This window comes from Aulonocara sp. 'chitande type north' Nkhata Bay, linkage group LG15, assembly GCF_057382095.1.
Source record: "Aulonocara sp. 'chitande type north' Nkhata Bay isolate Kocher_YH1m ecotype deep benthic linkage group LG15, A_spYH_male_GT1.1, whole genome shotgun sequence".
Lineage (NCBI taxonomy): Eukaryota > Metazoa > Chordata > Actinopteri > Cichliformes > Cichlidae > Aulonocara > Aulonocara sp. 'chitande type north' Nkhata Bay.
In genome coordinates this window covers 9,627,444-9,699,021 of record NC_141358.1, presented here as the reverse complement: position 1 = coordinate 9,699,021, position 71,578 = coordinate 9,627,444, and the positions used below count along the sequence as shown (strand labels likewise).

Sequence of the window (71,578 nt, the reverse complement as noted above, 5' to 3'; positions counted from 1 at the left end):
TAATTTTTAAGTTGCTAAAAGTTGGCAATCTTAGTTTTCTCAGTTTTTGCGAAGGCCTTGTTAATGTCAGAGGGAATGACTTCAAAACAAATCATGCTTAAGGGTCTTTCCAAATGGTCTTGCTCATTGATGACTCACCCAGTTTAAAAGCTTTCATTTTAAAGAACCATAAATCCTCCCTGTCAATAATAAACTCCATCTTCAACTCAGGCACTCCTTATAGGCAAATAGGTGTCATAATTTTTAGATTTTATGTTTGGCATTACGTCACCCCTCAAAGCTACAGGGATTTACATATGCTTCAGTTTCTGCCAGGGATCAGCGGTACGCCATGCTCATCCGTGAAATGACCTATTCAACTTTTTTGTTTGGCCTGCAGAGGATCTTCTCTGCTGTCTCTGTGAAGCTAATTGGATACAGCAGAGCACCAAGCCATGTTTCACAGCCAGGGGGAATCAGTCCAGGAAATAAAACATAAAGGTATTGTCTCCTTGAAAGCAGTGTGCATTCAGCATTTTAAGCACATCACTGTCTCCGGAAAGGACTGGCAGAGAGAGCCGGAAAAAATGAAAGATGTCGGACAGGTCTGTGAATAGACAGTGAAATTCGGTCTTTTTTCTTCCAAACACAGCCACACAAATGCACTGGATTCCACAGGATGTAGTATTTTCATGCAAATAATTACTTTAGGAGGAAATGCAAAGTAAGGGATAAATATGTCTATTCATATTAAAATAATTCTGTGATGTTTGGCCATATAATTCTTTCAAACACTGTTAGTACTTCATCCTATCATCTTGAGACTCTAACTGCACGGTTATTATTATGGTATAATTAAAAGCTGAGCATGCTGGAAGAGAATTTTTAATTATACAAATGTTGGGAACTTTGTAACTTTAATTGGTTCTCATTTATTTATTCAGCTCTGACCTACATAGAAACTTTCCCAAAGATCATTTATCAACCAAATCAATTATCACGTCTTGGATCAGGAGACATAAAAGACCCGCTAGACTTTCAGAGTTACAGCAAGTGAAATCAATGAAGCAGCCGCTCCTTACTTTGAAATCTATCACACTTGTGCAGCGTCCTGGGCAGCCGTGGTGTATCTCAGGGGGGTCAGCAGCACTGAAGGATCTCCACTGTGCTGCTAAAGACTGCCTGGAGGTGTGACAGCCGCCCTCTGATCTGTCAGCGCCTCTGAAGATCTAACGACAGTCTTTGCGCCCCTCACATTAAGTTGCAGCACTTAAACAAGCCACACAGACACACAGCCTGCCAGCGATTTCCACCATCTTCCTGAAAATAAAGAGCTAGGGAATACCTCCAAAGGAAATGAGGCAGTCCCAAGCATGTTTTGAATAATTTTAAGCTTGTCTTAATTAGACATTCATTATCCAATGGCACCACCATGCTTCACACCTCAAATGTTAGAATACACTGAATGCCATTTTGTACCCCTCAGCAGCAGCTTTGCTGAAATTTGTCAGTCAGTGTTAAGAAATGATCCAGTTACCACGCAGGAATTTTATGCTCGCAAAATTCTATTTTCTGGTCAATTTAGGAGAAGGCTGCATGACTGAGCTGCGAATTAATTTTACTGTCTTTGCACTGGCTTCCTTCCTCATTTCCCAAAGGCTTTGGGTGACTGAACCTGCTACACACAGCACATGGGCAGCAGATGTTACATTTGTACCAGGTTTGTATTGATATCATTATAGCACTTGCGTCATGCCAGCACACGAGGCTCTATTTCAGACAGACAGTTTTGGGAACGCACCTGTGGCCAAGGACCATATGCATTCGACGACCACCACATTCCTGTTGCTCGCAACCAGTGAAGAATAATGGGGCTGTTGTTAATTCACTGAGTGCATCCACATGTGTTGGGGAATGGGGGCGGGATGGGATAAAGGCAATAATTCGCAAGACTACCCAGCAAACATGGTTGACCTGACGTCATCTCCCTGGTCAAAACTGGATGCAATAGAACCGCACAATGTGATGGAGTTTTGTTGACGTTTCTACTTGGAATAAAGATCTAATTAGACCACAGTTCTCCTCTCCACATGCATATAATGGTACAGGTTGTACCAAAAAAAAAAAAATGCACGTCATATCTCTATACGATAGTTAGACTCGTCCAATACTTTTGTGAGCATGTGTGGAGTTACTGCAGCCACTGCAGTTGTTATGCTACCTATCAGCAACCATGTAGAACTCTTTAATTCCCTCTTTCTAACAGTACGCAATCCAATCATTACCGGTGAATGGCAGATGAATTAAATGGCCTGGCCTGGCCTGTATTTGTATAGCGCTTTACTAGACCCTAAGGACCCCAAAGCGCTTTACACATCCAGTCATCCACCCACACATTCACACACTGGTGATGGCAAGCTACATTGTAGCCACAGCCACCTTGGTGCGCACTGACAGAGGCGAGGCTGCCGGACACTGGCGCCACCACCACCAGTAGGCAACGGGTGAAGTGTCTTGCCCAAGGACTCAACGACCGAGACTGTCCAAGCCGGGGCTCAAACCGGCAACCTTCCGATTACAAGGCAACCTCCCAACTCTTGAGCCACGATTGCCCTTATTAAAGCACTTTGAAATCACTTTAGAGCCATTTAGGTTTATCGACACCTAAATTCAGTGTCATTTGTTGCATGGTGAACTTAACATTTTAAACTGTTATAAGAATCGCCTCTGTCACTGATGTCAGCGTCATAAGCCTGGGGATGTCACCTCTTGAGTGTAAAAGTAGTTAGCTTAGTAAAAAAAATGAACAGTGTTAGGTTAGCTGCACATTCAAAACTGTGTAAAGGTGTGAACACTTATCTGTCACTATGTGTGAACAGATTAGTGACCTTCTCACTCTATGACACCTTGGGTGAGTTGCAGCACGTTCCTCCCTGAGCTGAAGAAGATGGATGGATTCAGGGTATGTGTTGCTTTCAAGAAATCGTGCCTCAAATAGTGGCGCCAGAGAAAATATACGGTTATCCAACGGGATTTCTCCCCTGAGACATTTCACAGCAATCCACCATTGGTACACACTTATAAAAGTTTAAGATCAGTGCCTAAAAATTAAGAGAAGATGTAATGCTGGGAGCATAAAATATGACAACTTAATGAGCAGAGCAGCAAGCCATATGAAATATTTAAAGATGTTTCCATGGCAGGGGTTTTTAATTGTGAGAGAATTCTGTTCTGTCTAGTTAATAATAGAGTTACTAGGTAGGCATGTGAATAGCAGCGACGGCTGGAGATAATGTCTTTCTGCTTAGAGCATTTTCATACGGATCATACAGCCACCATCCAGAGCTGTGACAGTCATGCATTAAACTGAGGAGTTCACAAAGGCGAATGTGTCTCTGCTGACTTGAGAGAGGATGTGCAGATTTTGGCATAGTGAATATGAGCTGCAGCTCGCTGGTCCATACATAGCCGGCAGTCACAGTCAGTCTCCTCATCTTCCCCCAGTAACCGTCCCAAGGGAAGCAGGAACTGACGTGCCGTTAAAGAGACTTTGAAGAGAGGCAACTGTCAGCATAATTGCTTCTGCTTTGTAGCAGTGCAGAAAGGAAGTGCAGATCTGGGTGGGATGAGGACAGAGTGTACAGCTGTGGAAATACATCTCTATGCAGAATGTAAAAGAAGGGATAGGTCGGGCTGTCACTAAGGCAAAAAACTATTAAGGAATGTGCAGTTTTTTCCCCCCAGAAACATAACAAGAAAAACAAAATTGCGACTGTGACTGCTGATGTTTTACACTGAACTATCAGAGTAGATGCAATTAGCAGGAATATATTTAAAATATTTTAAGGAGTCACATTATAAATACTAATATTTGAGTACAGTAGCTGTATAAGTAGTGAAGTATAAGTTCATCTTTGACTTTAGTGATAATAACACACACGAGGGGGGGAACCAAGCGTGAAGAAACCTTCAGTGATCTCATGTGCTCGGCCATTGCTAAAATGACTCCGCAGAGGAGAAGACCTCATTTCCTGTGTGGCTGCAGTAAAAAGGGACTTTTGGGGACTTTTTCCTTTCTGCCTTAAAGTTGTTATTAAGATTAAAATTAGATCCCAAAACAGCAAGATTTATGTTCGTTTTCTATGAGATTGAATGTTTCTTTAAAGCAGACTCGGTTTCAGCATATAAAAGGTCTGAAAAAAATGTCAAAGCTGTGACATCGATACATGTTACAAATACATTTGCCTAAAAGCCTTTTTGTTCGATAAGCGCACACTCAAACACTTAGTTGCACAGTTCACAGCAATTTTCCACAGAAGCATTCACACTGAAATCTTCCTTGAATGATTCTTGTTATTGTCTATGAATAAGCGCGTGCCCCACCCTGGTAGCACAACTGGTGCAGGATCAAAAGACTCATGTAAACAACCCATGAAAAGGGTTATGTTACGGATGACACCATCACTTAATTACAGTGTCTTTCACACAAAGCAGATCTTGCTTGTAACTTCCTTCGATATACAGCCATGGCTCCAGATGATTCCTGCTTTTACTGGGATCCAGTTTATTTAATAGTGAACCCAATAACACTGTTGAAAAAAAGCAGTTTTACCCATGTAGTAAGCTGCTGTTTGTATTTTTGTAAATGTATTACTCTGCCTCAATATAATTCAATTCAATTCAATTTTATTTATATAGCGCCAAATCACAACAATAGTCGCCTCCAGGCGCTTTATATTGTAAGGTAAACCCTACAATAAAACACAGAGAAATAAAACCAACAATCAAATGACCCCCTATGAGCAAGCACTTTGGCGACAGTGGGAAGGAAAAACTCACTTTTAACAGGAAGAAACCTCCAGCAGAACCAGGCTCAGGGAGGAGCGGCCATCTGCTGCGACAGTTCTCACATCCAGCTAGTGTCCCTCGCTACTCATAAGCCATTTAACTTAAAAATTGTGAACCTATAAAGTATTTGCCTCCTTCCTGATTTTGATTTTTTTTTTTGTTATAATATGATAAAAAAAAATATATATATACTGCATTCTGTATTTAAAGTTTATTTTTTGTCTAATATTTGTTTGAAGATTTGAAACATGTAAGTGCTACAAATATGCCCAAAAAAATATATGGAAAAAATCTGGATGGGAGCAGTAGGTCCCATGTAATGCATGACCTTTGACATTATTTCTGCTGTTTTTCATTCATAGCACTTTTTTTCATTAATGCTTGAATGTTTTCAGTCCTTGAGATTTTAGGGTTTCTTTTTCCAAAAGTGTACCTTGTTTTCTTTCCAGACTAAATTACTGCCATAACATTCACATGCTGACTTCATTTTCCTGAGAAACCCTACAGGTCATGGATGTTTTTAGAGCCATCGCTTTGAAGTTCTCACCTGATTTAGACGAGGAAGTTCATGTTTGCTCGGGATTAAGTGAAGGGAGAGGCATGTGGGTTGGCAGAAATAGCTTCAAACACTTTCACCCATTTTTAGGTGGGTGGATGAGACTTTAGGGTCACCGCAAAGAAAAACAATGACATCAGACCCCACCCCTCCCCCACCATCACCACCACCACCCACACACTTCGCACTGGTCAGCCACGGCTTCTGTGATGAATGGGACATGGCCACCTAAAATGATGTCACCCCCTAAGCCGCTCTTTCGTTGTGTCCCTCTGGGACCCCTCTGGGACTCTCCAGGAGCATCTGCACCTGTGGTTCATAAACACCCACACACATATCAAGGGGAAGTTTCACAGAAAAGGCCACAACTCAGATGTTAATGTTGGGTGGCATCATGAATGGAAAGGGCCCAGACCAGTGCATCACAGCATTCCTTTTACATTAAGTCAGAGTTTTCAGGGGAACTCCACTTCAGGAATGTCAGTGACCTTAGTGGCTAAAAAAAACTTTGTCAATGAGTTTGAGACCTTTTAACATGATGACAGCCTTACAATTGTTTTTGCTCAAACTGATACTGTTTTGAACTGCTATTAATAACCTAATATTTCATAACTTAGAAAATAAGGACCAAAATCTGTACTTATACATACAAACACACAAAGGGCATGTTAGGAAACTCACTTCTTTGCTTTCTTGCCAGGAGTTTCATGGAAAGACTGGTTCCCTCTGATAACCCCATGGGACATTTGGGGCTGTTTTTACTTTGCCGGCAGAAACACTACAATAAGTCTGAGGACATTGTGATTAGACCCGAGTTTCTGCTGTGTCATAGGTTGCATGATAACAACAGAGCTGGAAAGGAGATGTATGACTTCAGGCTATGGGGTTGAAAGCACCCATTTATGTGCTCTTTTTATACAAAGGCACACTAAGCTTAGACACAGGCTTCCTCTGGCAGACTACAGCTCACAGCACTACTGATGAAAACCTCCAAAATCCCGAAGAACAAATCCTTTGTAGCTGCCTGCATATTCGCTTTGGTTGTTTTGGTCTTTTACTTTCTTGTATTCCTATTTAAGCCTCATCATTTTCTCTCTGCATTGCTTCCTTGTGTGTAGATAATTGCTTGTTTTTAAAATCATTTTGCTTTGCTGTTTTCAATAAAGGTTGAACTTCAGATGCCCATGTTTTAGTCCATTTTAGAGCTATCTACAGTTTACATGACTAAAGTCTTTTTCAAATCTCTGTTATGACTGTTTTTCACCACCTCGTGTTACAATACCTACATTCATTTTAGATTCAGATTTATACATTCTTTTTTCCCCCACCTTTATATGTTTGCTATTTCACTGAGTTTCTTCTTTAGTGTAACTTTTAAAATGACTGCAACACAGTCATTTATCAACTTTGAGGATAAATAAAGTATTTCCTATTTTTTTATTCTGGTTCCTTTTTTCGTTCTGTTTGTTTTCCTCTTATTCTTATCAGTGTACACTTACATCACTCAAAGTTCCTTTTTTAGCACTTTCTTAAAAAATTTTATTAGGTAGGAAAACATTTAAAGCATTTATAATTTCTCCTTTAGCACATGCTAAAGTTGCTAATTGAGTAGCTATAAGTTTTAGACAGCACAACATGACAGCTTGGCTTTTTATTTCACAGGGGTAAGAGATGGACATCACCCACTGGTTTGCAACTTTTAAAGTTTTTATTATACCTTTATGAAACCAGAAAGTGGTATTTAGGGACAAGTAGGTAAAGTGCTAAGTCAAACTAGCTAGTTAGCATATTGCAACTCAGTATAATGACAGATACTTGCTAATTAATGCTAAGTTAATACAAATAAAATGCTAAAATTTAGTAGAACTTACCAAAACCGAGGCACAGACTTCATGGACAGGCTGTAGGAACATGAGCTATAACACCACAAGGTATGGAAGCTTGTTTCTGCCACCGGAGATTTAAAAAAACAAACAAGAAAAAAAAAAAAAAAACACCATCAGAACAAAGGCAAAATTTAGAATTATTATCTCAAAATGTTAACTGTTTTGCAGAAACATCTGACTAAGTCATAATTTAAAGTTTTAGGACAGTAACCCATAATCTTGAGTAAAAAATAAATAAATCTGTGGTGGAAATAAGTTATGGATCCATAGAAAAGGGATCCAGTTCATGTAAATTAGCTAAGATGACATTCGGAAAAGCTGTTTTTGGTACTTGGGAGCTGGGTGTATTTTTTAGCCCTGAACACTGCCGCGTCACTTTAAAGGTGATCTGTGTGGGTTTTTTTTTTTTTTTTATCATAATAGCCATATATGTCTTAATTCTTTGCTTTTTAACCATATATTAGTTTTTAGATGAGTAACAAACACTTTACAAAACCATAGCTGCTAGGGATATGCAAGAGACTGGTTATGTATTCAAAACGTCCCTGAAGCCTTTGCTCCATGTTCCTCAGTTTTGCCTGAATCCTGTCATATTGTTAGAGTTACAAATTTAAAAAAAAATACCTGGAAGTACAACCAAAACTGACTGGGAAGAAGTTATTGGAAAATCAAAAGGCATGTGTACTTCCTCCAGTACCATCCATATTTCTGACATCTTTGATGTCTGTTTTCACATGTCTTCAAGTTAACTCTATATTTATTTATTAGAAGTATATGTATTTCCAACTGATGATATGATTACGTCATGTGTCCAGTCAGCAATGTTCTGAGATAATAAAAAAGTAATAGCTTGCTTAGTTTCTAAAGGGTCATCAAGGGGAATCAAAAAGCCAAAAAAAAAAAAAAAAGAACAACAAAAGAGGAAGAGAATTTAAAAGCTACACTGTTTGAAGCTGTGCACATCAGTAACTGATTAACTAAAGCCAGTAGCCTTATTAGACAGTGGCACAAATTTTCTGTCTTCACTTACTTGAACTGATTACCTAGAAAGTTCCCCCAGAAGCGTTGTACCTGTGCTGTGACTTATTAGCATAAAGTACAGGAAACCTGAGAGTGCTTATGTGACTCCTCAGGTGCTCCAGAATATCTATGCATCTTAATCAGCGCTCCTGCTATCCATCCAGCGTGGGGAAACTCTGCTGAAAACAGCTCAGGGGTGATAGAAACAAGCCCACTCCTTACAGACATTGATGCGTGTCTAATGAGTCCATCAGCCTGACAGTGCTACATCCCGGGGGACCCTCCGTTCATGATTACCACTGTGTCACATACCAATGTTCCTAGATTGAAAATGCCATCTGTCATTACATCTGACTATGTTTACCAAACAGGGGCGCGAGGTAATTCATGTGCAAGTGCACCTGTTTGTTGTTTTGGCAAATTAAAACAACCTCTCGTCACATGTCGCACCACTCTCATTTCCTCTATATTCTCCAAAAGTCAAATCCTGTAATTTTATAGACCCAAAGGAGTGCATAAATGTCACAAGCCACCAGACTATGAATGATTAACCAGTTTTACCTCAGGAGCACATGCTGTACATTAGTTTGAAAAAAAAAAAGTATCTGCATGCTGTTAGTCATCAGCACAATTTTCACACATAGCATGAGGCAATCATGCTGAAAATGATGTATATGTCAGAATTGAAACAGGATCCCTGGGGAGACACGGTGATGTGGAACCACTCATATAATATAAAAGGCTGTTGCACACCACACATCAAAAACCTCTTCATTTCACTTAATGCTGAAAGGTTTTAGCACTTTAGATTCCGTCAACACTCGAAAAAAGCAATTTCCTTTCGCTCTGAATACGGTAAATATTTTCACAGTGTCTCCTTTGCTATGAATCCTCCCCCCCAAGTCTGAAGAGGGAAAGCTTTTCTGGAAAGCTGAGACAACGGCAGCCACATAAAGAACGCTTTGCACATCGCCGTTCAGTAATTTACTTTTATCTCCCACCACGTACAGGTGCACTTCTCCTGGTGAGGTGAAAAAAAGCAAAACGAGGTCAAAAGAGGTGAGAAAGAGTATGTGCAAGAGTGGGTGGCTGTGTTTGATTTGGCGAACTGGATTTAACGTAGCACACTTAAGCTCTTTGAAAACATAATCGTCAACTTTTTGCTGCATAGGAAGTGAAGCCTGCAAACCTGCTATTACACATTAATTACCATGTCATTATCATGTCATATGATGATGTCAGTGTTGATGATGTAACAAATTTTATAATAAATGTTACATAAAAAGTCACAGCTGAAATGGTCAAGCAGCTATAAGGTAAGTCTTCCTTATTGTGTTGTTATTTACACACAAAAACTTGCTCACATGGCATTTAAATGTGAACATCTAAAAAGGAAGTGGGACTAAAAGCTTCAGAATTGAGAAACACATCATGAATTTCCACAGCTATACAGTGTGAGAAACAAAGTGGCGTGTGTTAGACTTCAGCAGTGTTTAGCTGCCATGCTGCCTTGTTATCGCTCATGTTCATATTCCACTCTCAACCGTGGACAGTTTTTGTCTTTCTGCAGTTTGTAACATGTGCTCCTGTTTCTGGTCGACTTCCTCTAGGTGTTAAGGGAAGCCTTCTGTGCCCCGTGATTCAAGTGTGTGACATACAAAAAGCAATCATATGATAAGACAGACGCTTATGGTTTCAGAAAGCTCTTTTTGCCCAGATACAGCCTGAGTGTGTGTATGTGTGTGTGTGTGTGTGTGGCAGTGTAGGTGGGGGGTGGGAACTTGTTTACAGCTCACACATGCTGCTTAGAGTCCTCTCGACAGGGGAAGAAAGACGGCGTAGCAGAACTTGGCAGAGTGAAAGTGCAGTGCACTAGCGGTGAGTTTTCAGGGATAAAAATACTGCTGGTGAGCAGCCTCGAGCTCAGCGGTAAGACTAGAGGAGCAGCAGCCTCTGGGCTTTGAAGCATCACTTATCTATGGCAATCGGCCCAGTGTGCTCAGGCAGGTTCACCAAATCTCCATAAAAATGCAAATTGCCTGTAAGTCTTCAGATTAAACTTTCTGGAAGTAAAGTTGAGGGTTTTTTTTGTTTTGCTTTGCTTTTTTATAGCACTGAATACAGCGATCACGCGTTACACCGGATGATAGATATTGATGTTTTGTTTTTCACGGGCATCTTGTTTTAGAATAAAACTCTCCCGCAGTGCACTTTATTTTTCTTCTTCTTTTTTTCTTTCTTTTTTTTGCAACCAGCACAGGGCTTTGGAGAGGATAAAACCACTTAAGCCATAGCTGCTCACTATAATACACCACATATTACATTTCTGGAGAAAAATGAGGGTTGTGTGAAGCCAGGGAAACCTTAAATGAGCAGATCCTAAGGGTGAGGAGCTCAGTGAAGGACCCATTGCCAACCAGCCCTGCAGCCTGGCAGCTCTGTGCTTGATTGGTCTCGGTGGGAAACCGGGATAGAGCGAGGGCAGAAATCTTCATCTTCATGCACGTGCATGCACACAGTCGGCATAGACATGCGAGTCTGTACCCATGCTGGCAGATGCACACATTAAAAGTGATGTGTAGGTTTTAACAACATAAACCACCACTCATATACAATCTGGCATCTTAAAAAAAAATCCCAAAGAGTGGGGAAAGAAAAAAAAGACAGGCATGTCCATATCAAAATCCAGACACACACACTCCCACATATTAAAACACATGACACCCACGTTCAAACACATGACACCCACACACATTAAGAGTCTCACACATCACAGCTACAAGCACAGCATGGGGGGTGGGTTCACATTGTCTCTTTTGCTCTGTGCCTATTCAAAAGCTAATTCTCCTGCACTGGGATTCAAAGAGCCTGGCCAGCCACCTGCACCGAGGATGGGGAGGGGAGGGGAGGGGAGGGGAGGGAGGAGGCCAGGAGTGGAAGGAAAGCAGTAGGAGGAGGAGGCGGCAGTGGAAGAATGACATCACCTTTCCTGAAATGTCACCATTATCTCAAGCCTCAGCTTTAGCTGTCTACAGAGGTGACATCATCCTATTGGTGCCCCTCCCCCCTCTGTTCTCTCCATAGCTGTGTGGGGAGGGAGTGTGTTCATTTGCGTGCATGTCCAAGAAGCATTGTCGAGAGAGAGAAAGAGAGAGAGGAAAACATGAGAGGATGTTTGTCTGCGCTCCTTCTTTCACGCTTCATACCGACAAAAAAAGTAAAAACGCTCATCGCTGACAATTTAATGACTCTTTTCCTCGTCTGCTGTTGATGATATCACACTTACTTATGCTTGAAAAAAAAGAGTTCAGTTTCAGGAGATATGTTGCTTTTATTGTACATACAATGCGAGTGTACAAGAACAAGGGGAGTGACTGAATTTAGCATCAAATGCACAAGGACAGTGACTTAGCCATCATTGTGGTTTGCTTTGATTTCATTGCTAAGAGAAGAAACAACCTTACCCGTGCATATTCCAGGAAGTTAATGAGTATTTTCTTCAAACTACCTCTGGTAGTTCTGCAGGGAAGGATGATTTTAAGAAATTTAATTTTGCATGTTGAGTTCAAGCAGTCAGAAGGTTATCAAGTTGAAAGAATTTAAGTGCAAAGGTGGTCTGAAAAATCTGTTTTTATATTTTTGAAATTGCATCACCTTGACTTTAAGAAAACTAGACATTGCACTCACCAGACACTTTATTGGGTACACCTTGCTGAAAGTGGGTTGGAACCCTTTTTCCTTCAGACCTGCCACAGTTCTTCATGGCACAGATTCAACAAGGTACTGGAAACATTCCCCAGAGATTTTGGTCTACATTGGCACAATAGCATCATACAGTTACTGCAGATTTGTCAGCTGCACGTCCATGATGTGAATCTCCTCTTCCACCACATCTCATAGGCACTCAGTGAAATCTGGCGACTGTGGAGGCCATTTGAGTACAGTGGCAAACACTGATGATCTGAGCTTTATGACATGGTGTGTTATCCTACTGGAAGCAGCCATCAGAAGATGATTACACATAAAGAGATAGGTATGAACACCAATGATACTCAGGTAGGCTGTGGCATCAGTTGGTACCAAGCTCACTCAGAGACCATTCTCTGTAAACCCTAGAGATGGTTGCGTGGGAAAATCCCAGCAGATGATCAGTTTCTAAAATAGTCAGACCAGTCCATGTGGCACCAACAACCAAAAACATGCAGAACTACCTTTTCTCTCCATTGTCATGTTCAGTTTGAACTAAAGAGTTCTCTTGACAAGAAAGTCTGTCTACATGCCTAAATACACCGACTTGGCCGAGAGAGTATATTCACTTTTAAGTTGAGAAAAGATTAGCTGAGTGTTCACTGACAAGACTCCTAAAGACTATTGAGATTCATTTGAATCTGTCTCCCTCCCCTCACCCCAATTTGAGGCTGGTTCACCTGGAGGTTTTTCTTCTGTTAAAAGGGAGTTTTTCTTTCCCACCTCCTTCCCATATAAAGGGCCTTGAGGCCCTTAAATACAATTGAATCGAAATTGAATTAAATGTATATATTTAACTTCATAACTATATTACTCTCACCCATTAGGATGCGGGACCTGCCTTGGTCATATCTCTTGGTTTACCAGTGCAAGGATTGACCTCTGTCATGGTATTACACCATTCGATGCCCTCGGCAGCTGCCGCTACTAAAACACACCAAAGCATGCCAGTCATGCCATCACTCCCCTTTATACATGTCCCAACACTCCCTGAATATGCCCCCTCTGGATGACATCCCACAAATGCCTTTAGACCTCGTCAAAGCTGCAGCGAGGTGACAGGTAAATATGTCAAGTCGGTTCTCGTGTGCAGTTGAATCCGACTTTTTCATTGCTCTTTACAGCTCTGTTATTTGGCACCGAAGAAAGGTGGAGGAGGGTGGTGATTTTACATGCAACCAAAGGTTTTTTTACACCCAGAATAATTTAATATTTAATCCCTTCTAACACGTGTGTGTGACCAGGAATTATAGCAGTGAGTCATCTCACTAACATATTATGAGTCACAAAATCAGTGCCCCATTCATTCTGGCTGGACTCGGAGCAGTTCGGGTTTTATAGCTCAATGAAAGCAGTGATTAATATACACATGTTGGAAACTTTGTGCTAATGCACGGATTTACATTAGTAATGGAACCAATGACTCCTTAAACGCTCTGCAGTAGGGCAGCTAAGCCAGTTGGTCAGGGGTTAAAAACTGAATAAAAAAGAGAGCGGCTAATTGCATTCATCAGATGGACTGAAACATGACTTCCAAATGAATGCTAGTGTTGCTCCCTATCTGCTGGATGTGTTAACGGCATTAATGTGTCAATGTTTTTTTTTTTCAGAGTAAAGTGCAACACTTTTGCATTTAAGCACGACGTCTTGGTCACACTGCCAGACTTACCAAAAACACTTATGTTTGTGGCTTGTTCGCTTGAAATACTTTTTTTTTTTTTTTTTTTTTTGTAGAACAAGCCACATAAAATCCAACTAATCCTTATTTATGAGTCTGTGTGAAAATAAAAATAGTCTTTTTTGTGTGTTATCAGCCCATTCTAAGCCATATTTCTTCCTAGCCTAGCCTATCTTTAACACCCTGCTGTTTTTGGATGTTTTTATTATGGGGAACCTATAGCTATTTAACCTATTTAATCACCACTATGACCCTTACTCTCCTCCCCTGTAGGCTCTTAATTGTATATCATTTTTAAACAACAGGTCTCCATTCAGCACACTACTTTAAGGACATGCATGGGAGTGTTCTTGTGCAGTTTAACTTGTTTGCTAAAGCTGTTATGGAGGGGCCCCCCACTGCTTCTCACCTTTATTGTAATGCGGGGCCAGCTTTATAATCCAATCCTGGCCCAGGCCACTTCACACCTCAGTGAGAACTGTGACCCCATGCTGAGTTTGGATGGGATTCAATGACCAGTTCTGTACAGGGCACACATACTCCCACACACACATAAACACCCAGGACCTACACACCTGCTACCCAAATCAAACAACACCCCCTTTTTCTTTTTCTCCTCTGCTGTTCTCTTTGTCTTGCAGATGTTCACTCCATGAGTCAAAAGGTGAGCAAATAGAGAAATAGGGAGAAGCCAAAGCTGACCATTACTCAGAGCGGTGACATCAGGGGTCACAAGTGGTGGAATATGGGCTTGATGACCATCAAGGGAAAGATAAATATCTCAGACGTTATTAAACAGACAGAAGGTAGATTTAGTGTTTCTGCAAAGGGCCAGAAAGGGGGAGACCTGTAACATCAAAGCATTCTTTCTTAACCATATATATGCACAGCAAGCATTCAGGGTGGGGTCTGTGGTCATTAGAATGGGATGCTTGAACAGGAGTGGGAGTCATTAGAGCATTTATAACAGTTCATCTTTCATAAAAGAGCAGGCTCTAAAAATAGGGGCAAGTCAAACAAGTTCAGCCTGTGGAGAAATATTTGCTCTCCGGGCAGTCAGATGTTCTGGGCAAAAGTGTGAACGCTTTTAAATATAACTGCCTGTACTTCAGGAATCCTGTAATGTGTGTTATGAAACCCCGTGTGGATGGAAAAGTAACTGTAAGTAAAAAATAACACAACCGAGACTGCTGTGCTTCCCTTGTGTAGACCTCCAGTGTTGTCCAAAAACTCTATAAGACATTTCAGCGAGCATTGCTGATGTCCCCTCTTATGGCAATGCTTTTGCTCCCTATACAGCATTTTGAAAGCTGGCTGTGAGTAAAACTGGCTCAAAAAGTTGCTTCTCAAACACATTTTTAAATATCAACATTGTCACCAGCGTGAACGCTGAATGAACTTTCTTTAGGTTTCATTATATTTGACACAACGCTCATCCTCACTGCTGCATATTTATCAAACATATACATTTTATCACTTGCCAGTGACATCTTTTATTCACCAAGCCCTCCCCCTTTTTTCTTCTTTGCTGTAGCATCCAGTCCTGTTTTTCTGTGCCTGAGGGTTTGGAATAGCTATGTGGAACAGTGACAGCTGTAAGGGAGTTCAAGTCTGGGGCAGAACGGGACCAAACCACACCCACTATCCAGCAGACTGGAACAGAGTCAAGGGCAAGAATCTCCAACAGGTGCCCATTAAGCTCAGATTTGTATGTATTCAGACAGTAGCAGCCACCGGTGGGCAGACAGGCAGTGGTAAGAGTCAGCAGTTACAATGGTTTGCGATCATTAACTCTGACTTTTTAAGATTCCCCGACTCCTGCCATGAAATCATTACCATCAAAGCTCCCGCTTCCTTTATTTGGGCCCTTGCTGGGTTGCCACCTCTCTGCATGGAACTGTGCCAGTATTTGGAAACAGAGAGCACACAGCTGGCTTTCTGACATGCAGAATAGCTTTTGCACAACTCCCTTGGGAGTCAGAGGTGTGAGGGGGAGAGTATCGTATATGTTTTGACAGTGCACAGCAAAGGAGCTAATAATATGATTCCCTGTCCTAGTCAGTGTTTCTCTGTAAGCATGTAATGTGATATTAGAATTACAAACCTTGTGCTATTTTTTTTATTATGTATTAAAAAGCTGTATTTTGTTATACTGTAATGACAACTGAATAGGAAGTTAACCTTCATTATATATGTATGACATGTATGCGTACATATTTTTTATGCAGTGTCAACAAGCAGGAAGTTACTTTCAAAAACACATCACTCATGTATCTAAGTTAACTGGCCATTTCATTAGACATAACTGATCAACTGTTCATTAACTCAAATATCCACTCAGCCAATTATATTTAAAGCAAATCAATGTATTTAGGCATGTAGAAACGATTGAGGCAACTTGCTGAAGTTCAAATGGAGCATCACAATGAGGAAGAAAGGAGATTTAAGTGATTTTGAAGGTGGAGTGGTTGTTGGTGCCAGGTGGGCTGGTCTGAGTATTTCAGAAACTGCTGATCTGCTGGGATTTTCCACACAACCATCTCTAGAGTTTACAGAGGATGGTCTGAACAAGGGAAAATATCCAGTGAGAGGAAGTTCCCTGAGAGAAAATGCCTTGCTGATGTCAAAAGGCCAGAGGAGAATGGCCAGACTGCTTCTACAGAAGTTTAGTGCAATTGCCTTTAGCTACAACAATGGTGTGATCACTAGCCAAGCCATGCAGAAGACACACAAAGCATTGAACTTTGAAGGAGATACGCTACAGCAGCAAAAGATCACATCAGGTGGGACTCCTGTCAGCTAAGAACAGCAAACTGAGGCTACATCATATCTGGACAAAGACGGAAAAACATTGCCTGGTCTGAAGAGTTTTTATTTCTGTGTTAACACTCAGATAGAAGGGTCAGAAAGTAGCATAAAAAAGATGAAAGCACAGATTTAAAAACTGCCTTTTTTTCTACGGTACAGTGTGCTGCTTGTGTAATAGTGTGGGGCATATTTAACCACACCCTACCTGAATATAATTGCCAACCATGTCCACCCCTTTATGACCACAGTGTACCCAAGTGCAAAAGTAAAATGGCCGGTGAGTATATTTGTTTAAATATAAATTGTATTTGCACTAATTTGTACAAGGATGGAACAATGTAACCATTTATAGATCGAGCAACCTTATAACGCCCGTCCCTAGATTGAATTACCTTTCCAAAGAAAATTATAGGTAAGTGGTAAACACTGTTGGCTCATTTGCCTCATTGCGGCTGGTTGGCTGGGACCTCTATGTGGAGCTTGCACGTGCTCTGGTTTCCTCCAGCAGTCCAACTGGGAGGAAATTAGTTAAATGGTGATTCTAAATTAGCCCTGTGTACCCTGGATAGGGGCCGGGATAGGCTCCAAACCCACCGCTATCCTGCTAAGAAAAGTGATGCTTTGGACTGTATGTATGCATTAACTAAATAAAGGGTTTAAAGGAGATAAACATCCTTCAAACCTGCATTATCCTAAAGACTGGCCTTCTGCTTATAATCAACGAAATCTAAAACCTCAACAGGAAAGTTCAGTGTAGATGAGTCCACTTTTTTATAACATGAGCTATATAAGGAAAAAATAATAGCTGATCTAAGGTCGCATGAGACAACTGCATTCAGGACTTGAGTTATATCTGCTTATACAAATAGTTGGAGGTTGCAGGTTGGCGCTTAACGTCAGCCCGATATTTTTGAGCGTACAGCGCCCTCTGGTGTTCAGAAGATTTAGCTACAACATAACACCAGTGAAGGTGACTTAACGTAGAGGAAAAAGTTCGTTAGACGGGAGAGAATAAATATAAGAATATTTCAGGACAGGGTTTGTGCAGATTTGATTTTAAAGAACTCGGTTTCTCTTTTTTGTATTATATTCCAAAAACCATTCCTGGGTCGTAAACAGTTCAAAACTGTTGGGGTTGGTGTTTATTTATCCCGGATCATGAAAGACTCCTGAAATAAGGAAGTGGACTCACCTTAGATCAGCACGCCAGAGGTGAGGGAGTGGCTACCTGCCCCTTCTGCTCGACTAACAGTGCGAGAGGCGAACTGACGTGCCCAGGGCTCTCCGGGAGGAATTGTACTCTCCATAAAGCTTTTATTCTCAGGGAAGTTCAATCAGAATCAGGTAAGACTCAAAGATTAACTCGTGTTTATGTTTCTGTGAGCACAGGGGTTTCCAGATACTGCTGAACAAACCATTATGATTAATCCGAGTGTTTGCCATAGGCCCAAATGTACTGTACAAGTTAATAAAAGACTGATTGACCAACATTTATACGATCTCACAAGCATGCAAATCCAGAATTTGTTTTATTCATTTTCATTCTTTAAACTATCCACAAACGTGAGTTTTACAATATTTTCTTTGACTGATAGGAAAGAGAAAAAAATGTGAGGCTTGTGCAAGTGTGTTTTCAGGATAAGCAGCTGAGTGTCACGGCAGATTGTGGAGTCCTAGCTGCTGTTTTTTCACATAGAAAGAAAACTTTGTTCATTATCAAAGCATGTCTGTGCAGGTGAGGAGGCAGCCCGCCGCATTCCAGTGCCTGGGGTCATGACGTTGCAATATGCAGACCCTCAGCACAAATGTGTTTAGCGAGTAAGCCTGCCTGAGTGCCTGCCTGCGCTGTGTTTCCACCAGGAACAGAGGTTACACAATAACTGCTGTAGTTTTATCATCTCTACAGGAGAGCAATTAACTTTTTTTTTTACTGTCAGATATCAAGAGTAAGATTTGTTTCTAATATATATACACACACATAGTAAAAAAGGTAGGTAAGATAGGTAACATAATGACCGGTGAGAGTTTTCCGATACCAATTCCCAGAAACACCATGTGATGAGACTTGTCCAAGGAATGGATGTTACTGTCAAGTGTGCATGTCATGACAGATTTTGGGAAACACAGTGTCTTCCATATACACAGCTGTCTGGCTGCTGCTGCTGCTTTAGAAAGAAACCCGAGAGGCTGTCAGAGGACGTGCAAAATAGAAAGCCTAACTAATATCAATACTAGATTTTTTTATTTTATAACTTTTCACTTAGGCCCAAATAAATGTCAGTAAAAGTGAAGGATTCAGTCATTTGACTGAAAAACAAAATAACCCTATCAGAGAGTTGCAGAAATTTCAGGAGCGGGCAAATCAACAGCCTGGTACATTCTTAAAAAACAATGAATGCACTGGCCACCTCAGCAACACCAAAAGGCCTGCAAGTCCACAGAAGATGACTAATGTGTGTGATGACAGGATTATTTCCATGGTTAAGACAAACAACTTCACAACATCTAAAGAAGACAAGAACACACTCAGGGAGATAGGTGTATCATTGTCAGTATCTACCATGGAGGCGTCTGCATGAATGTAAATATAGAGAGTTTGCAACAAGGTGCAAACCGACAAGTTATTCAAGGCAGTGAAATGGGATATTCTGCAACGGGCAAGTCAGTCAACCGAGCATGCTTTTCATTTATTAAAAGAAAAGATGACAAGCATCTCTCAGCAGTAATTTAAAACATATGGTCATATCTTTAAATACATGTTTGCTTTAATGCAGGAGTCATTTAGATGGATGCTGAATAGGAAAGTTTACAGCTAAAAGGAGAGGTTGAATGTAGTGAACAAACTTTAAATTACTGCAAATTATACACTTGAAAACTTGAACTTTGTTCAAGAAAGGCAGTGACTAAACTCAAGATCGTGAAATAAAAGCATCAAATATTTCATATGAGGATTGGTATCTGGGTGCTGCTCCCTGAGCCTGGTTCTGCTGAACGGTTCTTCCTGTTAAAAGGGAGTTTTTCCTCCCCACTGTCACTAACTGCTCGCTCAGACAGGCTTTTTTGATTGCTGTTTTCCCCCCCCTGTTTTTTTCAGGGTCTTTACTTTGCAGTATAACGTGCCTTGAGTTAACTGTCCCTGTGATTGGTGCAAAATAAATAACACTGAACCGAACAGCAACTACTGATATAATACTTACTAATGAACAATTAATTAAGGACTAAAAACCTACCATTATTTTTTCACAATTATATAAAACAGATCACTTCACAAGCTTGAACAAAGATGTTTAATCCTTAAAACAATGAAGAGAGACTGTTTTTATTTCAAGCAACTAACTGATTAATGAACTTGGAGTTGCAGCTTAAGTGTAACTGGTCTCACTCTGATGGGAGCTTTCCAAATAGAGTAAAGTTTTATATGCAAGCTTAAACTTAGCAAAAAGCCAGGTCATGGAAAAAAGTAAGTTTTCACATAATAAATAAAGGATAAAAAATAATCAAAAGAACCTTACAGTGTGTTAGACATTCCCCAGCTGCGTGTTGGTGGCCATTATTTCTCTGAGACCTACTGCATTGCAGAATCAGTTTAGCGTTTCTGTACACCCTCCCCTGTCCTCTAAGTGCAGCCTTGTTTAAAGTTTCTGCCTTGCCACTCATTTTCTTGTGGAATTTCCTTCTCATTTATCAGCGTCCATACGCCCTCCTCAGTTGATGCTGTTTTCATTAGATCCCAGCAGAATAATAGCGGAGACATACAGCAGTAACTCCTCTAGATAATTGTCTGCGGTAATGAATATTTCCACTTATTGTCCCGCTGAGGCCTCTGTTGTGGATGAGTGTTGAAAGAGTTAGTTCACTCCAGCTCGCTCTCAGTTTGTGTTAAAAAAAAAAAACTCCCTGGAGAGAACAGTCGTTACCATAACAACTCAAATGCCAGCATGACAGTGTGTGAGTGGCAACAACGCGTGTGCCTGGCAAGTGTCACTTTTGTTCACTTATGAACCAAAAAACTAAAAAAAAACAGTGTTTTTACAGACAATCAGAAGAAAAGACTTCATGGTTGTCTGTGATTTTGTGATTTTACTTGGGGATTTTTAAAAAGTGTGTGTTTGTGTGTGTGTGTGTTGACTTTTTTTGAGAGCTCATTCTGCCTGACATTACTGTCCTTCTCTAGAATTGGATGGCTCTTTTCCTATAATCAAGAGAGCTCACTGCCATTAAAACACAGGACCTTACTTTGAGGTATCTGAACGTTATTTCTAAATGTATTAATTCATCATTGATATATTAATCTAATCTATCTGATTGTAAAATGAGCAAAGAAAGGCAACAAATCTAACCTGCCATTTTGTGGGAAATTATTTTTGTTAATGATTGAATTGAGACTTGTTTTCTTCATTACTTTCATCACAATAATTCAAAAACCTAAAAAAAGCATAGTTTTTTTACCATCAGTCTGAAAGTCAGAAGGAAGTAATCTGCAGTTACGTAAGAGGAACTGAAATCATTAAAAAGCGATAAATTGGTCTATCTGAGTGACACAAGTGCTCAGTTGACTATATTTGTGTGTTGTCAGGTTTTTGTTTCTTTTTATTAATTGTGACTCACCGCCAACAAACAAAAGGTTTTTGTTAACGCTCGCCTCTTTCCAGAAATAGTTTGCTTGGCTTTTAAAGCCAGTCTTTATACTTGGTAAGAAGCCCAGTTTAAACAGGGACCTGTCCATGTCTGTGCCTCGTTGTTCCTGATTTGTGTGTTGAAGTGTTAAAAACTAAATCTAGTCTCACACGCTTGCCCAAGAGCGTGTTTAAGACCTTACGACAACCAGTGGTCTTGTTTCGATGATTTTTTTTTCTGTCTTGTTGTTGCTGTTGTTGTGGTTGTTGTTGACCCTATGACGTCAAACCCTTCATGGTATACTGTGTAATAAGCCTTATGCAAATATTTTGTCACAAAGGATTTTGCAATGGTGTTTGGCCATTTGTAGCAGTATGTAAGGTTTAGGTTTACTGAGAGCAATCAGTGGAATCCACATGTTCAGTCCATGGATGCTTTTTCTTGGAAGTAATTTTAAACTTCACTCTGTCTCCTGGAACCCCTCTTTCAGGCTGCCCACACCCAGGTGATGGTGTAACATGCTGCCTTTGCTTCACACTCCTCTTCTCTTTTTCTTTTCTACACATACACACGCACACACACACATACACTCTTACACACAAACACACCCACTCAGCCCTGCTGGGGAATTCATGGCCTCAGGCTAACAAACACAGTCGAAAAGCAGCAGAAAGCCCTGAAAGAATTAACGCTGCTCGGCTCCCTCACGGACTAACAGCGTGGAGTTTCATTTGTACGGAAACACCTCATGACAGACAGAAGACACTTTTCCGATCGACAGTATTGTGAGGTACGCATGTTGCAGCTAGTTTCTTTTGCTCTGTTTGCTGAGCCTTCAGTTTCTGATTGGTCAGGCAGAATAAGACGGTAAGAGCTTCTGTGCATTTATTTATTTAGTTTTTGTTCACACGGTAATTCCTGCCTTTATCTGTGTCACGTAACCTGTTTGGTCACAGGGTGTACAGCACCCTTGCTTTTCAGAACAGTGAGCAAATTATCGTCTAATTCCAAAAGTGTTTTTATAGCTGTTATTTTATCACAGCCATAAGAACTGTTAAAATCTCAGATCACCAAATGGTCAGTGCAGAATCTCCTGTTGCTCGAATGCATTTAAAAATATTCCTATCTGCTCTTGGAGGATAGATAAATATTCCTACATGAAAAAGAAAGGATTTTATTTTATTTTTATCATTGAATGTGGTTTTAACAAACCATAATTTTAATTCAGGACAGCACAGCGGTGCAGTGTTTGGGACTGATGCCTCACACCAAGAAGGTCTCAGATTTGAATCCGCCGACCGGCTGGTACTTTTCTGTGTGCAGTTTACCTGTTCCTCTTGCTCTCTCAAGGTACACTGTGGATTTCTTCCAGTCCCAAAATGCTTGTTAGGTCAATTGGCGATCCTAGATTAGGGGGGAATATGAGCATGACTGGTTGTCTGTCTTGGTGTGTTAGTCATGTGACAGCTGAAAAAAGCTGCAGTGGCTTCAAAACCATTAAAATTGGTTTAAGAAAAAAACACTAAAAAATGAATTAAGATTTAGTTAAATGTTATGTATATAGTCTATGCCAATCTCGTGAGCAAATCATAGTATGAGACTTAAAGCCCTTACTAGATTTAAACAAACATATATAAAACATTAACAATTATTATGAAGGAGGGGTCTTTATTGATTTTTAGTATTTTGGATTTAGAATGACAGGTCTGCATGCTCAACGTAATGCTGAACCAGGAGGCAGTTAGCATATCTTATCAGTTTTGGTGGTAGGCAGATTTTGAGTCATTGTACCAAACAGAGCATCACTGGTGCTGGGTTTTTGGGTCTGAATCTGACACCTTTGAGTCTGTGCCACCATCTATTCAGCTGAGATGTGTGCTATGCTAAATGTGCTGCAGAAAATGCACATTATAGAGTCTGGCCTGCTGTGTCAGACAACTGCAATATTTCCAAATTACTACAAGTATTTGTGATGTAAAAGGTTTTTACATCTGAAATCAAAAGACAACTTGTACGGCAAAACTGATAGTTTTGTGACAGGCCAATATATAGCTCTAAAGGTAAGCTAACTGCCTGCTAGCTATAGCATACTGGACATAAATGAGAAGAAACAGAATTCCTAGAATTTCAAATGACTAAGTTATCCTTTAATAAAACTCAAAGAAGCCAGTTTCTTATACTTAAAAACGACTCAACAGTCGCTCCATTACTGAAGTACTATGTCAGACCTCCTTTTGCCTTCAGAATTGCCTTAATTCTTCATGGTATAGATTCAGCAAAATTCTGGAAATGTTCTTCAGAGATTTTGGTCCATGTTGACAGAATAGCATCACACAGCAGCTACATATATTATTTTTTTGTCTAAAGAGTATACCAATGTATGCATACCAAGCTTATGCATAACCTTGGTATTCATACCAACAGTTGTGTTAAAAACATTGCTACATTCCCCCGGTGAGCTAGTAGTCTCTGCAGTTGGACCGCAAATGGCATTTAACACCAAATTAATAGAAAGTTTAACTACAAAGTTTATAATGACCATAAACACGAGATTAAAAATGTATGTTTGAACAAAGCAACATGAATTATGTTATTCTTTTGCCTGACAGATTTTCTGTGTAGGTTCTCAGTGATCCAGGTCATGGTTAGCCTAAGGACCTTGGAAAGAAAGCAACTGGACCTCTAACTTTCGTGACAGTGTTTCACCTGTCTTACTTTGATATACTCTTTGAACTCTTATCCAAAAGACGGCTCATTCAGCTCTGAAACCAAATGGTCAGGAGCTCCAGGTATTTAAACCCTTAAGAGGGTCCAAGCTCCATAAGAGGGTTGTTGACCCACTATGAATCATGTGCGTCATCACATGAGGCAATGTATGAAAAAACATGTGGGTTATTACCACCAGAGGTTTCACATGAAATCGCTCTGAGACCTCGCCTTACTCTATCACGCGACTTATTGAGGTCACCTGACACAAGATGTGAGTTGGGGTTTTAAGCTTCTGGGAAGTCATTTTAAAACTGCATTGTAGGTGGCTGAGAGGTGTCGTAAGCAACCTCCTCTTTTCAGTCATGGTCGTTCATGGTGGGTTGTGGTGTGTTCCCCACAAGGGGAGCTAGGATGTTGGCAAGGAGCTTGGAAATGTTGTAGGTGGTTGAGTTTATACTGCTAACTAACTTTATACTTCTAAAAATGTCCTCTTAAGGGACTCTCCACTATTTTGGTTTTAGAACTTCCACAGCATGTCTTTTATCCTGTCTTCCTTCTCTCACCCCAACCGGTCGCGCCAGATGGCCACTCCTCCCTGAGCCTGGTTCTTCTGGAGGTTTCTTCCTGTTAAAAGGGAGTTTTTCCTTCCCACTGTCGCCAAAGTGCTTGCTCATAGGGGGTCATATGATTGTTGGATTTTTCTCTGTATGTGTCTACTTTAGAATATAAAGCGCATTGAGGCGACTGTTGTTGTGATTTGGTGCTGTATAAATGGAATTGAATTGAATTCAATTGAATTGAACTGAGGCAGCCTCTTGGATGAAAGGTCAAATGTCTCCACAAAGTCGAAGAAATCCAGTCACTTGGATGAACTGGTAGTTAACAGGTGGCAAAAGGAATGCTGTTAATAGAGAAACAGCGTTTAGTAGCAAAATATTATGGAGATGAAAATGCAAAGAATTCAATATTTCATTGTACATTTTTGTTGCATGTTTGTGAATGGCTGCTCTCAAAACGGTTTGAGAGCAGCGATTAGTTTTACTCCAAAACCTTGCAGGTCCTCACTTGAAATCTGGTTGAGAAAGAATGTAATCTGGATATCTCAGAAAAAATGATATGAATCATAGCAGCCACATGGCAAAAGATCACAGCTTCAAAGTGAAGCATCGCACGACTGTAGTAGTATAATGAAGCAACTCACAGAACAGTGTGTCCTTTTCTTTTGAAGAAATTATTATCACTCAGTTCTTCCAGTTAAACCTTTTGTTTACCCAGATGTCCCATCTAAAATAAAAAAGCACCATGCATATAAAGTATCGTTTTTCTTTTCTCTGTTTAAAGGATGATTTTGATGTGATGATGCCAACCCAGCTTTGACAATGTATGAGGTGATGTCCGGTGACACCCTGTCCTGGAAGGTGCCCAGTCCACGACAAAATGAAACAGAGGCTGGCCCTGAAGAACAATTCTCTGGGGATGGTGGACCTGTCAAAATCCTTAAAGTGTGCTTCAGCACCAACAACAACCTGGGCAAGAATTTCAAGCTGGTGAAATGTGACAACTCCTGGCAAATTAGGGTGAGAATGTAGCCCAGAAAATATGGGGAAGAGAATTTCATTGTCAAAAAAGACGAAAAGGGAAGTGCCAAATCGTGTTTCCGCCACTTAATGTTATAATTTTATCGCTATTACATATTTAAACGAGTTTAAACCAGAAATTTCAATAAACTGAAGGATGACCAAAAATCTTTTCAAAAAGTATTTTTTAAACTTCTTTTTTTCTCCTTCAGGCTATCATTCGTTCAATTCTGGTCAGCGGGCGTTTAGGGCCAAACGTTCAACACGCAGGATGCTATGGCCTCATGCTAAAGCACCTGAAGTCAGAAGAACTTCACTGGCTCCATCCAGACCTGACTGTCGGAGAGGTGGAGAAGCGCTATGAGAGCAATCATCTGGAAGCCGAGTGGAGGTACTGATGGACTATTAGGATATTAATCTTGTAATTAACATATGTACTTTTTGTAAGCTTTATTGTATTGAGTTTTATTTGTAAGCTGATATCTATATTTTCCTTTCGAGCACAGATATGACCTTCGTATCAGATACATTCCTGTGAATTTTGTGGAAAAATTCAAAGATGACAGATCGACCTTTGTGTATTTTTACCAACAGGTAACTGTATTTGTTATCCTGTCATAAAAGCTTCCTGCCTCTATTGTACTTGTTGTTGTTTAACTGATATCCTGTGCATCATTTTAGCAAATCTCGTGTAGAGTGTGTTACTTTAGTTGCTTAAGCCTAGCCAAATTTGCTGCTGCCTTTGCAAGTCGCTTTGCAACCTAACTCTACTAAAGAAGCCTGTTGTCATTGATGACAGATTGGGTTGGTGCTGCAAAGTCAAGTAAAAATCACTCTAGGTGGAAATGGTTTTCTTTTGATTTAAAGAGTCCTGACTGACTTTGTTTGAAGTTCTATTTAGAATTTTATTGTTGGTATTCGCATAAAACTCAAATTTTTGACATGTTATTATAGGTGCGTAGTGATTACATGCAGTATCATGCCAGTAAAGTCAGTGACGGGATGGCATTGCAGCTTGGTTGTTTGGAGATCAGGTGAGTCACTGCATTCCTTACCTCGCTGTGAGTGTGAGGTGACTGAACTGGGTGTATTTACTGTACACTTTCCAATTGTCTCCCTCTTGCAGGCTCTTTCATAACTTAACCCGTGTTGCTGTGCTTTGTATTTAATAGAATGATCAAAAGCTATAGAATACTTAAACTGCTATTTTTATTAATCATTTTGTATCTTTATTCTCACTCTGTTTTCACAGGCGGTTCTACAAAGACATGAATGCAAAAGGTCTTGAAAAGAAATCTAACTTTGAGCTGCTAGAGTAAGTTTTTACTTTCTGTACACTACAAAGAGTTATCGCTCTAATATTACATTAAGGGCTTTTAAATCCAGTTTAACTGGTGTTGTTTAATTACGTTACCCTAAAAGTGACCCTTCATGGGTTGTGAACCCTCAGCTTCAAAACATGATTAAAAATGCCTTGAATTAAACTAAAAGACCATTTTTTAAATATTAAATCAGAATCAGAATACCTCATTAATCCCTAGGGAAATTATGTAATACTAAGCAAAAGACAAAGAAAAAACATCACAGCATGAAGGAAAATCAGGACCAATTCAAACAGGCTGCATACCGGTTGATGCAAGCTCAATATAAAATTTAAATGACATGATGATGATTTAAAAAGCCGATACATTATTATATATTACATTTATTTATTTCTTTGAGACACCCTAAATATGTGTAGCTATTTATTGTTCCTTACCAAAAAGCTTTAACCGAAATTTTTATTTATATTTATTGGCCATTATAAATGCCAGTACCAACAGTTTGACAAACAGCTAACATCAGCAATAGATTGCCTTTCAAGCTCTAGAGTATGTTTTTAATTCTGAATATTCTTCTAAGGTTTTTTGTTTGTTTTACCAATTTAGAAAAGAAGTTGGCCTGGACCTTTTCTTTCCACAGCAACTGATTAACAGCATGAAGGTAAATTTCTCTAAACGTGACTTAGTGTGTCCTACCTAAACAGGCACCCACAATTTATGAGACTTCCTTTGCAAATTAATATTGAGTCACTATTGTGCAAAAGTGCAAGTTTTACCATTTTCAAATCTCTGTGGCTGTGATCCAGCCTAGGCCCCTGCGGAAGATGATTCAGCAAACATTTCAGCAATTTGCAACACTCAAGGAGGATGACTGCATGATCAAGTTTTTTGAGACGCTTAAAGATTTCGTCAGCTACGATGAAGAGGCCTTCCCTTGTGAACTCGTGGTGAGCAGGAACATGATGTTCATCTGGAGCAATGAATCATGTCTTATTCATAAATAACAAAATAGACCTCGTTAAGCTTGTCCAGAACTCCAAGATCTGTAGATTTACTGTTTGAGGTATTAATGTTTCAAATGTTTTTATTTGTGAATAGCAAGGCTGGAGTCTGTCTGTGGAGCTGGTCGTCGGTGGGAGAGGAATTCGCCAACGCACACAGAAGGATTCAGCTGTAAGCGTGATTAAGATTTTGTTAATCTTGCACACAGGTTTAACTTCATAATTTAATCATTGCATTCATTCCTTTTGTGTGGCAGGCTGTGTTTTTAGCTGACTTCAAACAAATTAAGAAAGTACAATGCATATCGCAGAACGATGGCAAGGCTCTCCTAAATCTTGACATAGAGGGCGCGAAGCAAGTAAGTGTAATATTCCTCCCTATAGTTTGAAATATTAGGGAATGTCACTCAATAGCTTCCTTTGTTAGGTACACCTCGTTGGTATTTGATTGGACTGTCTTTTCTCTTCAGCACTCCCTCGAGTCTTTGTGGCACAGATTTGGGAAGGTGCTGGAAACATTGCTCAGAGATTTTGATCCATATTAACATCACAAAGTTAATGCAGATTTGTCGGGTGCACATTCATGATGTGAATCTCGCATTTCACTGCTCTAGTGGATTAAGATCTGAGGCCATTTAGTACAGTGAACTCATTGCTATGTTTAAGAAAGCAGTGAGCTTTGTGACATGTTGTGTTTCATCAGAAGATGGGTACACTGTGGTCAGAAAGGCATGGGCATGGTTAGCAAATGTGTTGGGTGTTGAAACTATGTTCAGCTGGTGCTAGATCAACATGTACCAAGAAAAGTTTCCCCCACACAATTACAGCATCACCAGCAGCATGAACAAGGCAGGATACATTTATGCTTTTATGTGTTTTAGACCGAATTCTGACCCCCACTAAGCAAATGTTGCAGCAACATTAAAGATTCATTAAACAAGTATTTTTTCCTATCTTATGTTGTCCAGTTTTGGTGAGCTTGTGTGAATTGTAGCCTCAGCACATAGTGTGGTCTCCTGCTGTTGTAGCCCATCTGCTTTAAGGTTCGATGTCTTGTGCATTCAACACCTACTTGTGCCGTTCTATCAACTCGAACTCTGGTGATTTCCTTCTGACTTCTAGCGTCAACCAGGCATTTTCGTCCAGAGAACTGCTGCTCATTGGATATTTTCTCTGTTTGGACCACTCTCTGTAAAGTTCAGTGTGTAAAATACTCAGACCAGCACGCTGAGCACCAACAGCCATGTTGGTTGGCTGATGAGTTATTGGTATTTTCTAAACTGGCCATTCAGTCTATGTATTTTTGTGACATGCCATTGTGTCCTCATTGATAGCGTCTGACCATCAATGTGGCCACGGTCGCTACGGCTGAGAACATGATTGATCTTATTGACGGGTACTGCCGCTTGGAAAACAACACAGATGAAAGTGTTATCCACCGACCAAATAGAGGTGTGTAAGATTTATCTATTAAATAAAGGGCAACATATTGTTTTTAAAGATTGACCATTGTCTTAAAAGCTGTTTGAAATATATTCTTAAAAGTCAATCTGGATTCTCATTACTACTTCCTATCCTAGATGCCAATGCAAGAACCTCCCTACCTGAAATTCCTACTGGGTAAGTGGCTGTTTTACTGACTTATGCAGTCAGTGCTCTAATTTGAACATTTCTGACTTTGGCTTTCCCCCATTTTGTCTTTTCCTTGGAGCAGCAGAGAGACGAGCTCGCTCAGACACAGTATGGGTGAGCTCAGAATTTTAACAACCTATGCTGTACACTTTTTAATAGTTAAAAACCAAATTCCTTTTAATAGTGACGTTATTATGAAGACAATAAAAATGAGATCTTTTGCATTTTTAGGTTCAGATATCTACTGTGAGATTGATGAAAGGCCAAAATCAGGTTCGGAAAAGTCTATATTCAATTCTGTTACAGGATCATACCTGTGAAAACTCACTTTTTAATGTTCACTGTTACTGTTGCTCTGCAGTTGTGAAATACGGCATCGACCGAAATGACATTGTTCTCGGCCGAATCCTCGGCGAGGGTTTTTTTGGGGAAGTCTACGACGGAGTATACAAAAAAGCTGTAAGTTTAAAGGGTTTAAGCGCGGTGTGTTACAGAGCATCTATAAAATACATGATTGCATTAGAAATAAATGGCAGCACGCAAAGTGAATGTGCAGTAACATGTGTTTAATTGGACAGAATGGTGAAAGAGTTAATGTGGCAGTGAAAACCTGCAAAGACTGTTCACCTGACGTGATGGAAAAATTCATGAGTGAAGCAGGTACGCAGAGAAAAAGATTTCTAAAACAGCTGCTACGTTCACCACAACTGTGCCAGCAGTAACTGACAGAGTTGTCCTGATAAGTTGTGATGTTTGTGTTTGTCAGTAATCATGAAGAACCTCGACCATCCCCACATCGTCAGACTGATTGGAATCATAGAGGAGAATCCCGTGTGGATTGTCATGGAGCTTTATCAGTATGGGGAGGTTAGTCCTCATTTCCTGATTGGTTATAGAAAATATGCATTTAATATATGTTCTTTTTTCTTTTTAAACTAGTGTAGCTTCTGGATGCCACAGCAGATGTCGCACATGTGAATTCCTGACTGATTAAACGCATTATTGACTTTCTTGCAGCTGGGACACTACCTGGTTCAAAACAAAGAAAAGCTGACAAATACAACCTTAGTGCTGTTCAGCCTGCAGATCTGCAAAGCTCTCGTCTACCTCGGAGGGGTTAACATGGTACACAGGTACATTTTTTTCTCTTCTTAATTAAAAAATGAATGCTTTTATTCAACAGAAAGGTTACAGTGTTATAAGCTCTGCCTCCTTTGAGCATAAATGATCATGGTCTGACATAAAAGTAGCACCAGCTTAGGCGGGTATTTCAGATATCCTTGTCCCCAGCATCACTTTCCAGTTCCTCCTGGGGAATCCCGAGGAGTTTCCAGTCCAGGAGGGATTATATATCTCGACTCTCGACAGTCGAGATATATAATCCCTCCTGTGGCTTCTGGGTCTACTCGAGGGTCTGCTTCTAAAATGTAATCCACACTTTCAGCTTAAGAATTACAGCCATTTTTACACATAGTCCTCCATTTCCAGAGGTTCAAGTAGTGACAAGCAGTTTGATGGCCAGGTGAGGCATGCTTCTTTGTTAATTCATGGCAAACAAAGCGGACATAATATCTCAAGTTGATTCAAAGAGTTGGATTTGTATTGTTGGGTTTTCTCCCTCAAGGCATCCTACTCAGTCGCCTTTTGATTGAAAGTGGGTGCCACGCAGGCAACACAGTTGGTCTGCAACTATTTGCAATCGGTCCACCAGCTAAAAAATTGAATGCAGCCTTTTTTCCTAGTTGCAAGGAGAGGAGCCTACCGTCGTATTTTAACTCTAGTGTGACTGAGTGATGAAGTCGTCACATTTTGGAAAAACTTTTTATTTAATCTTAAAACATTGAAATGAGGAAAGTTGTACTGAAACAGCAGAACACCATGTTCCATTGAGTTGTGTCTGCAGACTGTTTAAGTGCACAATTTCAGGTTTTAACATGCATTATTTACATTTCCCCTGAATCTTGCCTACATTATCCACCTGTACCAACATAAATATCAACCTTTCCTCCAATCCTGTCCGCTCACAGAGACATAGCAGTTCGGAATATATTAGTCGCCAGTCCGGACTGTGTGAAGCTTGGAGACTTTGGTCTATCGAGGTACATAGAGGATGAAGAATACTACAAAGGTAAAAGAGACACTCATGAACTAACACAAATGTTTCATGCAATAAACATAAAATATCAGCTAGATTTATAAAATACTTTAACTGTAAACGCTTCTGTTATGTTTTTCCTACATTTTGATCTTGTTCACATTATTGTTTTAAGTCATGTACGTAATAATTTTGACCACAATTTTAGATTAAAGGATCTACACAGTTAAACCACAGTCTGTTATGTCTCCTTGTCAATAGAAAAATAAAAGAATATTTAAAACAAATACACAAATTAATCAACTTATTTGGAAAAATCTTTAAAAACCATGGCTTTGACTATCTTGACTATAATGCAGTGTGCTAATTTCTTTGCAGCATCTGTGACCCGATTACCAATCAAGTGGATGGCCCCAGAATCCATTAATTTCAGGCGTTTTACCTCAGCTAGTGATGTGTGGATGTTTGGTGAGCTTGTTACGCATTTACCTTCAACAGCACGGTGACATTTTGAGGGTTTGGTGCACAAGAGACTAAGAAACACTCACACATAGAAAAAGGTCAGGTTACTGGTTAATAATCAACCGAAACAAGGGCTACACAGTTTTATGACGAGGCAGGGATTATTTAAGATGATATGGCTCTACATTACAGATAACGTGCACACAAACACACATAACAGTGGACTGTTATTCTTCCTTTCTTTGTTTTGCTTTTTTAGCTCAAACACTGATGGTTTACATGGGGGAATTTTAAGCCTCAGAAGGCTCAATATCCCAACCTAACAGCCTTTCATGTGTATTTACTCCTAGTGCTTTTACAAAAGTACTGAAACACTGGCATCCTCTGACCTTTGAGGCCTAAGAGAGTGAGGAATTACCTTTATGATGCCTGACTATTTGATATCCTCCCCTAAGGTAAATCAGTTTTTCTAAAACATAAACAAACACAAGGCCCAGGCCTTGTGACCCTGAATAAGCCTGACAAAGACTCCAATCTGGCCCACTGGACGACTTTGGAAAATGTGAAGCTGATAAATTTTAGCCTTTTCCTTCCTACTGATAAAGACCATGGCCATTCACACTAAACCAATGCAAATAAGTAATAGAGTTCCTGCTTTTTCATTATATGCTATAAAATTTATGATTTTTACAGCTCGTCCCCGGAAAAAAAAAGATATATCCTGTTAATTGATTTTAAAAAAGTTACGTTTTCCAATTCCAGGTCAGTCTGTGCAGTTTTCTGTAATTTTCACATTTATCTCTTACAATTTAAGCCCAAAGCAGCCATATAATGACTAAAAACTGATAGGTGCTGTTGAAATTGCACTTCTTTTTCATGATTAAATATATTAGAGATTAAATGTGTAGTTAAATATCTTTACAATGACAGAAAAGGGAGTTTCTCTCATCCGGCCCACTTAAGATCAAACTGGGCTGTATGTGGCCAACAATGTAAAATGAATTTGTTCTGCACTGTGTGTTTTCATGCACTGAATTCAACCATACTTATGATTTCCATTATGAATTTTTAAGCATGAACTAAACACTATTATTGACCCAGATCTGTAATATTTTCTCACAAAATACATCTTATTTAGTTCATGTATTTCTTTTTGCAACAGTGACTGATACAACTGTGGACATAAAGTGGACTGAAGGCTGATATAGCTAAAATAAAGCTATAGGATATGCATTAAAAACTTGAGATATATTACCATACCATAATTTATTTATATATCACTTTATTATAGCACTATATTAGGTAGATTCTGACCCAACAGCTGCTTCCTGTCGGAGAGCCATGGATTGTTTTTAAGTACAAGAATGAAATATTCTATTTTACACGGCTTATTGTAAAATAAAGCAAAATAAAGCTTTTTGAGCTTCATCTGGTGGAAAAATAACTTTTTTGAAAACTGCAATTAATGAAAATAATCAAAAACATGAATAATGAATAGTTATAATTATTACTAACTCCATTACCAAGCACCACAATGACTGCTTCAGGTGGCATTTGTTTGTCTTTGTTTGCTATTGTCAATGCGTTTAATTTCATCCCTATTGCCTGATATTTTCTATTTGTAGTCTATTACACAATCTGAAAATGAATAATGAACTGGAGGGTGAACATTCCCAAGCTTATTTTTGTTTCTGTGTTGTTTTCTAGCTGTGTGTATGTGGGAGATAATGAGTGGTGGACAGCAGCCGTTTTTCTGGCTTGAGAACAGAGCTGTGATCAACCAGCTGGAGCAAGGCATCAGACTGCCCAAACCAGATAACTGCCCTCCTGCCCTCTACTCACTCATGACCCGCTGCTGGTCCTACGACCCCAGTGAAAGACCCAGTTTCACTGAGTTGGTTATGAAGATCAGGTAATTCTTTATGCATTATTAAAAGAAGTGATTATGAAGAATACAAATGGATTGAGATCCTTTAATTAAGGCTTGGTCAGTGGGCCCAATCTTTCTCAGTTGAAGTTTGTGATTATCTGCATAAGCAGATATTGGCCTCATAGTGCTATGTTAAAAAAAAGGTTTATTTTACTCATTTCTAGTTTCATATTTCTATTCTTGACTCCACTAGAGAAGTTTTTTTTTTTTTAAATTTTATATTCTTGTAGCCCATCACTTTAGCCATTAACTGAAGCAATCATTGGCTTCTGATTGGCTACAAGTTTGTAGTAGTCTGAATCTTGAGCAATTGGCTCATAGGGATTACATGATGATGACATCATGATTAATATGAGAATATATCCTGTCTATATACATGTGATGGAAAATAAGGAAAACCATCAACCCTTTACTGTGTAGTTAGGTTCATAATCTGTTAGACAAAGACACCATCATACTTCTGAATTTTCAACAACAGTAAAACTGTTAAAATCCAAAGTTGTTGGATTTTAAATCAGACATAATTATTTCCATGGGTAAAAAAACAACTTTACATCATCTAACCAAGTCAAGAACACTGTTAGGGACGTGGGTGTATCACTGTCCCAGTCAAGAGACGTAGACCTCAGTGGAAATAGACAAGGTGCAAACCACTGGTTACACACATCTGTTTCCATGACTAGAACCACATCATAATCCAAAGCCTCACAACAGCTGTCAAACATGGTGGAGACAATGTTCTGGCATGGGCATCTGTGGTGGCCAGTGGAGCTCAGTCACTAGTGTTTATTAATGATATGACTGTCGATAGAAGAAGCAGGATGAACTGTGAAGTGTACAGACCTCAGATTCAGCCAAATGCTGCAAAACTAATCAGTAGGCAAATGGATTATGACCCAAAGCAAATTCAAATTCAAATTCAAATTTATTTGTCACGTACACAGTCATACACAGTACGATATGTAGTGAAATGCTTGGACAACTGCTCGTGACCTAAAGAAAACAAAAAAGGAAAAGGCTATGAATAAGAAAGGAAATAAATATGAAAAATTAAAAAGGGTAAATTTAACTAGGAAAGCATATGTTGGGTCTGTGTTTCCACAGGCCCCACTAGTTTAGAGACTTATTCCTCATGAAGAACACAAGACAAAACAGAACATCTTCAACCAGTCTTTAACTCGCTAACGAGGAAAGGCTTTGGTCAGAACCAGGCTATGGAGCTTAATGCTCCTCACCTATCTCTAGCCCAAGTCCTTCAAAGAGTAGCTTCCCTCGCAGCTATTTATTCCCATGATAGTTACAGTTTACACAATACAACACAACACAAGCACCTCCCACCGTAAAACCCCCCAATGGTTCTAAGATAAGGCACTGTGTGTGTGTGTGTGTGTGTGTGTGTGTGTGTGTGTGTGTGTGTGTGTGTGTGTGACCTCCTGCTCACCAGAAGGATCATAAAAGCAGGAAGCTTACAACACAAGAAACAGATCTTCCAGATAGAATGTATCTACAATAAAACCTCAGAGTGGCTGGAGAGGTGGTCAGGATCAGAGGAATCTCTTTGATCCTACTGCTTGAACTAAGACTTTACAAATTTAAGAAACACAGTGACAACATTCAACAATTTGACTTAACAGCATACTACAAAAACAACCCAAGTATTTCTCAAAACAAAAAGATTGGATATATTTTGTCTGTGGCCAAGTCAGTCAAAAGAGCATATTTTCAGTTACTGGAGATAAAAGTGAATACATAGCATCTCAAAGTAGGTTAAATAGCATTTTTTGATGTCCATGGGTTCTAAACTTCAGGCACTGACTGCAAAGGATTTTTACACAGCCCTTAAAAACATTATCTTTAACTTAGATAAAACAGTCCGATTATTTTTGAGTCTCTGAAAATAGAGGACACCGGATGAAATTGGCCGTAATTCTCAAAAGGGTCATGTAAAATCTGTGTAAAACTCTTTGAGTTAAAAGCTGAAAGTCTAGACTTAAATGCCAACTTGATGGTTTGATGTAAAACAATAACTGGGGTGGTGCATAAAAGGAAAATGACAAAAAATGTATCTTTGTCTCGCAAATTATGGACTTAGTTCTAATAATTCACTGGGTTTTCAGAGCTGGCTTGACACAAATAAAGTTGCTACATTATTTAGTGACTAACTGAAACTACACGTTAAGTTTTTGTGAACGCATTACAAAGGCATGATGTAAAATGTGTCTCAAATTTAACAGTGATGTCCACAAGATGGAGAAGGAGCAGGAAGCGGAGAGAGAGAGAGACAGAGTGCGTTCCACCAAATTTTTCGAGTCCAAGTTCAACATTGACCCCCCGCCTAAGGTATAAATTATTTTTAAGTTTACCTACTGCTCAGTCTTAAAATTTGGTTGTAACAAATGACATTTTTATAATCTTTTACATTTCCTGAAGCCTTCAAGAATGAAACCAGCCCGGTTTGGGAACACACTCAGTATTGGTCTGCACATTCAGGTACTTTTAAGCAACCTCTAGACACATCCTTTGAGGTAGCTTTAATTTTTTTCCATATATAAGTGTGTGTCTGTTTGTATCTGTGCAGCTCAATGAGGCTCTGTGTGCCAGCTCACCTGACCTAGCCAGCCCATGTGACTATCAGTCTCCTGTCGACTCCAGCAACACTCTCGCACTACCTGCCAAGTCGCCCCGGCGCCGCAGCATGGGGGTAAGAGACACTAAGCACTTCCTTTAAAGGTTTAGCTGCACAACCTACTAAAGCACTGTATTATACTGTGTCGAACGAGGATACTCATGCGATTGTTTTAGTAACATTGTAATTACACTTCTCCATCGTTGTACTTGTAGGAGAACGAGTTTTTCAGAGTGGAACGCAACACCGAGGAAGACGCCCAGCTCCTGTGGCAGAGGGAGAAACACCAGATACATGAAACGCTCCGCAAGCAGAAAGAGCAGATGATGGAGGATAAAAAGTGGCTGAAAAAGGAGGAGAGACTGCTGGTGGGGAACAGAGCATCCTTTACTTTTGTCAAACCCCTCTCTGTGTCTCTGTCCTCCTCTGGGTCCGAATGCAGTGTAGCTGTGAAGGCTACATGGAATGAGGCACCATTAAATAATACCAACCTACTTGTCCATCCAAAAAGCCCCACTAGTCTTAAATTGAATGTGCCCTTGATAACAGTTCCAAAGAGAGGGTCTATATCTCTGTTGTATGAAATGAACCTGCCTGTTTCTTTTCAGGACCCCATGGGACTAGAAGATACTGCCAATCCAGAGGTAGGTGTGCTCCTGTACAGAGTGTAATTTTAATTACAGGCAGTTTAGTGAATCAATTTAGTTACAATGGAGACATAATTTTTTTCAGATACCTAAAATACAAACAAAGTAAATTAAATGTAAAGTAAAGTAAATGTTTGGGGTTTTTTTTTTACATTGTTGTCAGTCCAGTTGTGACTGTTTGTGATCACTGAAAAATGAGCTTCGTCATAGGTCACACTTCCTGCAGGGATCAGTATAAACCACTATTAGTCAACTTAGTTTAAATCTTTTATTAGATATTTTATTAAATAGACTTCAGGTGCATAAGTTTCTATCTATCATGCCATTGTCTGATGTACGGTGGCCCTGTGAGGCCAAACGGACTGTAAGAAAACACCAGCAATAAGAAAAGTGCTGCAAAACCACACAAAACACCCACGGAAATAGGAAAAACGGAAACGAAAAAACAGATTTCCAAAAGCACAAGGGAAGGTTTTCTGGGGAGACAATAACCCGACAGACCAGTTGCAGAAACCAAAATATGCTAGTGTGTTTTAATCTCATGATTAATGTATGGATTTTTAGGCTAATAATTAGGCTAACACACTTACCGCTCACCTTTTCTTTGCGATAGATCCTCCACTTCTTTTAAGAGTCTCCCAGCACAAATCTTAGCATAGTTTGGTTCCTGCAACTGGTCTGTCGGGTTATTGTCTCCCCAGAAAACCTTCCCTTGTGCGTTTGGAAATCAGTTTTTGCCTATTTATGTTTTCGTGTTTTCTATTTCTGTTTTCTTTTTCCTATTTCTGCTTTTTCTATTTCCGTTGTGTTTTGTGTGCTTTTGCAGCGTTTTTCTTATTGCTGGTGTTTTGCAGTCCATTTTGTTAGGTATGCTGGATTACACAGATGGATTACGTGGCAGAAACACACACGGACGCAAAAAAGTTTGTGATGCAAGCTTTATATACACGAGTGGGGGGAATATTTACAAGGGAAGGGGCTATATACAGTGATGGATAAAAATGTGCCAGGAGATAAACACAGAGGAGATGAGACGGAGCCGAAGTATGCAGGTAGGCAGCAGACGGACCGGAGCTACCTGACAACAGGGAACAAAACAGAGCTTATGGCGTACCGTTGATAGCCGAACGTTAAACACAAGTGGACGGGGAGAGTTGGAGAGCTTACTTGACCACCCAAACCACAGCCGCTGCGGTGATCGCCGCCTGATGGTACGTAGCACTCCGTCGCGGATCCACAATAGCCAACACAAAATCCTAGGTAGGCAGGCAGGCGATGGAACAGGCTAAGACAAAGAGAAGCAGGCGAAACATGGATCCTTTAAAACATACAGCTCCACAGCGTAAAATCAACAGATGCAGCCTGTGCTGACTCGTTACCACTTGTGACAGCGACAATACTCCGACACCAGACGTCCGTGACTCTGTTCCCTAAAAGCGCTCACTGATGACGTCCGATGCGTCGCAGGTGTGCTGGAATGCCATCAAGCCCCGCCTCGCCTACCTACAACCAAAAGGAAAACAAAACCCAAACAACAACAATACACCTACCCACCACCTCCTAACACATTTGGCCTCACAGGGCCACTGTACTAAACTACTATACTACAACTAAAGCTTTACTACATATTTGTATCACCAAAACTACTATAAAGGTCCAGAGCCGCATAAAATAAACACATGATATACGTTATTACATTTTTAATTATTATATATTTAATATTAATAAAATATTTATATATAAAGTGTTATTATAACCCTAGAAAATAATGTATGTTTGTGTCATTTGACTGTTATTTTCTTTGATGAGGCATCCACATGATATATCCTGCAAAGCCTTTCCCCTTTTTCTTAATTTGAAATATACATTTATGACAGGAAGTGTGTTATTTAAGAGTATTGTCACTTTAATTAAGCATTTAAAGTTTAACAGTATTAAAAGGCTAATTTATCAAGTCTAGATGATGTGCAGTGTTTAACAAATTAATTAGATGACCTGTCATAAAGAAAACATGCAAATATTTTAGAAATCTGTCAAAAAATTGTTAAAGCTGAAAGTGACATTCTATGTGCAAGTTTGAGGCAGCATACTGGACTTCCCTGAGGAGTCAAATTAATCAGGCATAACATTCAACCACTAAAATGAATTTTCCTGTTCATGAATAACTGACATCTTAATCAAAGAATAATAATGTCCCTTTAGAAACGAGCACCTCCCTGCTTTTTATGAAACAGTACATTTAAAAATTAATGGATAACGAGAATCATTTAATTTTAGCATTAAAAATATCAATTTGATTAAACACCTTGTTCACACTGGTGTAATAATCAATACAGAAACACAAAAAATGATTTTGGTAATTACCAATACCGTTAATTTAGGGCAGCAGGGGCATAAACCTAATACTGGGTTTTTAAGCGCTTTTCTCTGCTTAAACTAACCAGCTGATTGGTCTCATATAACTATCAGCAGCATCAATTATTATGATTACTTTTGTGCGTTGTTGTCAATACATAATGCGAGCTGTTGATTAGAAAGTGTAGAATTGTAAAAATTCCTCATCTCGTCCTCATGAGATCCTTCTTTTGTTCTTTTAGCCGGCTAACATCGAGATTGGTAAGCACTCAAAGCAATTCACAGATTCACATCTAAAATGATCTAAAGATGTTCCTTCGCTCCTTATGTATTTGATCTGCTATTTCTCCTCATCTGTCATATTTTTCATCTTTCTGCCATACAGCAGTGCCTGAGAAGCCGCCACGACTCACAGCAAAGGTAAGCAGATTTAGTTTTCTTAAAATTATTTTTAGGCCATAGAAAAACATCATTTAATTTAATAGCTTTGATTTTTGGATGAAAAATTATTCATAATTTGTCCTTTTTTTTGAACGGGCATCGATGCCACTGTTTTATCTAAGTAAGTGTCTTGTGATGTTATTTAGTATTTCAGTTCTTAAAACCTATTTACTCCTTTTTCAGCCTGCGCCCACAGCTGAGCTTGACCGCACAGATGACAAAGTATATCACTGCGTAATGGACTTGGTCAAAGTAGTCGTCCAGCTCAAGAATGACATCGCTGGGCTGCAGCCAGAGCAATGCATTACCCATATCAAGGTACACTGAGACAAATGAACTGCTTTGCACTTCAGTGTTACAGTTTGTTGCTGCTTTAATGCCACATTTTGAAATGCAAAGACAAAGCTCCTGAGTCATTTCTGTATTGATTTCTGCCCACAGTCTGTTGGGATGGCATTAAGAGATTTAATTAGCAGTGTGGATGAGATACTGCCCACGTTACACGGGTCTGTGAGGACTGAGGTACAGTATGACAGCATTATTTTATTATTTCATTTCCTTTCTGTGCATTTTTATCCCTTTAAACACAAACAAAGCAAAAACTATACAACTATCCCTTTAAATCCCGAACCATGAAAAAATTGCCAGAAAATTCAATTTTCTTTTTAAAAATAGTGTTCGGTGAACCTCCTGACATAACAAAGAACATTAAATATGATTTTAAATATATGCATTTTGATTTATATATTTGCTACAAAACCTTTCTTTCAGTTTATTTCTTGAAACTTTTTACTTTAAAAAAATCGCGCTGATGTAGAAGTCACAAAAACTCATCAAATATGATACACTTGCCTTTAAAGTTTACATTTTTGGAGGGGGACACCCAGAATCCATATTTTTGCATCACAAAAGTACTGACGCAACGCCAGATTTCCTCAGCCGAAGAGCTGGCAAAACATAAAACTCAGTCATCAAAGCGCCAATCTAAACGACTGATCCATTGGTCTTCTGTAATATCGCAGATCGAAGGCACCCAGAAGCTGCTGAACCATGACATGGGGGAGCTGATCAGCAAAATGCGGTTGGCTCAGCAGAATGCCATAACCTCTCTAAAGGAGGAGTGTAAGAAACAGATGCTGGCTGCCGCACACACTCTGGCTATGGACAGCAAGAACATGTTGGATGCTGTGGATCAAGCAAGAGTCAGGGCCAATTTAGCAAAGCCGGCTCCCCCCTAAAAGACATTAGATTTTTTTTTTTTCAGTTTCACATCAAACTAAATAGGGACTTCTTCTTTTTTTCTTAATATGTGAAAGTCAAAAATAACATTTGTGCATTGTAAAGCATGCATTTTTAGTTGGATCACATCGATCAATCAGTGAAATGAATCCTGCAGCATCACTGGTACTTTGGATAGCCACTGTCACGTTAATGAGAGTTTAGTTTAAATGTGATGCTACATATGGATGCATGTGTATTTTTAGGTAATGCAATAATACAGAAATGTGTCATTTTCCTTTTGCGGTCCCCTTGCATCATGTTTAGGATGTCAGTTATGCTAAATTTTAAATGATAACTGTACCTGTGTGTGATTGGTGAAGTGTTGACTCAGATATTTGCTTTGAAAGTTGTATTTGTAAATATAAAATGTGTTGCATGGGAAATGTTTCATGCAAAAAAGAAAACACATGTGAACAGTTTACTTTTGTCAGTAGTGAAATGTAAATATAGCATCAATGGCGTTTTGTTGTCGTCTTTGGTTGGCTGTATCGCACAAAGTCATGGGAATTAAAATCCACCGACCAGTGAAGGAAGCTCCCAAAAATCATATCCACGACAGATCGACCTGGTTTCACTTAAATCCAACCAAGATTGTAGGATAAGTAGCGAATTTTGTGAACGCTGAAAACTGCCTTTAAAATGACAAACACGACGTGGAGCTTAAGCACAGTTTGGCTGAAGAGTCATTAGGTGATCAAATTGCTGCAAATTCTGAGCCATACTCTAGAAGGATGAGTGATTCTAGTGAACTGTAGAGGGAGGAGTGGATGTGTGCCTTGGCTGGATGAGATAAAAATGACCATATTAAAAGGTTAGTTGGCCATTTAAGTGGCATGACTCACACTAAACCAATGAACTAAAGAGCACAGTATTATCCTCACAAAGACCCAGCAATTCATTGTTGTCCTCTGTTAGGGACATGAGTCTGAGACCTCTGCATCAACCACAATTTATGCATCTGAGTCATACTGTAGTGTCAAGAGGACATACTGGGATTTCTATTATATGTGCCATATGTCGGGGTTGGGTTAACAGAGCGCATGGACTTTCTTTTCAAAATGATGGGCATTGCAGCTCCAGATTTATTTAAGGGAGATTAAATGATACGATATATACACACACATATAATTCTTTGATTTAGTTGGATTTCATAATTTTAACACTTTCAAAACAGAACTTTCATTCCCAGTCCTTTGTAGTGGACAGTAGGACTTACCAACTTCCATTTATAAGTGAGATGAAGAGAATTTTACCCAGAATTGTAGACAGGGTCTCAGGCGCATAGCTGTCTGGGGATGAAGTGTAGGAGGGCCAGGTATTAAAGCAGAAAGGTGAAAGTTCAAAGCACCTACCAGCATTCGAGAAGCGTCACTGTCCAGTTTTACATCGCCACAGACTGAGGTTGCCAACCAAAGAAGAATCAACAGATATATTTCAAGACAAAGATTAAACTATTTGGCCACAAAAGCAAGAGGTATTTTTGGAGGCATCAAGGTGAGGCTTTTCAAACCTAACGACACTGCATCAACTGTCAAGCATGGTGGTGGTAGTATCATGCTCTGTAGCTGTTTTGTTGCCAGTGGTACTGGTGTGTTGCACAAAATGGATAGCCAAATGAAGGGGGATTACCTCAAAATTCATTAATCCGCTAGACCAGTGGTTCTTAACCTGGGTTCGATTGAACCCTAGGGGTTCGGTGAGTCAGTCTCAGGGGTTCGGCAGAGCCTCCGCCGTGACATGCATGGCTCATTTTGTGCACCAGTAAAAAACATATCTATGTCTTGAATTTCAAAAAAAATATCATATTTTATTTTTCACTAAAGAGGGGTTCAGTGAATGCGCATATGAAACTGGTGGGGTTCGGTACCTCCAACAAGGTTAAGAACCACTGCGCTAGACGGTTAAACTTGGACACAGTTGAGTGTTTCAGCAAGACTGGTTGTGGAATAGGTAATGCAGGCTAACACTGAGCTTCTGGAATAGCTTTCCCAAAGCCCCAACCTCATCAACTGAAAATTTGTGGATTATGCTTAGAAGCCGCGTCTATGCAAGGAAACCAACCAATTCAAATGGCTTCTGTCGGTTCTGCAAGGAAGAGTGTTCAAGTATTCAGTCACAATTACGCCAGAAACTTGTTGATGGCTATCAAAAGTGTCTGAGGTGCAACTCTCTAAGGGACATTTCACCAATTATTAGTGGAAGTGCATATATATTTAAACCTGTATGTATATTTTTGACTGTGGATTAGAGAAAACATGAAATAAATTCAAAGATCTGCACCCAATTCTTGTTTTTTAAAGTCATGAAAGATGTATGCTGTATAACCCCCCCACCCATCCCGGAAGAAGAACAATTAAAAAAAAAAAATCATTAGAAGCCAGCATTACCTTGAAATTCATGCCCATGATGACTGTATGTAAACTTCTAAATACCACTGTATAATTATCTACATAATGAGGTCATCTTAAAGCACAAGGAGATAGGAACATTTACATATATTTCAAGTCTTTACTGATGATCATTAAGTGTAGTTTCAGAGTCAGTTCTTTTATAAAAGAATACAAAAAATACTGTATAAGAAATTGTTTTTTTTTTTTCAAAGGTCAGTAAACAGCGTGCAGACAAATTTTCAAATTTGTTTCATGGGTTTTTATTGTATAGTACGCTCAATCAAAAATACTACAATTGTTGCAGCATCGCCAGAAGGAAAAAACCTGTGCTGATGCATTTTTTGTCTAAACCAAATCACCCCAACGTGTATCCAACATAGTCTATAATAATGGGTGTTCATCCCACCATACACAAAGAGAACAGTGTCATCAACAACTTTTAATCTGATAAAAAGCAACCCAGATGGCATTGTTTACATATTTAATTCTCCCTATTTTTTTTAAACGTTCACTGGTTTACCAGTATCATGGCACCTTGAACGGATTGTGATAAATTTACATGCATTTGTTGGCTCCAGTGGATGATAATAAATCTTGCAACGCAGACTAAGTTCTTCATTTTTCAGTTCATGACTGGAAACCTTAAAAAGTAGCAAATGAATTCAAAACTTCATGAAGCAGTTTTGAGCATCACTACTGACCAATGGTGGCAAATTAAATGGAAAATGATTATATTTAGTCATTTGTCCAAGATCCCCTTTGGAGCAGCCAGTCCAGTTACCCCTGCTAAAATCAGACTAGGGATGCACTGAGGAGTATATCACATTTGAATGCCCATTTCTTGAAGGATTATTCACCACCATCCAGAATATGTGGTGAAAGAAAACTTTGCTTAGAATCAAAGAGAACAGATTCATGACAAATATTGTTAAAATACAACTCAAATGTAGAATAGGCTCTAGTACTTAGTTTACAGGTGACAGCCTTCAGTGGCGTTAAGGTCAGGAAGGTGAATTTGTACATGTGGTTTAGCAGTCCACACTCTTGTATTGCTAATGTTTGCTGATGCATTTTCTGGACATATCAATGGTCAGACAAAAAGACAGACAGATAACCATGAAGTAAAGAGCATGAAAATAAGACGAATTTAAAACAAGCTTGTTTTCTTAATGTTTTAATCTCCATCCTTGAGCCTTTTACAACAAGCTAACATTGGGATGATAAACTGAGTTTGATTCAGAGTTTGACTTCTGCTAAGACAGTAAGATGACAAACAGCTTTCACTGATCCCCCTGCTATCAGTGAATGCAATGTTATTAAGTTGTTGAGTTTTAAGCTGCAATCCCTGAAACTATAGGAAAGAAAAATATGATCACTGTGACACCCTACTAAGACAGCCGTTGGCACTATATATTTAACTAGCATGTTATGCTAACATGCTAAAAAGTGATTAACATTTGCACATTAAAATACCAACATTAGCACAGTTTTCAACAGCCATGTTAACTTTAGTGAATGTTAACATGCAAATGTTTGCATTCAGGTCAAAAACAACCTGAGAAATGTTACAGATGATGCTGAAGGAGTAAACCTGAGGCTGACAAAGTGCATCTGAGATGAAACTTGAGCCAAGACTTTATAGCTAACAGTAGGTTACTGAGTCTGATCTTCCCTTAAAAATGTAGATTGTAGTTGATTTTTATCCAACTGGGAATAAGAATCTGAAAATAGCAGAGTTGTCTCCACTATTCATAAGTTATATTTGGTGACGTGTAAAGAGCACAACGGCCTTTTGAGGACACCTGGGTTGCACCGAGTTACACAAAGTTGAGTCAGATTACCCGACTTGAAGAAGAGTTCAGCTACACTTTAAAGTATCTTTCAAGAGGAGGTGACTGTGAATTCAACCCTTTCCCAGAAGCCTTAAATCATGCCGGCTAGCCACGGTGGCAAGAACAGACCAATTGTCCCAAGCAGGCAGACAATAATGAACATCCACAGGAAGATACGGTCAATCACCATAGCAACATACTTCCAGTCCTCTTTCACCTGTGCAGAAAGAAGTAACAGAGAAGGTGGGGAGAACAAGAACAGAAATAATATCATGAATTTAAATAATAATTCACATCATGGGTGGTATTGTTTGCTATGAAAAATATGGTTCATAAGAAAAACTACTCATCACACAAGCTATGTCATATATTCATGCACATTTCTGCACACTTTTGCTGACCTGTTCCTTCTATTTTCTTCAGTCAATGCGATTTGCTACAACCTGTCTGTAACCAATCAAACTTTTAAACAGTTCTTTCTTAGCTGCTCCCAACAGTAATTTCAGTGTGATGTTAGGCATATAATGGGATTTAGCTCCATGCATTACTGCTCCATGTATCTGCCCTTGAAGTTTAATATCTGTCTCCAGAAAAGCTCTCTTCAGTCACTCAGCTGCCAAAGCCAGTTTTTATACCTCTTCAGTAACTTCCTATATATGACAATAAAAAGAAAAGTTGTATTTTTTTTTTAATTTAAAAGTTACTTTTCTAGGGCAGAATGGTGCCTCACAGCAAGAAGATCCTGAGTTTGAAATAATAATTTCCCCTACGGATCAATAAAGTATTCTGATTCTGATTGAGGCTGAGGGCCTTCTGTGTGGAGTTTGCATGCTCTGCTGTGTTTGTGTGGGTTCTCTCCGGGTACTCCAGTTGCCTCCCACAGTCCAAAGATATGCAGTAAGTGGGATTATGTTCACTCTGTTATTCAAATTTGCCCAGAAGTGCGATCTTATCCCTGTGTCAGATGGTGACATATCCAAGGTGTGCCCCGCCTCTTGCACTATACTAGCTGGGATAGGTTTGAAGGATAAGAAAGAGTATGCTAAATTTCTTATGCTTGCTATTTTGTCCATGAATACTCTGCAGGCTTTCTGCCCTCCTGTCTGGTTTTTCAAATGCAGTAAGAGGCGCAATATTGATAAAAATCTGAATAATATTTTTTAACAACCAAAGGGAAGATGTTCAAGTTGTTTTGGCAGGACAAAGTCTTACTGAGAGACTACGGACTGAGACACTAAAAGACTGAGTTATCAAACTTCAGTATATACTGCTTATTTTGGTTCTTATTGTCAGGTGTCATGGTAAACTGAGAGCTTAAGAATTTATTTATTTTTTTACATGTTCTGGGTATCAGTATACAGTTAGGTCGGACGACACAAATGCAGCTTTGCTTTTGCAAACCATCTCAGTGGATTTTAAATCAAAGAATCAAGATGAGATCAAGGTGCACACTTTAACTTATGGGGTTTTACAAAAGTATTGCCCTAACCTTTTAGGAATTATCTACATTTTTATTCACAGTACCCCAGTTGCAGTGGCTCAAAAATAAATGGACAAACTCATAATTAAAAATATAAAGATTATTTTCATTCTTGGATGATTCTCATCTGGAGACTCTCTGTTAGGCCTCTACTGAATCTTGTGAAAAACCTGAAGTTAAAACTGAGATTTTATTTTCAAAATAAGTTGTGTTTCTCTTTTAATACAAAGAAGCGGCTTGTTGCTGCAACATTCTTGCCTGTGCTGGATTATGGTGATATTCTATATATGAATGCTTCTGCTCAATGTCTTCGAATGGTTGGTTCTGTGTATCATGCTTCTCTGAGGTTCATCACTAACCGTAAATTTCTGACTCACCACTGTGAGTTAAACTCTCAGGTAGGACGGCCTGCTTTGGTAAGTCGGAGGAACTCTCATTTATACAGTTTTATATATAAGGCGATACTTGGGTTGCTGCCTTCTTATATATGTTCCCTGCTTCTAATGAAACATGCTGGTCGGTATTCTCTTCGTCCGCATGGCTACTTGTTGCTTTCTGTTCCATTTGCCCGAACTGAACTTGGTAAAAGAGCTTTTGTCCATTTAGCACCCTCGGCTTGGAACAAACTGCAGAAGGAATGGAAAATGACTGAATTCATTTCATTAAGTGCTTTTAAATCTAAACTACGAATCCTTGAGGCCAAGTCCATAACATGCAACTGTTTCAATTAGACTGATTGTCATTTTAACTGACTTTTTTATTTTTATTTGAATTTTATTGAATTTTATTTTCTTTTATTTGTATTCTTTCACTTATTGTTGCATGTGTGTTGTTGCTGCCTGTGTTTGAGTAATTTCTGTAACTGTGAGACATCTGCTGCTGCCTATCTTGGCCAGGTCTCCCTTGAAAGAGAGGTTTTTAATCTCAATGGGATCTTCCTGGTTAAATAAAGGTTAATAAATAAAATAAATACTGCAGCCACCTTCAGTAGCTGCTTGTTTGTGAGTCATTCAGTTTTATCTTCAGCTACAGGCTCTACTGCAGTGACTCCAAAAGTGTAGGATGGGTCCCCCTGTGGGCTGTGAAGGTATTGCAGGCCTTAGTATTAAAAGAAATTGCGTTTGAAATAGAACTATGTACAGTTACGTATTTATATAAATGCATTTATTTATGTAAAAAGTGAACTTCTGTACAGAGCAAATAGAAACATCTGTATCAAACCAATTTAACAAACATGCAAAGGACTATCGCTGATATTAAGAGCTGGGTCTCCAGCTATGGCCCGGAAACTAAGCAGCATTGTTCAGTGAAAGAATCCTGAAGGATGGCCATAAAGTCCATAAGGTCACGGGTGCACTCTAAATCCTGGTTTGCCATTTTTCAACATTCACAGGATTGTGAATTGTTGCATGTACCATCGACAGGCCATGCCCTAACACTGCTCACTAACCACCCTGCTTACTAAACTCAGTTCCATGCAACTTCTTTCTCTTTCCTAAAATGAAATTCAAGATGGAGCCTATTTTTTACACACGAACAATATTCAGCACTCACTGAACAGCAGGCGGTCAGGACAAAATTTCCAGGGTGCATTTCAAACAAGTGTATGGCAGCCAAATTTAACTCACGTATGATTTTTAATTTATATAGAATAGTAGGAATTGTGATTGCGCCTTGCACAGGTATTATCTAATCAACATGCCCAGAGTATGATTTTGTATCAAAACTGAGATAAATGTAAATTGGAATACCATCAGTAATACAAATGACCAAAATGCCATTCTGCTTTTATATTAGATGCATTATTTCCTTGATACTCACACTGAAGTCAGCATCCTCAGCCCTCAGGTGGTCTGCAATGTAGTGCACCCCTTCTAATGCACGCATGACACTTGGTGAAAGCAGGAAAGCTGACTGTGACACTTTATTGTCAACTTTAGCCGGCCGAGGAGTGGAATTACCTCTGGTTCCAGTTAAGTGCCTGTTCCCCCCTGCCACCACCTCTTGTCGGCTCTGGCTGTTCTGTGGGGTTTTTTGTTGTGGTGGAGGAGTTGACCCTGGAGGTCTGGGAGAAGGAGGACGGAAGGAGAAATAGGATGTCAGTGTTCCCAGCTCCAAGTCCTCATAACAGCTTCTCTCGGGGTCTTCCAATGTGGTCCCATCTCTTAACCAGTTAGCTGAGGTGCTAATACAGTTGCCCGATTTATACCCGGCTATTCGGAGCTGGCGCCGCTCTGCCACCGCTTCCTGTTGAAGGAGCAGCAGCCTGCGACGGCGGCCATCCGGTGCGGGCCGTCTCATGAACAACCAACGTGGAATCAAGTCCAGGAACACAGAGTGAACCCAGTGGGGCATCTTGTGAGTGCTGGGAGAGCGGTGGTGGACGTTGAGGACAAAGACAGTGATAACGATGGACAGGGTGACAAAAATCATGGTGAAGAGGAGATACTCGCCGATGAGAGGGATAACGAGGGATGTGGACGGTATGATCTCTGTGATGAGTAGCAGGAAGACAGTGAGGGATAACAACACGGAGATACACAGGGTGATCTTCTCACCGCAGTCTGACGGTAGATAGAAAACCAAAACCGTGAGGCATGAGATAAGCAGACAGGGGATGATGAGGTTGATTGTGTAAAATAAGGGAAGACGTCGGATGATGAAGAAGTAGGTGATGTCTGGGTAAATCTCATGGCAGCAGTCATATTTCTTTGTATTATACGTTCCCACAGCATTGATGATGGCCCATTCGCCGCTCTCCCAGTAGTTGCTGAGATCCACAGTATTTTCAATCTGCTCCAAGTCAATTTTGGCTTTGTCGTAAGTCCAGGAGCCAAATTTCATTTTACAGTTTTGTTGATCGAAGGGGAAGAAGGTGACATCAATGCTGCAAGAGCTCTTGTAAATAGCAGGAGGCACCCAGCGAATTTTGCCCGTGTAGAATAGGTGAGCTTTTGTCATGTGGGTCACAGCAAATTCGCCATCAGCACTGCAGAAGGAGAAGTTTGTCATATAAGTCATGGAAACACACAAAAGACCTCATCTTAGAGTGAAGGCTACATCAGATAAGAAATCATAACCTTCACTGTGATCAGTTCTATTCCCCTTCTTCTTTCCTGAGATTTTATTTCCTTTTTTTTTTTTTCATTTTGGAAACTATGTAGTGAAAAACTGTCTGCAATCTCCCCTCCATTCACCACTTTAATGGCAACACTAGCTTCAGCAGAAGACGTAATCATACGTCCTTATCATTTAATCAGTCTCACCTCTTTTAATTTCACATACGGACTGTGATTACACGAGCGCGCTGGAGCAGAAACCTATCATCAGCGTGCTCGGTTTAATCTCCAGGAGGTGAATTTAGGTGACGGGAGAGGTTTCTCAAAAGTGGTTTTTGCAATCAGTTTCCCACTGGAGCGATAGACATGTAAAGGCTGCCTTCAGTTCGATGAAACGAAATGCACTCCACCAATTTTTACTAACAGACGTGCAAAATTTAAAATGGAGTATCTTTTTCATTTTGCTAAATGAAACAGATAATAAAGAGCTGTGTTTACATCAGCGTGTAAACTATACCGCACATATCTCAGAAGGTACAAATAAAACCAGCCACCCAATCAGGACTGGAAGAAACATGAGAAAGCGGAGCAAACCATTGTTTTCACAGACCACTAGATGGTGCCATCTTCTTACACATACTGTTAAGGCAACAGGCGTGAGTTTGGACTCCTTTGTCATGCTACAATAAGAGCATAGCTGTTAGACAGCCCTAAATCTGCCATTACAATCCTCTGAAGCATTTTGGCAAACCTTGAAGTGTTCAGCAGCGTCTCAGTACGGTAGAGAGAAATAACTGTGATTGGTTATGTAGTTCAGAACTGAATAGACTCAGAATCAATTGTTTGACAGTATATTAATCCGAATAAAAGATTAATGAGTTTAGTGAGTTTGCTAAAAAAAATGCAACAAATATCAGAGTAAAGCTGTTTAACTGAATGTCAGATATTCGTTTCTTGAACAATTATAGTTATTTTACTCTCATACGCTCATTTGCACAACTGAGCTTTACTGTAGGCCTGAGTGTTTAATAAAGAGTTAATTAGATAATCAAGAAAAGAAATGCAGTAACCATTACATTTTATCTCAGACTCACTTGTTATAGAGGACGATATCTGGTACCCATATGAGCTCTGACGGCACTCTTATGGATGTCACGTTGTCATAGTCAGACGGTCTCCAGCGAAGCTTGTAGTCATTCCACTCCTGCGAGACACAAACAACACGAATCAGTCTGGAGGGCCGTGGCCCCATTTGTATTCATCATATGAGTCGTTCACTTCAACAATGCAAATGCTTTTTTGCATTCCTAACATTTCATGTCAGCATATCCCCTCCTGAATATAAAAAAAATAAAATAAAATCTAAATAATAAATCAACACTGACACTAGATTTCCTAACCTGTTTAAGCCACACGTTGGTTGTCATCATTTGGTTCTTTTCATCCTGAAAGACAGACAGATAGAGAGCGAGAATGATGGAAATATTGTTAAAGTTGTCAACCGGGGGTTCAGACCAGAGAAATATGTCTGTGTTTCTTGGTGTTTTGTCAAAGGAAAACTCAAATATAACTTTCTGCTACTTTAATGACTTTATGGAAATCATATACACAGCTTCCTTCATAGCTGTGGGATGTAGTGTACCCATGAACAGGCCTATACTGACCTTGAAACCAAAGTTTGAGTATATTCTGTACAGGCATCACTGTATTTAGTCAATGCACAGAAATATCATAACCCTATCATCACCGATCATGAGGGTTTTGGTGATGAAGACATCTGAACATTGTTGTTGTTGTTCCTTGAGTATTTAAAAGTAGGATGGGAGGGAGAGCCTTCAGTTTTCAGGCCCCTCTTCTGTGGAACCAGCTTCCAGTTTGGATTTGAGAGACAGACACTATCTCTACTTTTAAGATTAGGCTTCAAACTTTCCTTTTTGCTAAAGCATATTTGGGGCTGAATCAGTTGAGCCTGAATCCTCCCTTAGTTATGCTGCAATAGGCGTAGGCTGCTGGGGGATTCCCATGATGCATTGAGTGTTACTTCTTCAGTCACCTTTCTCAATCACTGTGTTAATAGACCCCTCTGCATACTTGTTATTAATCTCTAACTCTCTCTTCCACAGCATGTCTTTGGCCGCCCCTCCCTGAGCCTGGTTCTGCTGGAGGTTTCTTCCTGTTAAAAGGGAGTTTTTCCTTCCCACTGTCGCCAAAGTGCTTGCTCATAGGGGTCACATGATTGTTGGGTTTTTCTCTGTATGTATTATTGTAGGGTCTACCTTACAATATAAAGCGCCTTGAGGCAACTGTTGTTGCGATTTGGTGCTGTATAAATCTAATTGAATGGAATGGAATCGAACAATCATTTATTTTTTCTGAATGACACTAGAGCAGGGGTAGGCAACTCCAGGCCTCGAGTGCCGGTGTCCTGCTGGTTTTAGATGTGTCCTTGATCCAACACAGCTGATTTAAAGGGCCACCTCCTCAACATGTCTTGAAGTTCTCCAGAGGCCTGGTAATGAACTAATCATTTGATTCAGATGTGTTTAATCAGGGTGAGATCCAAAACCTGCAGGACACTGGCACTTGAGCCCTGGATCATCATCATATGTCACATCACCAGCTCTTTGTGGCAAACGCAAGGCAAACACTCACCACATCAATAAGCTGGGCTATGGAGAGTCCAAACTTAACAATGACGACGTCGGAGATGTTTGGCACAGGTCTCGACCACTTGTTGTACCCAGCGAACAGGGTCTTGAAAAGGTCATCTTCAGCATGTGAGTGGGTCTTCTCGTCACAGAGGGCTGTGGATACATTACTGGTGTAGTTAGCCATTTATAGAAGACAAATGCAATAAGTGAAGTGGGTAATTTAGGAATTTGTAATATTTCTATTCTCTTGTTCGTTAATAAATTTATTCATCTCTCTTGGATCTGCATCATAGAGTTTGTTAACATTTAAATAAGCTAACATGGGGCTGTTAAAACTACAGGTGTATGTGATAAAGACCTCGCCTGTATCTTGACACTAAATGCATTTGCACTTTTTTAATGCATTAATATTATTGGTGAATATTTAATGGTATGGCATTCTAAGACTGAAACGGGATGAAAGAAGCGGAAGCTGAATGGTATATGTTGGGATCACATCCATGTTCTGTCATCTGTGTCTCTCCTAATCTTCACTTAACAAATACTAGTAAATCTGGCTGGCATCTGGGTTGCTTTTGGGAGCAAGAGAGAACTGCGAACATGTCGTGCTTCATCACAGAAGCCTACTCTAAACATCTAAGACTTTTCTTTGTAAAGTCTTATCGACTTTTCACATCTTAGCAAATCTTTTGATCTCTTGATCTCGGCTCCCCTTGAGGGCTGCCTGCTAGAATCTCTCAAGCTGAGAAGGTGGAGACAAAGGAAGCGTCTCTCCTCCCCTCGACAGTAATACCATTTCAGCTATACAATCTCTAAAGTCTTATTATTATGTATGTAAGGCCTCGCAGTGAGAGGCGGCTTGATTAAATTGATTCTGAATATGCACTCTAGTCAGATTTGTGTACAAGCTGGGACTGAGTCACCGTATTGTTTCTGCAGAATGAAAAGCATGGAAATAGACAGGAATCCCGTCCCTTGGGGATTACTGCTTCCACCTTCATCAGTGTAGTCAGAGTCAATTACACACATCATTACTCGCTACTGTTAAGTGGAGGTGAGCTAATTTCTCACCAGTGAAGGGTGTTTATTGTTGAGCTGTCTGTCACTCTGTGTTACGTCTGATGCATGAAACAATTAACTGATGCTTCTGATTTGGAGTGGAGGCTAACGGTTGGGTATATTTGTCTAATTTTTTTTTCACATACTGATGCTGGGAGATTAGGCATATATATAGATTAGGCATCAAATCCGATTTTTTTTTGTCTGGTTGTTCACTCTACAAATAACATGTGACAGCAAACGCGTTAGTGTGAACAGTTCACGGCCCTCAAAGCGGCCCGCATGCGCAAAAGAAGACATCACACACAACGTGCTCTGTTTACGGAAGTAAAAACAGCAGCTACAGAGCTAGTAGGTGTTGTTGCAGCAGTCTATCAATTTCTGCACAGTCGTAACCAACAGAATTTTGATAAATTAATTAGAGAAAAAATGACACTGAGAAAAAAGAGAGCCCGTGCTTTAACGATGGCCGCCATGCTTTCTCGTTTGTCTTCTCCGGCGCTGATAATTGGCGTCTGTCTTGTGTCAGTGACGTAAAAGGCGGATTTAATGCGACATGACCATTCAAACAGCAGTCGCTTTCTAAAACATCAGATATGTATCGGATTCAGTACCACATGCGAAAGTGACCCAGGTCGGATTTGAAAATATCGGATTTGTGCTGTTCACACTGTCATACCATGATCGGATATGGGTCGCATAGGGTCAAAAAAGTCGGATTTTATGCGCTTTTGCCTGCAGTGTGAACGTAGCCTAAGACTCATATCGACACCAATATTTGGTTATTTTTGAAAAACACAAATTTCTTTATTTTAAAAAGGTAGCAGTGGCTGGAGCCCATCCCAGCTGTCATAGTGCGAGAGGCACGGTACATCCTGGACAGGTCACCAGTCTAATGCAGGGCTAATACAGAGAGACAGACAGACAACCAGTCTCACTTACATTCACACCTATGGGTAATTTAGAATCATCAATCTACACTAATTGCATGTCTTTGGACTGTGCGACAAAACTGGAGAGAACCCACACAGACACAACCCCTTTAATCAGGGCCAGTTGGTTGATTTGAACTCAGACCCTTTCTGCTTTGAGGCAACCTTGCTAACCACCGCACCACCGTGCAGTTAAAGTTCCCTTATATTTATTATGTGTGGTTGTTTATTTAGTCATTTACGATTCGTGTGACTGCGCTCGGATCAGCTGGTTGTTGTGTTTATGGCATGCCAAACGTGTTGCTAACAGGGAAGTTGTAGAGCGCCCTCTGGTGGACAAAGTATTCAACATCAACACTCACAATATAGTTCGAAGTTGCTTCTCTCACCTCTACTTATTAAAATTAAACTTATCAGCCTGTGTAAATGTCAATACTAATAAATCTGCAAAATCTGCAAATAGCTAATATTTGTCAATAATACTGGCTTTCTGATGCATCTTGCATCTAACTTGTATTGAGTGTGTTTTATATTTGCTATTACTGTACATCTACCTGCCTAGGTACTGGCACAATGCACCTCTTAAACTGTCACTTTAATGTTTGCGATGTAGCTGCACTCATTCGGTCCAAAAATGCCAACTAACGGCTTAAAAATATATTGTTTTGTTCATGCTAAACTACCCACTATAAAGTCTTTACAGAATGGCAGATTATAACTTTTAGATGGTTTTTGTATGGTTCTCATTTAGAATTCAGTAACAAAGAAAATGCGTGTGTGTTCAATAATGTCAAAATATTTAATGATGTGGCATTTTTGTTTACTGATATATTGCCTTATTGATCAATTAATCAAAGCAGAAAAAAATTAATTGTATCAAAATAAAATAAAATAAAAAACTCAATTAAGATGTGATTACATCTACATGTCACTAATACACCAATGTTTCTGGAGCTCTGTTTGTTAGCATAGGTTATAATAGGGTGCACTCAAGTGTGCTACCATCAAGGGACCTTCAAATGAAACCTTGGACCACCTTCATCTGGCAGCAGTCATGATTGCTTAGCCAAGGACACATCACTATCTGTCTATGGGTGAGTTGTGGCTCTGTTGACAGAATTACCATGTATTTACAACCTGTAACTGTAGGACAGGCCACTAGACGATGACCACTTGATGGACTTACATGTTGCACAGAGCTAATCCAAGCAAAGCATGCAAAACTGCTTCAGTGAGATTTATTGCCTGTGCTAACTGAATGGCTTGGTTTGGTTTGGCTTTACCAACAAAAGGCTGCAAAGGATGCAAAATTTGGCAAGGTCCTTCTTCTCGTTGATGCAGTAGTTTGTAGAAAATATACATTAGAGGTGGTAATCAATATGTGAATTCACTTTCAATTTGCCTAAGGTACACCTGGGCTCATGTCTTGTTATCATGAACTAATTTCAATCTGGCAAACAAGCAGGCACTAGAGAATTCCTATCTGCTATCTTGACAGTCGGGGCAGTGCGTATTCATCTGTCCGTGCATCTGGGAAAGACCAGATGTGGCGCTTGAAAAAAGCCTCTTGGGTACCACATATCAAACCTCGTGCCAGGGGAGAGTTGAAATGAGGCGACACCTTCAACATCCGGCACACTGGGCCCAGTATATTTGGACCTTAGCCAAGTCACTTGGCAAGGTGTTTAAAACACTGACCAGTTTGGATCATCGAGTCAGCAGCTTCTCTGGCCAGAGGTGCTTTTCATGAAATTGGGCTGTCAAATAATTACAGTAAAAATTTTACTAAAAGAATGCTGCAGATCTTTTCTTTGTGTGTGTATGAAAAACTGCAGGGTTTAAGTCAGAAAGCTGAAATCTATCTATGTCATACCAATAAGCATATGATTATGTAGTCTACCTACACATTTGATAACTGAAGCATACAGAGACAGAGTATATTTGGTGCTTTGAAACCCTTTTCAACAAGAACTCATTTTATCCTCGATCTCTGTATGGGAATGCTTTTTGTCTGCACATAAGTTGTGACTGCAACTGATAATTTGTGATTGCAAATTCTGACATCCATGTCAAAACTGGACTTCCAGAGTAGCTAACTGGGCTTCAGTGTCAATCTTGAATGAATCAAACCCTGTTTCCACAGAAGTATGCACTAGACCGTAAGAAATTGTAGCTTAAATCATTTCACAACAAAAGCAACAAATTGAGGCACGATCTGGCATCGACTGCTCCAGTCGTCTCTCAGTTTCTTCCTTTAAAGATGTTTCCTTCTCTGGTCCCTTTGTAGCTTTTTTGAAACAAGATTAACTTCCTCTGAAAATGTAGCAGCATGACTATCAGTTGTTGCACCAATTTGTGTGGCTCATTTTTCACACTGTTATGTTGTCCGCTGTACTGCTTTTGTACAGAAAGAAGCAAATGCCTTCATTCATCTCTTACATTTCTTCTATTTATCTTTCTAACAACAACTTATTTTCTCATAAGCTAAATAGCTGCTTCTCTGGAGGTGAATGTGTTAAATGAAGAGGTAGTTCCCAATGCATGAAACAGACATCCAGCTAAATGTGAAAATAGGACCGTGAGCCTTTTAAGTAGTCATGTGTGAGACTGCAAATTTCTGATACCAAGCAAATACTGGGTTAATATTGCAGATACTGAAACAAATACTTTTAACATAGAAAGGTATTTATTTATAAACTGCCTTTTTCTCCTTTTTTATAATGCATGTTTGAGGTATATTTTTCCATAAAAAACAGATAAATAATTTATTTAACACAATTCAGTGGGCTACACACTAAACTTAAAGGAAGGAAACAAACTATCGAACGTATCGCGCTAGTATCGATCCAATACCGATACTAGCAATGACATCAATACTATCCCTGTTTGGATCCATCGATCACCTTTAATTTTGAAAAGTGCCGAGCATAACTGAACAGTAAGGTTAGAATATATTTTTCCAGTCTGTGACTTACTTCTTTGCACTTGCTCAGTTGCTCATCTCTCAGAACCTCCATGGTTCAAACACACCTGCTATTATTGCTGTCATTAACATTAGCCCACTAGAAAACATAGTTGTAAAAGTACTTACCGGCCGGACTCAAGAGTAGCGCCCAAATAAAAGCCGTCCCGGCGGAGAACAGGTGGTTGGATCCCATTTCGTCCTCTTGACAGCAAAGAAAACTTCACAAGAAAGCACGGAGCAGCTTCCGTCCACTGTCGAAACGCTATTTGGAAAAGTGTGAGCAACATCTGTCATCTTCGCAGCTGAGAAGCACGTCAGGACCACATCACAGCTACTGTCACGATAACCGCTTTCAAGTCTGTAGGCGGGGAATGACAGTGACAGCGCTCTGACTGACTTACTTTAGATCTCAGCATAGATAAGTCTCCGTCTCTGCTCACTGTCAGCGCTGTTTGGACCGGAGGAGAGCGAGTACCGTGCCATCAGTTTCCGCGCAATGAGCGCTATCCATCACTGGGTGCTGAATCAGGGAGCGGCACTATAACACTGTGTGTCCCAGCTTTGCTGTAATTGCTCATACCAGCTCATAAAAGTAGCTCTATAAATCTGTTTTCAGGAAATCAATTCACGGAAAGTAGTCGGATTTTCTTCTGCGTAGAGAGAATCCAAACAAATGCGCCTGTTACGCAGGGTGCCAAGAATTTGGCGTCCAATGCGTCCAATCCTGTGAGTGTGTTCTGTTTTAAAATTCAAAGTAGTAGTTTTCCATGACTGGCAGCTGGACAGTGTAATAAGTGTAATATGTAAGGTTGCCGAAATAACAGGAGGAGATGCAGGGCACGTCTGAGCATTTGCCTCTTTATTTGGCACCTAAAGCGACTCGCTCTCTCTCCCTCTCTCCGTGTGTGTGTGTGTGTGTGTTTAAGAGACACACATACACAGAACCCGTGTGTTTAAATGCTGACCAGCTATTCAAGAAACCAAGTTAAAAATGCATTTAAAAAAGTTATGAGCCTCGACTTTAATACAGTAATTATTCTTTGAAAGATCCAAAGAATGAGTGACGAGTGACGTGAAGCTGAACACGGCACAACAATATATTTGGAAAACAGCTAGAGGGCAGACCGGGTGAGTGAAGTTTGTACCCCAAACTAACTAGGAGCTGTGAAAACACCATAATGAATATTTTTGTTAAAAAAAAATGTAAGTGTAAAAAACATCAAACAACAAGGTGCTTTATTTATGTAAAATTTTGCCGTTTATAGGATTGAACATAAATCTATTTTCTAAACTCGTAATAATATAATGCTACATATTTTATTTTAAAAAATGAAAAGGCATCCCCCTCCAGGAAGTCCTACCGGGATTAAAGAGAAACCTTGTTTAAATAAGTTGCTTAAGCCAGGAAACTGTGCAAACATATCATGCATAGACAGTTTATCCCCCCCCCCCCCTCTAATCATAGGATCTGTCTTAATATTTATATAGAAACTTATCCCCCTGGATATTTCTCTTAAGAGAACAAACCCTTTATTAGTTGTTCCAGTCCCCTCCCTCACTTATTGTTGCAGAAACAAAATCTCTGTTACCACATAGTCATTATAAGTATATCCCAGACTCCACCCTTACCCTGGAACCAGATGGCCAACCCATAGCTTCCCCTGGAGAAGAGTAACAGAGTCATTATGTTTTGTTCTCTGAAGGCCCATCTATTTTGATCCATAAACACGGAGCTTAGCTCAAAGCTGCACTGCATGCTGTTCCCATATTTGACCTCACAAAAATTCCACGAATAATGCGTGGATGGAAAATCGTATGTCATCCGTCGTGGAGATATTCAGTGAAAGGGAGGTGTCAACAATCCATCTTCGTTGACTGCTTCAGTTGATGTGAAGTTTAACCTTAACACACTGTTGCATCCCAGAACTGCTCAGCACATGTACATAAAAATACAATTATAAAATGGCGAGAGGGTATATTTCTTGAATTGGGGACCTCACGGAATGCCAAACATCATTCACAAGTTCAAGGATGATGCGCAAACACTTTTCAAAACACTTTTCAATGCTTTCTCAGCGATGGATTTTCACAATGTCTTTCATTTGCTTGGTGAATGAAGCGTGCAGGGCCTGTGCTGAGCTCTCCAGCCTGCTGGCGATGTCCGCTGCAGCACGAAGCATGTCTTCAAAGGCCAAGGACTCCTCTCTGATTCTGCTCCGAAGGACCAACAGTCCAGGTGGCCGGCCGAGTGAGTGATGACAAGGAGAAAGCACCGGACACAAGAAGAAACAACAGCAGAGGGTAAGAAAAAGAAAATGCGAGGGCATGAAAATATAACGGGGGGTCACATGTGCTCAAGAAACTATCACTTATATGCCATCGGGTCTCTATGTGATACTTTTTGTTCTTTGTTCTTCTCCTGCCCTTGTTATTGTCTGATTGAGTTCATCTTCGCCTTGTTACCATAGTTCCCTTGTGTGTATTTAGTCCTCAATCTTTTTCATTTCAGTGCATTTTTCCCTGTGTCACCTGCTGATTATCCAGAGATGTATTTCTTCTAATTGCGGGGTGTTTAAGTACTTCCAAAAAAACCCACCTGTTACTCTGTTTCTCTTTTATATTAGAAATAGTTTTTTTACACAGTGCGTCAGCTTCAGATACCTAAAATGAGTCTCAGTTTGGTAAACAATTACTATTTTATTATTAATGATTAATGTAGTTTAATCTAGTTTTGCTTTTTGTTTACATGGGTAGTGTTTTAATTTATGATTGATGGAAATGATGAAAAATGGTTATCAAATTTTTCCAACGCTTGTATTTATCAATTAAAAATTCCAAACCTCAAACAAAGCCCATTTAACATAAATCATAAATCTAAGAGAGGAAAAATATTCAGAATTTCACATTTCAATAACCAGCAACTGCCTGGTGATAGACTTAAGTCAACCTACATCTTTTCTTTTTTACATCGTCTTTCCCCACAATATCTTCAGTATATGTGCTACCACAGTTAATTAATCTTAACAACAGAAACAAACAGCAGGTTCTTTTTCTTTTTCTTTTTAACTGTCGTCTTTACATTTCAGCTGTTAACTTTATGACATTTGGCACAAACACATTTGATTTACTGCACTCACTTGTGGATCCCAGAGAAGGAGTCCGGTACATCTCCCTCCAGCTGCTTTTTTAGATCCTCTTCTGCTTTTTCTACCACCTCGTGCCAGCTCTTTTGGTCCTCTTGAATGCCAATGACATTTTCCTTGATCACATCTTCATAGCGCTGATCTCCCAGCTCATTCCCTACAAATTGCACCAAGTTTTCCATCACTGCCTTGTTCCCATGCTGTATGGCCTGCAGGTAGGCCAGCTCCTCTCTCTGGGCCTTCAGCCTTCGAGCTGAAGCAGTGTTGGTGCTGAAGTGGACCGAGCACCTGTCCGGCTGGGGCTCGTGGTGGAGCACAGGTGTAGGTGACGGTGAGGATGCTGCCGATGTGGTCCAGTCGTGGCTGTTTTTGACCTTCGCAGGCTCATCACCAACAGCCTGCAATGTGTTATTGGTGGCCATTATCACAGAGTAGATGTCAAAGCCTGAACCCCAGTCCCCATCTCCACTTTGGCACAGTGCTAGGGTTGCCATGGATACCAAAGCCAAGATGACGTTTGTCCAACAATATCGCATGGTAACCTGAAAAGAGGTAGAAGTGTGTGACTGTGAACTTGGCCAGCTGGTGAAGATAATAAAACTGAGTGAGATAAATATGCAAGTGGGCTGGTTTACTTCACTTACATACTTAATTAATAAAAAAGCTGGGGTACTCTTCATGTTGTAAATTAGAATTCATAACATACAATGCATGCATGTAATTTGTATAAATGGCACAAATACCATGTATTCAGTGCTGAAGTTGAGCTTATTTACATCCTATTTACATTTAAGATATTTTTATGGTCTCACGTTTGGCGGAAACATTTCTAAATATGCAGCTGCGATAAGCAAAAATGAGTTTAAAGCAACACTCTGCAGGAATCTGGAAACTGAAGACTTCATTTTAAACGTGCTGCGCCTGCTCTGTTGAATTTTTAATTTCACAGTGTGCCAGATGTTTTCATTGTGTGAAAGACTGCACTAATTTGGTCAATCAACCGTTGTGAACAGGCAGACACGCCACATACGTGGACTAGTATAACTGGAGGCTGTTTTTTTGTTTTTTTGAAATAAATAAATCAGCACTTCTAAGTATTTTTTATAAATGTAAATTTGGTCTCATTTGTTGTTGCTGTTGAACTTAACGTGCCTGGGCGGTCTCAGATGCAACGCCTCTGCCCCACAATGTTTTACACTTGACGTGTTAACAGCTAACTCAGTTAAGCTACAGGTCAACAGCTCAGGTTCGCTGCGTTCTCACCCTCGTCTGAAGTGAGAATGTTTTCTTTCATTTTGTTCTAGTCGATAAAAAATGATGTCTCCCTTTGCGAGAAGGCCAAACAAGGACATCCAGGTGATGCTGAAAAATTATCTCCAGCAGATAACGAGTTTAACAAGTTGGAACTGTTTTTCTAACTAAGAGTTAACAGCAAGAAAAGCCAGGTGGTTATTCAAAATGTTATTCAAAATGTTCAAAATGTTCGAAATGTTTGCTGCGTCATGCCATGTGCACTCATGTCCCCCGATTACTGATGCTGATCAAACTGGATAATCCCTTTTATCTGTAGCCCAGAGGATGATTTCCAAACAGAATTGAAAATTTTTCTTTCAGACCCCAAAAACAGTTTGAACAGTTTTTCATGTTACCTCAGTCCTTAAACAAGCAGAGAGTTTGTGGATCTTGGCCATGTATGAGTGTGCTTTGCATGGCATAGTTTTGACTTGTGGATGCAGTGATGACGATGGTTTGGGGAAGTGTTCCCGAGCTCATGCAGTGATTCTACTCCAGCAGTGTCTCCAGCTATTGGCTTACAGCCTCGTCTCTTACATACAGAGATTAGCTGTAGATGATCCCACCATTTCTGATACTGATCATCTATTTGCCCACACGATTTTTCACAGAATGGGAAAGCCGTCCTCATCATTCCATCTGGAAGACTCTGCTTCTTTGGATGCTCCTTTAACTGTACGTCCATTTTTTTTGAGCAAAGGCGTGTGTGCCCTCATTCATCGTGTTGTTATGTGCGGCCGACATTTGTTGTGATTCCTTCTGTCACGCTCAGTCTGACAAAGTCTGTCAAATTCAGTGGTGGAAACTAGATGCATCCTCTCAGATGTTCAAGTTTTTAATTTTAATGCTCAGATTGCACAACATTTTTTTGTTGTTTGTGTACTTTTTTGTAATGAATAAATAAATAATAAATACTTTTAGTCCCTCAAATGTTTTTTGATTATTTCAGCTTTGCCTGTGCCTTTAAAGGGAAAATGTTCAATTCAAATGTGATGGGTTAAACCAAACAAACCCTTTCCATGCTCTGTAAATGCTGTAAAAAAGTATAAATAGGGGAACATTTTATGTGGCTTGGGTTGTGGTTATTTACTAGAGCGTGCTTTACATTCTGTGGTTGAGCCACGGCATGGAGTTTTGTCACGCTAGGGTTGTAAGAGCTGACAATAGTACCCTTGCAGCAGGGTGTGTGTGGTTTCTGGTAACCAGCGGTTGTCTTGGGATCTTTCATGACATCTATTCACCTTGTAAACACAAGAGTAAAGGCTTGTTATCCCAAGCTCAACACATGAGAAGCTCTTCCTTCCCATGTGTTGCAGTTTTCAGTGAAACAGCTGCATTGTCACTTTATCATGTCCCATTTAAGGTTCTGTCTTCTCCATCTGGAAATATATATATATGGTTGTTGTTTTTTTCAAACCGAGTCTGGTCTGAGGTTGAGGCATTGCAGACCTTTTTCTGCTGTCAGAGCACATTTGGTTTACTTTCACAGCAGCCTTGAAAGTATTTTAGCTCCCAACAGCTAAACTAGAAATCAGAGTTGCTTGACTTCCACCTATTACTCTGTTACAAATGTCCACTCCTGCCAGCTGCACACTGTAAACACTGTCTCCTTTTTTTTCTCTCTCTTTTTTTAAAAGATGAGCTGTTGCAGGGCAAAAGCCCATCAAACGACCAACTGTTGTCTCCTTCTGTTTGTGATTAGTTTAAATGGTGACCTCACACACTGCTTGCTGTGGCTGCTGTAAGACAAGTAGCCACCAGAAACCTTGAGGCACAGACACAGAGCCTGACGTCATTATGTTAGAGTAAGGAGAAAGCTTTCTTTTGACTGACAAGCGCATTGTAACAGAATTTTGATCAGGAAAAATCTCATGCTGTACAAATGGGGTTTATTATTTTGACTATTTTAGTCCTTGCAAACAGCTGTGCGATAATGTAGATATCCTCCAATGTTGTCCTCAAACTAATTGGTTGTATATTAGAAAAAGCCCTGCATAAGTCTACACTTTGTGTTTAACTTCTGTGTAAGCTGACTCACTCCAGCAGATTAGATTAACAAGCCAGAGAAACTAGTGGGTGAATTCAATGTGAAACCTGTGATAAGCGGAGAGCACTCGTTCAAAGACATTTAATGCCCTGCAAGTGTGGAGATGCAGCATATCCAAAACTTTTTATCACCGTGAACTTCCACTGCACTCGTTTGGATGTTAATAAATCCAAACCTTATGGCCAAGAGTGACAACTTTCAGCCTAATGACATAATACAGCCAAATGGAAATGCAATTAATCTTGAAAAATGTTATTGTCTCTGCGTTCAGTTCCCGCCGCAGCAGTCACGGACGTGCTGAAATGACGTTTAGAGGCATTATTTCATTCTATTAAAAACCCCGCTGACCAGAGGCACATGTGCTCCCGTCTACATCACAGAGTGGCGGCAGCAGTTACCTTTGTCTTTGGAAAATGTCTGAACAGTTTCCACGCTGGCGTCTTACGGTTTTGAAACAGGGTTTGTGTTCGACTCTCTGTGGCCCATAGTGACCTTTTTTTGGCTTCAGTGGAAGGCTCTGTTTTTATAGGCTGACTTTTCTTTTGGCTTAAAATAGAAGAAGCTTGTCTGCAGAGGGAAAGCAGCCATAAGCTCAAACACCAGCATTAGGACACTTTAGCTGTTTGTTCTATGCATTAAGCAGAGTTTTTGTTATGCTGTTCTGCTGATTTAAAAACTGATTTTAATTCAGTAAACCCTTTCAGTTACCCTCATAATCAACTGGTCATCACTCTTTTCTGAAGTGCATGTCGGCATCTTTAAATTGTCTTTTTATAGAATAAAATGTAGCAAATCTACATGAAATAGCAGGGAAAAAAGGACAAACAGATTATTGAAATTTGAATTGCTGGAATCAAAGTGAAAATGATGTAACTTACAGAAATGCATTTCCAATCAAATCTCTAAATGTGGCCGTGCTCTCTTCCATGTCTGTGGGTTAAAGCAAACCTGTGTTTTTGGTGTCCCTATAATTCAGTCTTGTTGCCCCCCCGCCCCTCTTCTTAAAGCCTGAACAGGTGGGCTTCACAAATGTCACAACACACAGACTTGCTACAGTGTTAGTGGGACAAGGAGTCGTAACAGTGAGGTAGCAGAGCAGAGACTGTAGTGTTAAAGCCTGGAAGTTAGAGATGTTTTTGTTAGTATAGTCATAAAAAGTGGAGACATTTTTGCATGCACACAACTACGCAATATATGAATACTATGATGTGACCTTTTTATATGCATATGCTTTTTTTCCTGACAGTGAAAAAAACAAACAAAAAACATCTCTTTAAATTTCCGTTCAACTCAAAAGCAGCCGTCCACACCAACAGCAGCTCTTTCACACAAAACTTTATACAAGTGCCATGAATTCAAATTTATCTACTTCTGCCAGGGGGAGTACACAGTGAGAAAGCAGCGCTTTCCCATTAATACTGTACACTAAACTCAGATTTTCATAAATCCAATCACCAAACTTACCTGCGTCCGGGAATTTATTCGGATAGAAAAATGCTAGATTCTGCCACTTCCACTCTTTCAGTTACGCAAATCAACTCAAAAGCTCCAGGACTACGATTTCCAAGTGGAGCGCATAAATACTTGCTCTGCTCCCCTTCTTCATGTCAAGGGGAAAAAATGCAGACACACGCACACACAATTAGGGTTTGGCTAGAGAGTGTGGTCGTCTGTGTGCCCCTGCCTGCTGTTGGGAGGGGTTGGTAGGGGAAGGGAAGAGGGGTAGGGGGGCTGGGGGGGGTATGTTTTCAAAAAAGGCCAAAACTGAATGATTTCTTTCTTTGCAGTGGAAAGAGGAGCTGCAGAAGGAGAGGAAGTGAAGGGAGTGTGATCTATTTCACATCTGGGGGCTCTGCATAGGGGTTCCTCAGTGTGGGGGGAATGTCTTTTACGACCATGCAAGATGCACATTTCTTATTTATTAAAGTACGGACTATACTTTTAATATGTAATAAAGTCAGGTCTTGCACTGCTGTGACGTTATTGTAGCTTACAATGCCAAAGAAGCAGCAGCGAAAGATGGAGGGTTGAAAACATGGAGACAAGTTTGTTGTATTTTTAGGGGAAAACAATTAAAATCAGAATATGATAAATAGCATTTACTTTAAAATGATATCTTCAGCATAGAAGCTCTGCCCCAAGGAGTCCCTAGCATCAAATAACAGAGCAAAAAAAAAACCCCAAACATTTTAATTAATCATGAAAGAAATATACCGGCTGTTAAATGAAACATTAGATATGCATTCAAAAGGCAAATATTTAACTCATATTGCAAGCTTTCTGCTTTATAAACGACAAACAAATGAATTCCAGACAGACATGAATATTTTATGGTTATGCAGCCCATTAGTTCAAAGAAAGTCTATGATTATTTTAATTAGAACAGTGTGGTTACAAGACTGAAGCACATGCTAGTTTGGATGTTTTAGATGGGAATGATCTGTCCCCGAAGAAGCAAAATTAAATGTATCCAAACAAAGGTCATGAAATCTTTAATTGAATAAAACTGTAGTTTTATTGTCACTGTTATTTAAATTAAATGTAAAAACTTCCTTGTACCACAGGTAAAAGTGACAGGTTACTAAAGAAATCAGTTTTTATGATCTCATGAAAAGGTATTCAGTAAACAGGTCTATTAGGATTTGCATATTTAGTTTTTATGTTGTTAAAAGTGAGCGGTAGTGTTAATTGTGAGTGTTTAACATCAGTTGCAACAGCTGTAACACAATCTAAAATGTCCAGCTATCTATAATGCGATTAAAAAAGTGATAACAGAGAGTTGCAAGGGGTTGCCACATTTCAGCACAGCACCTAAATCAACTAAATGTTAATCTGATATGTCATAAAATTATAAACAGTCATCCTCTTTCAAGACCCTGTTTGGTGATTTTGAATAAAGTCATGTTTCAGGAAGTCAGCTTTTTCCCCCTTTTGTGCTCTTGCTACATCACAGACAATATTGATCCTTACCCTGGACATTGAAATGTGGCTTCAGATGAGCTGGAGCAAAGATGGACGTTCATTTTTAGACACCCGAGGAGATTTGGTGTGACTGTGATCTTTCCCTTATTTAAACCAGGGGATGCATTCAGCTAATTAGCATGAAGGTTCAGAGAGTTGCATGAATAAAAGTCACTGACTTCTTGTAAAGTTACCGTCGTCTCCCGGGTTTGTTATAAGGTTACCGCAATAATGAAATGGGTACTCACTCCCGGCTTGTCACTCATGGATGCTTGTAAAGGATCGCTATAAAATACATTGGCTAAGGATAAATTGCAGGGTAAATATTGTGAGTAGATGTATCAAACGCATATTTTCCTAAACTTAACCAAGTAGTTTTTAATGCCCAGATCTAGTGAGTGAGTGAACAACTGGAACAAAGTGAAAAACAGAAAACTGCTAAAGTAAGGTCACAAACAGAGGTCCCCCGCTCTACAAATTTGTGTTACAATCAACAGACAACTCCTGAACCTCCAAATGCAGACTTTATCACTCTTTAAAAGAAGATCCCTTGGCATCCAATAGTGCCTTGGCAGTTGCATCAATGAACCTTTTCCAAGGGATATCTCTGCGTGTCTCTGCTACACCAGTATCAGCGTTTGATGCTCTTTCATGTGACAATGTTGGTTCCTGGGAAATTTTTAATTAGTCACTTTGTGGTTTAAGAGAATTTATATCTGGTAAAAACTAGTGTAAAGAATCTATTATGTAGTGAATGAATAGGACAATCAGCAGATATTGAAGCCAAATACGTGAACAATGTTGGATTCTGGTCATAGTACTTGACTTCTTTCACGTGTCAAAGGATAAGCATCAAAACACTGAACCTCCAGCCTCCCCACCCCCGCCGTACCTTTCAACAGCTTCTGGACTGCTGGTGTTAGTTCAGTCAGCTCATCTTACTCTTGCTCCCTCAGGGCTGCTGATCCTGTGTTCCTGCTGCTGATGAACTTTCCATTGTCTGCGGACCTTGTTTGAGGGGTTTCATAGCTGCACAGTACAGCTTGAAAAACTGACATAGTTTTTGATCACTCTCACAAAAAGAGTCATAAAAGATTTTTACTTCTTAAAGTAACACAAGTTGAAAATGATGCAGTTAGTGATCAAACCATTTGTGTCAGGTTGCTGATGCTGGCAATGCTGACAGAGTGCATTTTAACACCAGGTATCAATGATTATGTGCTCTCGCCCTAACTTTACTGAACTTCTTGTGTCTTAAATGCAGATTAGGCAACAAATTTTTAAAAAAGAAAAGAAAAATCTTTCTGGAATGATTAAAAAGTGAATAAGAGCAGGTGGATTCACTGACAGAAATATCAATCTTGGAAGTACGACTAAATCTGTGACAGCCGCTGATGGCAACAAATAATCCGAATCCGTTATGGTTTCTGTGATTCATGATAACTACTGCAGCACAGTTTTTGACTCAAGGGCAAAATTTAAAAGGGCAAGAAAGAGATCTATGATTTTTATCTACATCTAAACTCCAACCATGATGTAACTACATTGACAGCTCCCTGATCTTAACATTTTAACTCACCTCCAGGAAAAGATAAACACATTTTTAATCAAAGATAATCAGATATTTACTTCTGGTTTGTGTCATGTCACAGTTTCAACACAGTTTTGGTGAAAGGACGTAATTATGTTTGACCTTTTTAATAACATAAAACACACATATTGCTATTTAATTGTGCTTTTTCAGTACTGTGATATTAAACTGTATTTTATGGATGTATTTTTTTCCTCTCTTAACAGCGTATTTAATTTTATTTCAGTTTTGTAGTAAATTTGATTTGGACAGAGGGAAGGACACAATGTTGCACACTGCACACTGATGCCACGATGACAAACTTTATTCTGTATATTACAACACCTCGTGGTTATTTCAGTGCATCAGTTTGAGGTGTGGACTTTGACTGAGCCATTGCCACACCATAATTCTTTTCTTTTTCAGCCATCCTGTTGTAGATTTGCTGCTATTTGGAGTCACTGTCTGTATACAGAGGAATTCAGTGAGCACAAGGTGCTCAGGTCCTGTGGCTGTAAAAACAAACAAAAAAAACCAAAACAAATTATGACCCCTCCACCTCCGTGCTTGACAGTTGATATGACGTGGCGTGATTGTGCTGATATGCTGTGTTTAGCATGGGACTGTGCATATAGACAAAGGACGTTCCAGAAATCTTGTGGTTCATTCGTACAAAACTTTGCAAACCAAATCTTTTCATGTTTGTTTGTTTGTTTGGGTTGAATTTGCATGGCATGTCCATTCATGGGAAGATTCACAACCATCCTGAATATTTTCCACTCCACTGGTACTCACCCTGAGTTTCATTGTTTGTTTCTTTGTTTTATAACAAAGCATTCATTTCAGTTTCATTTTTGTTTGAAAAGAAATAGGGACACAGTGAAATTTTTCAGGTCTTGTTGTTCATTTGAAGTTGTAATATATTATTTTAATTATGTTCTGATATTGAGAAACTTGTAGTTCAATGTTTTTGGCACAAAGTTATAACCCTAACCTCCTTAGTGTTTGCTGATCCTTGGAACTCAGCATTTGGGCAAAAGAAGAAATTAAACATTTGGCTTTCAGTGCTTAAATTATATCTGCAGTGTCACACAGTACCGTGCTTTTCAGATGCTGTTTTTTCTGAAGCCATGACCATATGCATATTTGGTTGAATCAACCAGCCAACGAGTATTTTAAACAAACCAAAATCATATATAATGCTGCAGAAGTATTCTAAAATCACAAATTCATATAGCTCTACACTCATCACTAAAATGAACAATCTACAATCTTTCATAAAAATTATAGTTTTTACTTTTTTATGTGCCTACTCCTTACAACACTTTCAAGAACCTTGAAGAGGTTTGGAAAAACAACAGCACACGTGTTAGCCCTGATACTGCACAAATGCAGATGGTCTTTGTCAAACGTAAAAGCCTTTAGCCATGTTTAAACATGCATGCAGCATGTCAGGGATGATCTGTATTTTCTACAAAGGTCAGGCAGGAAACATATGTATATGTATATATATATATACATATATATATATATATATATATATATATCGCCGAGCGAGCCCCAGGCTCCAGGCCCCGATAAGCGGCCACCAAGGAGTGAGCCGGTGTGTACCTGGACGCCCATCCCCGGACACAAAGAACCACCAACGCACCGATGTCTGAGGGGGTCCGCCACTGGCAGGGGAAGTGGTGGTAGGGGGAGATAGGCCTCCAAACCTTGGAGGGCCTGAGATGTCCCCAGAGAGGTGGCGCCTGACACCCAACCTGACATATAGACACAGACATACAGGCACACACAGATACAAACATCCATTCCCACCCTCATGCTCTCATATGCACTCACTCCACACTCAACCAACGTGGAGACAGACATAAAGAGACGTTGTACACACGATCACACTCCCCAAGCGTACTCTACAAACCGGGTCTAGGTGCCCTTGCCCCTGGAGGGGGGAACTGCACCCAGACCCAGGTGGTGTTTCCCTTTTCCCTGCGGTGGGGGGAGGCAGACCGCCCCGACTCCGCAGCAGCAGGAAGGCTCCACACTCCAGACCGCAGTCGGACGGCCAACTCCTCCTCCTAGTCCTAGCCCCCCTGCTCCAGCAGGTCGCAGAGAATGGGGGTGAGAGAAGACTCCAAACCTCCCTCCACCCGCTCATTGTAATGTTGATGCATGTGTGTTCTAAGGTGCATTTAAAACCCAGGAGGGCTTGGAGCTACCTGATTATTTTCACCAAGTTCCGCTCCCTGTCCTTCAATTAATCTCACACAGGCAACGCCTGGATATTCTAAAACAACAACCCAAAATGAGCTTTTTGCAGTTCACACAGGTTCTCAGTTTATGCAGGGTAACACGTGTTGGAAATGGTAACATCCCTGACAATGGATAAAACCATCAGTCAGTAGGCTTATTGTGCATATTTGGGAATAAGGTTGGAAAAAGAGAATTTTAATTAAGGAAATACTAGATCGTGGTTGTTGCAATTCATATATTATGCATTATATTTGACCTGTTGTCTGATTACACTATACACACTTATAGTTTTCAAAGGATATCCAGGACACAGACATTGCATTACAGAAACATTTTAGCTGTTATTGACAAAGTCCCTAATGCCACAGGGTCACAGGTCGAGAATATCCAAAGTGCCATCATAGCTTCTTAAAGCTGCACCTCATTTCACAAAAACGGAAATCTACACCCTCAGCCGTGTTTAAGTGGATACTAAGAGGGTGTAAGTTGCAGCGGTGTGCACTGAAAAGACACTTGACTATGCACAAGCTGTCTTTGCTACGTTATGTGTTTCACAACAGATGCCACCCTTGAAAAAGAAAACCCAGACCTTCATCCAGACCTCATTATAAAAGTCAACCAGCAGGAAATGAGGCAGCCTAAGGATATTGTGAATCCTGATCAATCAGGCTGACAGTGATTTGGACCAATGGAAATGGAAGTGTCTGCACATGTCAGAGGCAGTGT

The 71,578-nt window shown here is 39.9% G+C and overlaps 3 protein-coding genes across 6 annotated transcripts; 1 reads left to right on the top strand and 2 right to left on the bottom strand.

Moving 5' to 3' along the window:
• The first annotated feature begins 17,708 nt into the window (after window positions 1-17,708).
• On the top strand, window positions 17,709-43,496 carry ptk2bb (protein tyrosine kinase 2 beta, b). Of its 4 annotated transcripts, XM_086263913.1 has the most exons (31): window positions 17,709-17,866; window positions 25,190-25,425; window positions 25,638-25,816; window positions 25,932-26,019; window positions 26,380-26,459; window positions 26,678-26,740; window positions 27,354-27,408; window positions 27,554-27,694; window positions 27,846-27,920; window positions 28,006-28,107; window positions 29,083-29,200; window positions 29,329-29,368; window positions 29,463-29,494; window positions 29,612-29,653; window positions 29,742-29,839; window positions 29,959-30,040; window positions 30,147-30,247; window positions 30,398-30,513; window positions 31,408-31,508; window positions 31,854-31,943; window positions 33,645-33,849; window positions 36,102-36,207; window positions 36,298-36,357; window positions 36,446-36,568; window positions 36,709-36,861; window positions 37,102-37,137; window positions 39,738-39,756; window positions 39,881-39,915; window positions 40,120-40,254; window positions 40,378-40,458; window positions 40,959-43,496. In XM_086263913.1, the coding sequence occupies exons 2-31, from the start codon at window positions 25,228-25,230 to the stop codon at window positions 41,172-41,174; spliced, it is 2,970 nt and encodes a 989-aa protein (XP_086120039.1). In that variant the 5' UTR covers window positions 17,709-17,866; window positions 25,190-25,227; the 3' UTR covers window positions 41,175-43,496. The 4 variants fall into 4 exon arrangements, with proteins under 4 accessions (XP_086120039.1, XP_086120036.1, XP_086120037.1 ...); XM_086263910.1 differs by having other exon boundaries at window positions 36,709-37,137; XM_086263911.1 differs by lacking the exon at window positions 17,709-17,866 and adding an exon at window positions 21,723-21,929 and having other exon boundaries at window positions 36,709-37,137.
• Window positions 43,497-44,765: 1,269 nt separating this feature from the next.
• Window positions 44,766-58,421, bottom strand: chrna2b (cholinergic receptor, nicotinic, alpha 2b (neuronal)). Its single transcript, XM_086263914.1, has 6 exons — window positions 57,712-58,421; window positions 52,631-52,782; window positions 51,379-51,423; window positions 51,073-51,182; window positions 48,741-49,908; window positions 44,766-45,656 (listed from the first exon to the last, which is right to left on the bottom strand). Exons 1-6 carry the CDS (start codon window positions 57,776-57,778, stop codon window positions 45,531-45,533), a joined length of 1,668 nt encoding a protein of 555 aa, XP_086120040.1. The 5' UTR covers window positions 57,779-58,421; the 3' UTR covers window positions 44,766-45,530.
• Window positions 58,422-59,037: 616 nt separating this feature from the next.
• On the bottom strand, window positions 59,038-65,666 carry LOC147312497 (uncharacterized). Its single transcript, XM_086263915.1, has 3 exons — window positions 65,533-65,666; window positions 60,723-61,270; window positions 59,038-59,796 (listed from the first exon to the last, which is right to left on the bottom strand). Exons 2-3 carry the CDS (start codon window positions 61,262-61,264, stop codon window positions 59,658-59,660), a joined length of 681 nt encoding a protein of 226 aa, XP_086120041.1. The 5' UTR covers window positions 61,265-61,270; window positions 65,533-65,666; the 3' UTR covers window positions 59,038-59,657.
• Window positions 65,667-71,578: the final 5,912 nt, after the last annotated feature.

Bases quoted from the DNA above. Each gene is read 5' to 3' on its own strand.
- chrna2b (XM_086263914.1), bottom strand. From the start codon at position 57,778: ATGGGATCCAACCACCTGTTCTCCGCCGGGACGGCTTTTATTTGGGCG. The intron at 51,424-52,630 runs GTGAGTGTTTGC...TCTGTCTTTCAG, and splicing joins TAGCCCAGCTTATTGATGTG to GATGAAAAGAACCAAATGAT. The intron at 45,657-48,740 runs GTGAGTATCAAG...CTTTCTGCACAG, and splicing joins CTGAGGATGCTGACTTCAGT to GTGAAAGAGGACTGGAAGTA.
- ptk2bb (XM_086263910.1), top strand. From the start codon at position 25,228: ATGTATGAGGTGATGTCCGGTGACACCCTGTCCTGGAAGGTGCCCAGT. The intron at 25,426-25,637 runs GTGAGAATGTAG...TTTCTCCTTCAG, and splicing joins ACAACTCCTGGCAAATTAGG to GCTATCATTCGTTCAATTCT. The intron at 39,916-40,119 runs GTAAGCAGATTT...CTCCTTTTTCAG, and splicing joins CGCCACGACTCACAGCAAAG to CCTGCGCCCACAGCTGAGCT.
- LOC147312497 (XM_086263915.1), bottom strand. From the start codon at position 61,264: ATGCGATATTGTTGGACAAACGTCATCTTGGCTTTGGTATCCATGGCA. The intron at 59,797-60,722 runs GTGAGTGCAGTA...CCTTCGGAGCAG, and splicing joins TCCTTCTCTGGGATCCACAA to AATCAGAGAGGAGTCCTTGG.